The 72,089-nt window shown below is 29.8% G+C and overlaps 1 protein-coding gene across 1 annotated transcript; it reads right to left on the reverse strand.

Moving 5' to 3' along the window:
- Positions 1–27,335: 27,335 nt before the first annotated feature.
- On the reverse strand, positions 27,336–47,868 carry LOC129963772 (uncharacterized transmembrane protein DDB_G0289901-like). Its single transcript, XM_056078320.1, has 4 exons — positions 47,723–47,868; positions 36,831–37,205; positions 34,802–35,069; positions 27,336–30,452 (listed from the first exon to the last, which is right to left on the reverse strand). Exons 1-4 carry the CDS (start codon positions 47,753–47,755, stop codon positions 27,763–27,765), a joined length of 3,366 nt encoding a protein of 1,121 aa, XP_055934295.1. The 5' UTR covers positions 47,756–47,868; the 3' UTR covers positions 27,336–27,762.
- Positions 47,869–72,089: the final 24,221 nt, after the last annotated feature.

Raw genomic sequence — 72,089 nt, forward strand, 5'->3', positions numbered from 1 at the left:
CGGTTCAAAATGTAATGTTTCCAGCATGGAGAAAACATTACAATGAAAGAATTTTTCTAAAGAATATTCTAATTTTGGATCAATTATACTAATTTCAAGTGAAACAAAATTCCGTGACATTGCATTTTGAACCGACAGAATTCAGAAGTTGTCCACTAAATATTTAAGCCTAAGATCATTTGCATATTTATTGTTTATTATATATACAATTGTACATTTATATAGGAAATATAAAAAATGAATTCTTTTTAGAATTTACTTGGAAGAATCAAGAAAAAAACTGATTGTTCAAGACAATCATTGCTCCGAAAGGGAAAAAAAATAGCAATAAAAAAAAAAATAAACTTTTAGGAGAATTCATTTGTAGTAATTTGAAAATTCAGAAACTTTTGTCCTGTTAAAATATTTCCAAAATATTAAATCAACTACGCTTAAAATATTTCAAGTTTAAAAGTAACATGTTCTGAAATTTCTCTTGCTTCCATTATGCATGAGGCAATACATTTCGTATTCAAAAGTGCCTATTCAATATTTGCAACCTCGTTCCCTTAGATTTCAGTATTTCAACAATCTTCTTAAAATATTTCCAAAATCATTAAAGTGCTTTTCCATTATTTACGTGATTTATTTGTTAAAAATATTTCTAATTTCATTCCGTTTGATTTCTACATTTCTATTATTATTTTGCAATAACAACCAAATACACAACAACAAAGAAAAAACATGTTTCCTTAATAACCGAACCAAAGCTATAAATTCGATCTTACCACTTCAATTGGTAGAATGAATTTTTTCTAATTGCATTTCGTGAGAACACAAACTTTTAATAATATCAGTATCATCTGTTATTTGAGTTATTCGAGATGAGAACTCCCTAATTTCAGTTTACAGCATGGAGAAAACAATTTTTAAATTACAATAAAAGAATTTTTCTGAAGAATATTTTAATTTTGGATCATTCTGAATTTTAAAAATCCATTTCTCCTTTTTCATGTATGAAGAAAGGAGAAATGGATTTTTCATGTATCATGTCAAAGAGAAAGTATTGAAATCATAAAAAAATAATGAATAAATAAGCAGAACTCTATATTTTCACGAATCGCCACATTCCAGACCTTCCTATATCCTACAAATCCGTTTTTGGAATTATGTCTGTACGTTTATCTGTGATAAAGATAACTGAAAAACGTTTTAGATAAACGAAGCACGTTGTCATTACTTCAAAGTTGTTTATATAAATTTTTGAATGAAATCAATATCTGTTGGGATGAAGCGAGCGGACTATTTTTCTCGCGTAGGAATATCTGTGTGATTACGCTTCTGCTTCGTTCCGGCGCCATTTCCTCCCGCGAACTGCCTGACATAATGCTGTGTGCGTAATCGTCAATACCTGTGTTCTTTCCTTTTCGCTTTCTATGTCTAATAAATGTGCTGTCTTCAAGAACCACGCTGAGATTTATTGAAAAGTAAAAACAGTATCAATGGAAGCATGTCTGCTCAGTAGTCGGAATGTAAGTTAACACGATACAAAACAAAGAGAGCTAGAAGTAGAATATTTGAAACACAGATTTAATTCTGAAGTCTAAATTTATGTTAAATTTGAAACTAAATCCGTAAAGGGGTTGACTATAGGTTTTTTGCTTTTACAAACACGCAAACGCGATAACTCAAACACTCAAAGACTTAAATAAAGGAAATTATGTATGTGATTTTGCGACTACAATTTTAGTTTTATGTTAAATTTTGGTTTTCATAGATCGAAAAAAAAAAAAGTTCAAAATACAGATTCGGTTTCCCAGCATTTTTATATTAGCCACATTCCAGTGATTAATCACCAAAAAATCGCCTAAGAATACATGCTAATAGGCTGTTTTGTTAATTATTGTTCACCAGTGTCATACCGTTAATAATACACAAATGCATCTAAGAGCCGGCATCCTGGCATATGGGTAGCGCGTCTTCCCCGTGATCTGGGCGGCCTGGATTCGAGTCCCGATTTGAGCATGGTTGTTCTTCCGTTGTTCTATGTGAGATGTGTGAATGTGCCCTCCTGCAAGCGAATGAGTCATGCGTGAGTAGCAAAGTCGTACTCTTGGCCCTAGTTGGCACTACTAAAAAAAAAAATAAGAGACGCCCCCACCCCACACCGGCTTAATTCGCTGTCTTCGTAAGAGCGGGCTTGTCCATGGCAAGTGTCATAAGAAACAACAACAACATCAATTAGAGAGTGTGAGAGAAAATTTCGGGGGGACCATTGCCACTGATTTGAAACTATGCTTGTATGTGAATGTGATTATTTGAACATTGACTCGTTAGATGAAAGAAATTTTCATGTATGGTCATTTCAGAAAAATTCTAGACTTTGTGGTGAAAGCTTATAAGCCAGCTAACAGCTACGGTACACGAGCAATTGCTTTTGTATTGTGATCATGTTATTGGACTGCGAACCACAAGGTCCCAGTTCTATCCTCGCTCGCATCACAATGCGCAACCACTTATTTAATTTTAGAATTAACTCATCAACATGAAGCATATACTCGACTTCCCAAACATCTATCTGATTTTTTTTATTGTGCAAAGTAATATAGTATATTCAAGTAATGTGAAATTCATTGAACACACTCAGCTGTTGGATGTAGGGTAAATATTTATTTACATAAAATACAAGGATATTAGATATCGGATGATCGTGTTCAAAAATTTGAACATTTTGGAAGTTTCACTGCTGAGTTCCTGTTAGACGTAGGTAGGCCAATGTTACAGCCAGAATCAATCTGAAGTTTCGACATCCAGTCACAGTTGGTAAAGTCTGAAATCTTTCCAGGAATTCCGGTTATATTGAAACCGCGTCAACAACCACTTCTAATCATACAAATCGCCAGTGTTCAATTGAACATACCTAGATTTTAGTTGTAAAACATCTGCAAAGACAATTAACATAGTTTCCCCATCTACGGAAATCTAATGAACGACTGTGCTACATTGACTATAAAATGAAGTGAAGTGTTTGGAGATATAAAAAATCTGTACAGCGAAATGTAACTAAAATTTGATCTACATTCTATTAGACAGAACTTTTAAAAAACATTTTTGAAAATTTTTATGAAACATTTGAAATCTGTGGCTGAATTAGACATTTTTCAGTTCTAGAAAATGCATGATGAAATTTGTCTTCTAATAATTTCTAAAAAACATATAAAAATCTTCTAAAATGTATTCTAATAAATAAACTAGTTTGACAGCATGTTAATGATTTAACTAACTTCTTAATGATTAATTAGTAATTTGTTGAAGTTTGCTTATTATACATATAATAAACCAACAATATCGATATTTCTGTGATCATAATCTACACTTATAATAAAGATCAATGTGTGTGTGTGTGTGTGTTGGCGCTCTACAGGCCAGACCATTCAACCTACAGCTACCAAATTTGGCACGTGTATACCTTGGAGGCCGGGAATGTGCACCTCGGGTTATTTTTTCGAATTTTTAATTAGAATTTTATTTATTTAAAAATTGAGCGAAATTTTGGCGTGTTTCTGCTATAACTTCCGAAAATATTACCGCATAAAAAAGATTTTTACATGAAGTTAAAGATGAAAAATTTATCTTTTAAATGATACCAATGTTTTAACCTTAAAATTAAATTTCTATTTTTAAATAAATATTTTAACTATATTTTTCAACAATTTTTTTCGTACAAAATAAAATTAAAATTTAAGCAGCTTGAGCACGTTTCGCATTCATGGGAAAAAATTAGCTTTTTTCAAAGTGTTGCCATCACATTGATTAAAGCTCCAATTAAAAATAAATTAAATCTTTTTGGAAATGAAATCTGCAAAAATATAATTTTCGGCACGTGTCTGTAGGAAATGAAACAAATATGAAATATTATTTTTTCTAAAAAATAAATTCAAGAAAAATTATTTTATGATCTTTTACACTCTCTATATTATTAACCCAATAAATCAGTTTTATTTTAAGGCAGGTTTTGTTTAATATGAACAGGATATCTATTCAAATCAGGGTTATACAGCTAATTTGTAAACCTTTAGTAAGACACAGATCCGCTAAAATGGTCTAAATGGAAAATTATTATATTTTATGTAACTTGATTCAATAAATGCTCTAATAAATAACGAATTTTTGATTTTACATAAAGCTTCTGCTGTGGAAATCACGATTAACAAAATGTTCTTGAAACACTAATATTTTAAATAAAAAGAGTTAATTTCCAATCAACTAAATCAATCACTTAAACTGACTGATTTATGAAAATTTGAACATCACTATTCAATAAAAAAAGGATAATTTTAGATTTTCCATCGATCGTTTCAAAGAAAATATGTCAATCAGCGCGCAGGTTTCTCAAGATTAATTGGCCTAAGATTATGAAAATGTTGAGTTTTTCTAAATTTTTAACATTCAAAACTTCATTAATCAGTCTTAGTTGATCGTGGTAAATAGAAACTTTCATTCATTTATTTAAAATTTGGTGTGTCCAAAATATTTCTCAGAATCTGATACCTTACTGCATTAAATTTAGACTTCATAATTTTCGAAATATATTTATAGGCTGGAACAAAATATTATTATTAATTTCATCTCAATCATTTTAAAAGCAAAACTAAAAACTGAATTTTATGCTGAATCTGAGAAATTTTTGTTGAATTATTCTTTGAGATATATTAAGTAAATTATGAAAAATATTTTGTACTTCACATAAGACTTAAATACCGAGCGATTTTGTTTGCAATACTCATATTCAATAATAATAATAATAAATAAATAGCAATAAAGATGATAAATAAAATAAAACGCTTGGTTTTTATTAAAAAATATCTTTATATTAATTGCAATTTCATCATTTCCACTTTAAATTAAAGTTGAAGTTTTACCGGAAATGACAACACATTAGGAAAATATATATGGTAAATTGAATGAAACGATCTAAACAACAGTATAAGTTTGATATGACTATCAAAATTTGAAGATTAAAAGTGTTTTGTTTGAGAATCTATCAAGAGACCAGTTACTTAAAATATTTAATTGAAAACTGTAGCGAGCGGTAATACTGCCGAACCGGCTGGTCGCCAAAGGCGGCTAGTAAATAAATAAACCAACAATATCGATGTGACATCGATATTTTGGACATTAGACTTTTTGTGCTCATAAATATACTAATAAATAAGTGAATGTAATGAAGTAGATAATAACCTGAACAATTATTCGTGGCAAAATGTTAATGTTGTCCTAATGTTTTATAATTCATAGAATTTCATGCAAACGTATATGGCAATTAGGCTAATAACATCTTATGAATTGATCCATCTTTCATACCCTTTAATACAGCGGATATACGCAAGTGCCTATTGTATCTAGTCAGAAATTCGCCAATGTTATAGTATTACGCATTTCCTAGGAAATCATAGAATCGAGTTGAAAACAGGAAATATTTTGTGTAATGAATTTAATTAATATGACTTTGTAGTCAATTGGAAATCATAATTTGAATGCCATTTATTGCATTATCTTATACTGAGTGTAACTTCAGATTATTTTTCCTTCTATAAATGTGTAATGGACACTGAAATTAAATTTATAAGGTTGTATCGCCTTTAATTAATAAAATATATCGATATAGTTGTGAAAATATTTTTATAAAGAAATATAAATATATTGGCATTTATAAAAGGCGAACTGCATTAATATTTTTTGTATCTTTTGCAAATTTATAATAGGATTAAAAAGATGTTATTTTGATTAGTTATGATTAATTTATATAAATCCTGCTTATAAAAAGGCATAGTTCAGCTATCATTTTTCCAGGATACGATATCCAAGTTGCGTAAAATGTTTGTCAATAACGAATATCCTAAATCCTTTTTTTAAAGAAGATTGATTCCGAAAGAATATTTCTTATAGCTATATAAATAAGCTGAAATCGTAATTGTTCTTATTCACACCGCAAGGAATCAATTTCATAATTACGATTTGAGATATAGTTGTTTTCCAAAGCAATATAGAAAAGAAAATGTTTATGTTAATTCTAATGTTCATACTCATAAATAATAATTACTTTATAAGTAGCCATTTGAATAATAGAATGTGAGTCTATTTTGGGTAACAAATTGGCCATACTCAGGAGCAGTTTTTCCGTTTAAGAGTTTAAAATTTTTTAAATGGCCTATGCATAACTATTTTAGCCGGCGTCCTGGCATAGGGGTACCTCGTCTTCCCTGTAATCTGGGTGTCCTAGGTTCGAGTCCCGGTTTGAGCATGGTTGTTCTTCCGTTATACTATCCGTGAGATGTGTGAATGTGCCCTCCTGTAAAAAGGGGTTGAGCAAGCGAATGAGTGATGCGTGAGTAGCAAAGTTGTACTCTTGGCCCTAGTTGGCGCTACTATAAAAACAAGAGACGCTCCCCCACCGGCTTAAAATCGCTGTCTTCGTAACCGCGGACTTGTCCATGGCAAGTGCCATAAGAAACAACAACAACAACATAACTATTTTATTATGAAAGGCCCAAATTAGAGCAACCAATAATAGATGTTTAGTATCTTATGATGAATATCATCACATATCAAATAGGTGAAAAACCAAATAATTAGTTATATTCTTATGCATTCAAATTCTTGCCTGTGTATATCGAAAAGCACCGATAAGGACTAGTGAGATTTGAAACGAGAAACCAAAAAGACACACTCAGAGAAGTGAACATAACAGGTTTTGTTATTATAAATTATATTATGTAACATTAATCGCATAATTTTTGTATAGCTTTATTATTTTATTACTTTCTTTTCTCATTTCTAATGTATTACTCATTTTGGTTCATCAGTTTATTTATATGAAATTTTCTACTATTTTGATTAATATTATAATTATTTATTAACAAAATATGATTTAAAACTTCGTAATTTTGTCTTAATATAGAAAAAACTATTTTATTCAACATTAATCATTTGTGTATGTTAAAAGATGACCAGTGTAAGAGAGAAATAATGATATTTTTCAAATATACTGGGCATACACAGGCCAAGTGGTCATGGGTATGCTGGCATTCATCTTAAAATATCCTAATATTCATCCTAAATATCCTTTCAACCTAAAATTGCCGTTCTTTCACAATACTGCATTCAATTCTGTGGTATAATTTAAGGTGGATTAAAATAATTTTTTTTTTTTGTCATTGAGTAGCTAGCAAAACAAAATTGCCTTTTCTACTTTTTGCAGAGGGGTTTTTGATCTTATCATAAAATGAGCCAGCGTAACTATATATATATACGACAAGCTTAGTTGGTAATGGTCGCGTTTTATCAAAGATTATGAAATAAAGCGAAATTTAATTTATAAAATGAATTGGATGTATTAAATTATTCGATACAAGAATATGAGAATGTAAGCCTATTTTGATTATTAGCGTTTAAAAGTAGAAATAATATGAAAATAGTAGTTTATTTTAAAGAATTTATTTAATTATATTTCTTCAAAAATTTCATTTCAATAATTATCTTATCAATATAAGTAAATAAAAAGTTTTATCATTAAAATTAAGAAATGCAGAGATGAATAAAGAATAAAATTATACAGGTTGAAAAATGACATTTTGGTAAAACAAAATTTCTGAATAATGTTAGTTCAGTAAAATATAATTTTACCGATTTAGTAAGTCAAAATTGCAATGTTTAATTTCAAAATGCATTTAAAGATCTTCTCTATGCCATGAAAATTAATATAATTTTAATATCTGAATAAATGATGACAAGTAAAAACATTTACTTTTTTATTTTAAAAATATAATACAATGGCATTCAAAAATACACACAAACACACACATACGTATATAGAGCTAGTAATTATCACTCATTTTTTTATGTTTCTTTGTCATTGCGTATCATAAGAAAGAGCGCACTTGTTTCAAGTTACATTATACAAAAGAGAAATTATTCACAAATTACAAGCTTTTATGATTTGATGTAACAAAAACTATTTTGGATAAAAATATTAAAATGCTTCAAATAAAATAATTTGAAGCCATTTAAAATCAAATAAATTAAATTTAGTGTGGATTTGTTACGATGAATGCAATTTTGATGAAAGTAGTTAAAAATTTCATACAATTTTAAAATGTTTATTTTAGATATTAAATATGTATTGTAATAATAGCGTTGCTTCAAAGAATATATATTTGAATTCAATTTAACTAACTTTCAAGCAAAAAGCTAAGCTAAATTGATCTTGATGGACTTATATGCATGCAGAGTTTTGTATTTTCGTTGTAGTAGATACAAGAACTCTCATTCACAACATCAGGATGTTGTGATTTGAATCGATGATAAGTTCTTAATCAATCTATCAGGATATGTCATGGATCTTGAACGAGTTCTTTATGCATTCTTTCACTTGATGATTCTTCCATCAATTCAGATCTTCTATTCTTGACATTTCTGATAATGAGTTCAAGATCTTTTCTATCGATTGGGCTCTTTTTCTTATGTCTTCCAGCATAATCTATAACTATAATTTTCCTGCTCTTTTTGGACCCATCCTCTTCATCTTCTATTTCAGTTTCGCTACTCAAAACAACAGGTGGACTCCGATTGTGTTTGTGAGGCCTTTTCTTGCTCGGTCGTCTTTGCCTTCTTAAATGGGAATCTGGAGATGGCTCGTAGAAATGTTCTTCCAAATGTCGTTTTTCTTCGTAGCTGTCATATACCTGAGGGTGATCTCTGACATTAACAATGAGTTCTTCAGAAGAATCCAACTTTGAGTGAGGACGATTGCTATTTCTGAGCTTCTGCTGTGATTTTCTTCCTGGTCGAGATTTACGTCTTGTGGCTTGGTGCTTTCTCTTTAGTTCTGCAGATGAATATTTAGGTCTGGAATATCCTATTTCTTTACTATTTTGAACGTTAGTGTGAGCAAAAGCTAGGTGTTGTCCATTATTATGTTGAGAGAAAGCTTCTCCTGGTGTTCTTGGTGTTGTTCGAGGCCTGTTTTGCTTTCTTCTAAGTTTGGAGTTTGAATATCGTTGATTAAGACCATAAGGTATTCTATAGTCATCTTCGAATGTTATTTCACCATTAGGGCCTTTACCTGTTTCTACTTTTGCATCTAATTTCTTTTGGGAAGTTGCAGATTTATCTGAAAAAGGATAGTCTGACTGATCACGTATGTAGGATGGTACTTTGGATTTGTATCTCTCTTCTGGTTGCGATCTAACTCCAGCAGTTACCAAATCACTGTAATGTTTCTTCGAGCTGTAAACAGCAGGAGAATTCTTGCTTGTGCTTCTAAAATGTTTATCATATTCCCTTTTGTCCGAATAAACTATTTTTTCTTCATGCTTTAGATCAGATATTCTTTGACCTTTAATATATTCGATATTTTGATGTGACAGCTTATAGCGTGAATTAGCAGATAATCCATCAGATATTTCAGAATTTTTGTTGTATGGTAGGTTCTCATTAGGATTTTCATCAGCTCTTCTGTTGTTGTTATAAGAATATTTGTTATTTTCAGCAGGATATAATTCGGGCCCAGTTTCTGCATCTGGTCGTCTTAGGTTACTTGCTCTTTCAGGTTTTCCTTGATTTAGACTTTTATGAGAATATGATGGAAGACTGCTTAAAAATTTAGGATCTATTGCTTCAGGTGTTTTATCATAGACTTTATCTGCTAATTCTGTTTTGATTTGTCCATCATTTAAATCAGAGATGAACCTGTTCTTATTTCTGTTATTATTTTTACCACTGTTATCAAGATGTGATTCTTTCAAAGTTTCTATGTACCTCTGCAGTTCATCAAGAGAATGCTGTGAAATACTGGTTTGTTGTTGCAAGTTCTGAACCAGAGAATGCAATTTGTTGTTATCTGAATCTTTCTGTTGTTGTGTGGAATGTTTCTCCTGTTTAAAGTGTTCTGGTTGATTTTTAATTTCTATCTCAGAAATTTCTGAATTTGAAGTTTTGCTTCGAACATCTGGATTGGTTTTAATTTTTGATATGGTTGATGTTGAATTTTTATTAGCTTTAACCAGTTTCAGTAATTGAGATAAATCTATTACTGCCCTTCCTTTCGCATCTTTTTGGATATTTTCTAATTTCTTAATTAAAGCTTCGATTTTGGCGCGATCTTTCTCATGCAACGGTTTTGGATTACTTTTGTTTTCTTTATCACTTTTCTTATCCAATGGATTTCGATTATTTGGTGTATTTGCCTTTTGGTTCTGTTCAGTTGTTTCTCTTCCTTCAGTTCTTACATAATTACCTGGCACTGTTATTTGAGGCGAGGGAACATTTTCGTCACTTCTGTCAAGCTTACCAGAAAGCGGGGAAGAAACTTTCCAATCTGATTCTAGAAAAGATGGATTTGAATAATGATATTGGTGTGATACGGATGGTTTGGAACCTTGATCTAGCTTTTTCTCCTCTGCAGAAAGCTTCCACGTTCCTTGGTCAACAAGCAATGATTTCCATGCTGCTATTGCATCATCTTTAGTATTGGCTGCTTCTATTTCTCTTCCATAAGATGAATAAGGATTAGGCCTTTTGTCACGGTGATTAGGAATCATCTGATTTGTTCCCCATAGAGGTCGATCCTCAAAGTTTTCATTAAATTGATAAGGACTGTATGTGTTCGTTGTTTCATCATAGTCGTCCTCTTCTTCATCTTCATCATAATAGTCATCTTGATTTTCTTCAGTTCTATCATAATCATATTCTGCATTTGCTTTGTTACCTGGTAAGCCTACTTGAACTCCTGCTTCTGCAGACAATACTCGCCACTTTTCATAATCATCTTCGAAAGTCCATATTTTTGGACGAGTCTTTTGCACTTCCTGCTAAGAAAGAGAAAATAAAATTTACTTTATATTAAATAACTGAAGGAATATAAGTATATGATGTGGTTTAATGGTGCAAGAGCCAATCAGATAGTGCTGTTCAGCGACAAACATTTCATAGAGATTAAATAAAATATTGGAACAGACATTAAAACTGATATTACAATCAAATTATAATGTACGATAATATTAAAATGAATGTTATTTTTAAAAATTAATAAAAATCACTTTTGCCTTTTAACGAAAATCTTTTCAGCGTTCTCAATGTCAAAATTTAACTGAATACAAAGAAATTATTTGAAATTAGAAACATAATTAATGTCCAAATATTGAATTAAAAAATCTGCTGCTATATAGACATAACAAAATATGTAATTAGTTTTTATTTTATTCGAAATTTTGAAATATTTTGTTGAAAAATTTTATAATATTCAACCAAAAATTTGCCTATTATACTCATTGATGGAATTTAATACAATTTTTTGACAACGCTCGCGAAACTTGCCTTTTATATACTTCTGAAGTGATACTATACTCAGCTTGTTTTTCTTCATTTAAAGTATTTGCATTTCATAATATATCAATTCTTACTTTTAAGGTTATTTCACAAATTTATTGAACATTTTAAATGGATCATCTGAATAATTAACCTTATCCTATTCTTTTTAAGGTCCCAGGAATTTAATTTCTAGAAATTTAAATCTACATTAATTATTTCCCTAAATACTACCATTTAAATTTTTTTTAGAATCTATAAATTTTCTAAAGAGATTTGGTCTTATTTAAGATTTATTGCAAATGTTCGAACTTTAAACATTTCCTTTGCAATGGATCAAATCTTCATTTTAGTTTTTCAAAATAAACACCACAATTCAATAAAATTTTATAAAATATTTTAGTTAATTTTTGATTACTTTCCTTTTTATTTTGGGCTATGATCAGTTTTAAAAGAACTGTTTAAATCCCAGAACTAATAAAAAATAAATACCTCAGTAGTCTGGCTTTCTGTTTTGTCTTGCTCAGAGTCTTCAACTGCTGCTGAAGAGGCCGGTATCTGAAGAGGCATTTTGACTAGTTCATCAGCACTTGTTACTGTCCATTTTCCATCGATGTTATGTATTTTCCATTCTAATATTCCATCTTCTCCCAGCAGAGACCAGCCTTCGGATCCTCCATTGCCCACCACAGTCCATCGTTTAGCATCAACAACAGCTTTGGCTAGTTCTGGTGGTAACCCTGACAAGCTGCTACTACCATGAATACTTGTAGAGATAGTGTCCACTTGGCCATCATTTGGATTTCCAGATGATCCTACACTATAAGATGGAACATAACCCAATTGGTGTGGTGAGTAGGTTGTTTGGGGTAAATTGTACTCAAATCCTAATCCATAATTAATCTCAGGCAATTTATAGGGTGTAGGATGTACAGAATCTTCTGAAACATCTGATGTTTCTGTAAGCTGCCTTTGGGAATTAGAAGTATTTGCAAACTGAGTTGTTTCAAAATTTGGCACATCATTGAACGTTTCTCTGATCTCAGCTATGTAAGGAACGTTAAGTTTATTGGGATTAGCATACGTTTCTTTGCCATTTGATTGCGTATAAGGTGTTCCTGTATTGGAATAAAAGACAGATGTGCCATTAAGTAGAGATGCACCAAAATTTTGACCTACGTCTTCTGAACCTGGAAAGAAATTAATTCCTCTATCTTGATAGAAGGATGAACTGAAATTTGTCAAATCTGAAGAAATCTGTGAAAATTCGTTGTCGCTTAGAGGTGGGAAATTGTATGTTTCAGGCGTTGTCTGAATTTTCAGAGGAATTTGTTTCAGATAAGGAGCACTCGGAATATATGTGACTGGTTCTTCAGGCTTTTCTTTATTCAGTTTATCAGCATAAGACACCTAAAGAAAAAAGAAACAATATAAAAATACTAATTATTAAAGAATTTGATTTTGTAAATTTCATAGAAATAACTATTAAACAAACTAACTTGGGTGCTATCTATCCACCCCTTTCTCTTACATTCGGAAGCGACAGATAATTGCTGCACAAAGATATATTTCAAACAACAGATAAATAGTGATAAATTTTTCTTTCGTTCACTGATAATAGTTAATAAATTTTAATAAATTCTCCTATCTGTTTTTAAAAAATTTCTTTATAAATAATTATTAATAAAGTTAATATCATTATATTAAAATATTGTCTATATTACACAAATAATATTTATTTTCGAAATAACGACTGAATTCCTCAGATATTCTTAGCCTAACAGTAAGGATTTTGAAGAACAGGAAGATCATTTATTAATACTTTAATGATCTTAACAAATAATTTTCAATATTCCCTTTTCTGTTCAGAAATGAGTTTCGTTGAATTGTAAATGCTTAATATATACATTATATCTGATATACCACGTAAGATTCAGAGTTACAGAATTTAAAAACTATGCAATAAAAGTGAACAAGAAAAACATAGGTAGGATACTTGGAGAAAATGCAAGCTAATAGAAGTAGAAATATCCACACGATATTTGCTTTATTTTCAAGAACAGAATGTTTCATTGGAGCGATTTACTGACATACAATCGGAATTAGGGTCTGTAAACATGTAATAATAATAAAAAACATTTAAAATACGTAATATTTGGGTATGTTTAGCATTTATAATTTGTTAAATAGCTTTTAAACTCTTTAAAAATATATATGAAAGGAATAATGAGGAAAAATGAGAATACCTTGCTGTCGTTCTTTTTCGAGGTTATTCGTTCACTAAGGAATTTAGATGTGTTTCGTGTAGGCTTCCATGGCGTGTGATCAATTTTGATTTTTTCGTCTTCTCCCTGAACCGACCATCTGTCTCCTGCAGCTGCACTGTTTTGAGCAGACCATTTCACTTGTTCGCCTTGCTTCTCGTAGGACCAAGAGCTTCCACCTTGTCCCAAACTCCAGACGACGTAAGAGTTAGTTCCAGGGTTGATGGTGTGAGATATTGTTGGGAAAGTAATGGACGGCCTGGATGTAGTACTTTGGTAGATCTCAAGCGATGGAACTGTGATTGTTTCTAGAATATATATTCAATAATAATAAAAAAATTAGTTTAGGGAATAAGTTATTGCTTACCATTAGCTATTGTTGAAGTATAAGAATTAATAATTTTCTACAAATCTTTTGGTCACTAAATTAACATTTAAAATTCTTTTGATGAATCTATTTAAATCGCTGATAGTTATTCACTAACATATAAATGAATTAAATAAATGCTTCAGAACTGATAATTTTGTTATAAATAAAATCGAAATAAATTAGAATATTAAAATATTATCTAATAAGTAAGTTTATATTTAAACAAGTGGATAAATAATATAATATTAAATAATTATATTAAAAGTAAATAAAATTCCATAACTTAAAAAATCTGACTCGTTTAAACCATTAAGCATATTAGCATATTTTCAATTTAAAATTTTAGGGCCCAATTCCATGTTTTGAACTAGCGAAAAATGTAGAGTTTATAAATAATTTTTTCTTGGTCTCAACCAAACAAATATACTAATTTAAGCTCTTCGTTGGAATTAGATGTAAGGACAATAATTATCTATCAATTCTACCATTTTTTTTGTCTTCCTAAATTTCTGACAAATAAAATTTGTCGAAATAAGATGATTTTATTAATTCATAAACCATTAAAATTTATTTAGAATTAGTTCAAGTGTGCTGTGCATTTACCTCGTTTTTAAATATCATAAAATCATGAAAATGTGGAAATATAAATTACAATTTATTCCAAATTTTATAATTTTTGGAAGTTTGCATTACAAGAATATTAATATTTAAAAATCTGAAGTAATCAAAAGAATCTCTTTTATTGTTATTTATGTTTACTAATTGCTTCTTTTATGTATCAGAAATTAATATGAAAACCTTTTTTTAATTTTATCTGTCGTACAAGTGCAATAAATATAATTATTTTAAATTAATGACAAGAAAATAAAAAAAGACATTTGTTTTTACCTTGATTTTTAAGGTTTCCTCCAATCTCCAAAGGTTTAGATGTAACACTCACAAATGCTTCCTCCACAATGTTTTCTGAATCATCCTCATATGTTGTCTTATTTAGATCAGTATAGGGAATTGCTTCATTTTGATCTGTAACAGAATTCTGGGACTCTTCACTTTGAGTCGATACATCATATTGCTGTCCATCATTCAGATTTGATTGAGGATTCTGGGGATCTTCATTCTCATTCTGTACATCATACTGTAGTTCTTCATTCTGATTCGATACAACATATTGAGATAATTCACTCTGGTTTGATACGGAATATTGAGGCTCTTCTGTATATCTGAAAGTTTCTTCAGAATTTTCCGTTGTCCCCATTGTGTGGAGTTCTTCCAGAATAGTTGGGAAAGGTGCTTGTGTGGAAACCTCGGTAGATGTTGATTCTGGTACCGTTGTTCTTGCAAATGACTCAGTAGAAGTTTTTAAGGAGTTTGTGGTTCGAGTTGAAGAAAATCCTTTTGTCCAGTGTTCATCAGCAATAGCAGTAATAAGCTGACCATAATCTCTTGTTAAGTAATAAGGCTCTACTGTTGTTCGACTTGTACTTACCTCATGTATTGCAGTTGTGGGAGCAAGAGTAACCTCAGATTCTGTTGAAGATTGAGTTGTAGTAAAATCGTCACTTTGTTCTTCTGATTCTTCGGGAATTGGTTTGACTTTTATTCGGTTGAATTTGTGACTGTTCCTATTTCTCGAGTAATTTCTAATCTTTTCAAGGCGTTTTTTATCATGGCTTTTAAGAGTAGTTGGTGCATCTGGAGGAGTGAAACTCGGCTCTTCCCTTGTCCATATTTTAGGTGAAGATGTTGTTCTGTTTGCTCTTACTCTTGATCTTATTTTGGGAAAAGCAGAAGGTCTGCGAGATCTGCCATAAAGCTTTGTCGATGCAACATCTGGGCTTGAGGTAGTGCTTGCACTTGTTGATCTAGGGGCCGATGTTGTTCTTGGAGTAATGCGTAATCCTCCCTTTCTCCAGGAAAGGCGAGTTCCGTTCTTTGGTCTTCGTCTAATTCCTAAAGCAGGTGTTTTAATACCTTTAGTAGGCTTAATTTGAACATTTTCAGCAGAAGTCTCTTCTGTATTTTCAGAAGTGGATTTAAAATCGTCTTCAAGTTCTGGTTCGTAATTTTTTATTTTATTCTCTTCAGGTTCTTGAGACAACTCTTCAATTATGTCAGATTCTTCAGAAACAGGAGCAGGAGAGGTAGTTGAAGTCCTTGGAGACTTGGTTGTTTTTATTCGTCTTCTGAAGGCAATGGGAGATTTTGTTGATTGAGTTCTACCATACAACTTTAACTTGCTTGGCGATGAAGCTGGCTGAGCAGTGGTAACTGAAGTTTTTGAGGTAAAGGACACGATTGGAACTGGCGTCACTTTTTCAGTACTTGTGCTAATCGTTGTTCTACGAGATGGTTTTGTTGGGAAAAGGGAGTTTCTTCGGACACCTGGTCTTAAAAGAGTAGAAGGCTTCTTTCTTCTAGAAGAGTCCAACCAGAATCCAGGTCTCGAACCGGGTACAAGTGGTTTGATGGGCGACTCTTGATCTGAATCTGAAATAGAAGAAATGCCTAATCATTATGAAAACATATTTGATTCATTTTAAATTATATTGAAACATGGTCAACCAAAATACATATGAGACATATGTATATATGATAATAATGAACAAAGAAATAAAAGACGTAAAAGAAAAAGGCAGAAACTGAGAAGTATTTTACAATTGAAATAAAAATGAATTGAAATAAGTTTCCTTTAAAACAAAAATGAAATGTTGGCTTCAAAACTGTTCCACAAAAGCAAAAACTGTTCCACAAAAGCTTTTTGGCAATTAATGCCAAAAAGCTATTTTGGCATTAATTACACCAATTTCAGAAAAATAATGTAGCATATAGAATGATATCATGATGTATTTATAATATCTTATAACATTTTGGATTGTCTCATTATATTATATAATAATATTACATAATAATAAACCAGTTTTTATTATATTGTGCTGCATGTTGGACTACGCAGTTATTTAAAATTTCATAGTTTATTACAAAGAGGATAGTTTAGTATTTACAAATTCAACAAAAGACGTTCGAAAGGCACACGACGAAAGTTGGACACAAAGGCTAAAATTCAGATTTTTCTAGAAAAGAAATAGAATTATTCTGCTTATTCCAGTTTGTTCTAATCTAGTTCATAAACAATTGTTTTATGATTAAGAACACATTTTATTTACCATCTTCGAAAAGTGAAGCTTGTTCTCTGGAGTCTGCTGTGTCGATTTCATCTTCCTCGATCAAGGGTGGTGGCTCTTCTCTTCTGGTGGTTGATCTGCGTGACTTCGTGGATCTTCTCCAAGTAATCGTAGATTTTGTCGTCGATGGTGCAATTCCCGATGTCAGATCTTGTGTGCTCGAGCGTGCTGGTTTTGTAACGCGTCTCCAAGTAACGGAAGCATTGACCAATGCTACCAAAACCAGCAGCAGGCACAGCGAGTGTGGTATATTTAGGAGCTGCAAATGGAATTAATATATCTCAAGACAAGTATTGCCATTGCATATTTCTATTAATTTTATATGTAGAATATAAATTCTGAGATATCACTTTATGAAATAAAATGATGTTTGGACTATAGATATTGCTTCTGTTTGACTTATGTAATAACAAATTTGGGTAGCATGAAAAAATTAAACGACAGGAAAAAATCTTGCCATTGAATGCAATCATTAATTGAGATAAACTCTAAAATTGTGATCAAAATTGTTACAAAAATATAAGCTTTAAAAAAATTTCAGTGACCTTAATAGTTAACATTTTGTTTTCATTACGATTCAGATTCTTCATACATTAAATAAATGTATAAATGATTGCTAAAATTATACATACAAGTAATTTCTGCAAATATTTAAGCACTACGCTCTTAATAAAATAAATCTCAATTTTATTTTAAGAATTAATGTGACTTCATATTCATAATTAATGTGACTTCATATTCATAATTAATGTGACTGTGTATCATGATATAGAGAGCTAGACACAAATAATAAAATTTGAAGAAATTGCATTTCATGTCTAATGGATTAAAGATTTTTATAAACTCCTTCAAATTTTTTTAATTTTATTTTATCATGATATTTTATGTCAAAATTAAAATATTTCCACTAACTTTCTAAAATGAATTTAGAAATTTAAGCTGAATTTAATGAAAATAGATTTAGTAGAAGGTATTCTTAAATTAACATTGCAGTAACTCAAATACTGTAAATATTCATAATATTATATTTTAAATGATTCCGTGGAATTTGTGAAAATTATCATTTAAGTTTTACGTTTTTAAACTTTTAAGAAAATCGAATATTTTCTTCTTTGGATATTACTAAATTAATATGTTCCATTTTTGAAAACAAATATAGGATACAAATATTTTTCTTGCAATATTTATTAAGGTGTATGTACACACTTGAAATTTCGAAAATCGTTCAAAATATCGAATATTTTTTTTATTGCTTAATAATGTTCTTTGATCCTTTAGCTTTCAAACGATACCAAGATGTTGTCAATATTTGAAATATTTCTCGAGTTATAATTATTCTTCTTGAACTGATTTCATTAAAAACTAGTTACGGTGTTTTTAAAACTCATTTTATGAAGAATGATATTCTTCCACTATGTTGCTTCATTCAAATAATTATAACTCAATAAGAAAATAACCAAATGCAGTTATTTATACATCAAAATAGTCTGTATGAAATAGCGGATGTTTTGTGCCTCAATCAAAGTTATATTTATAGAAATAAATTTATAATAGCTATTTAAAAGTTAAAATGACAGAAAAAATCTCGCTTTTTCTATTCATCGTTGATGAAAAAATTGTTTAAAAAAATTATATATTTTTATAACTTGATTGAGGCAGACAACAAGAAGACTAATATTATGCATTAATCCAACTAGAATTTTGTGTCTGTACAAGTTAGAATTTAAGATATCATGTTTCAAAAAATAGGCTAATTAGCTCATTAAATATTATTAAATTAACTAATAATTAGTGCAGTATGGTTTTTTCTCACTGAAATGAGTTTAAACATATATTAATGAACGACTGTGAAAAAACTGGATTTTTAAAGTTAAAATTAAAAAAAATCTTCTAGTGTGTACGTACACCTTAATATTCTTCAAGTGAAAAAAGTAAATCTTACTTTTAAGAACTGCTTTTATCTGTGATTTTTAAAATTATATTCTATATTTGTAATTATAACTCAATTCTATTTTTTTGTATTATATAAAGATTTCAAAAAATTTTTATCCATTGAGGAATATTTTCTTTATATTTTTTTTATTATTATTGCCATTTCCTTTAGATTTTTCTCAAATCTGATTTCTAAGCAGACAAGAAGAAAAAAAAAGAGAACGAATGGAAATACTATGGCCCAGTCATTTTAACCAATTTTCAGGCATAAAAGGTTTAAAAGGAGGTAAGTTTTTCGATAACGTGACTAAAAAATCCTTTTGATTGTTATATATTAGACATGAAACTCGCCGTCCGGTTTCGTTTTCAACGCAACGGTGACTTTTCTGTATAGTTCTGCATCTCGAAAGACATCACAAACATGATCCTCGGTATTTCATCAGCTCGATCGCTTTCATATTCAAATGTGCTATCTTTGTAAGATTCCGATCCTGAAGTGATGTATGCATGGAAAAGAAATTCAGACTGAGGAAATAGGTCACCCTAAGATCGGTTATGTATTTCACCTGTTTGTTTTTATGTGGATAGTCAAACACAAAAGGCCTTTGGGATTTGAAAAGAATAAGAAGTGGTACCTTTCAGATGGTAATGTTATGCAGAAGCTTTCAAAATCGTTATGGATTGAATGGTAATCGTGATATTTTTCTCCTTCAAACGTACCCTATTACAGTAACTTACATATGCTATGCATTTACTTGTTTATAGAGAGAAAAGGACTAAATCTAACTTTCTTGATTCAATTTTTCGAAAATTCGAGCTTTTCTTTTTTCTATTCCCTTGATTTTCCTATTAACATAATTTTAAAATAACAGCTGTAATTCACTCAAAGTTATATTGGTTAATTCGAAGCCATAAATAAAAATTTCAATGACTGAATTGTGTTGGTTAATTAAATATATTTGTTCCTTTCGTCCTAAGAGATCGTAGAGAATAATCTTTTACTTGAGAATTCCGTCACTTAAAAAATTGTGAACATATTATATGTAAATTGTTCTTTTTGATTTGAAGTTCTGTTGCCTAAATGTTGCATTCAGAAGGCTGTATGAGTTTGATTTTTAAAATTATTTACTTATTCATTGAATTACTATTTTGAAAATATTAAATTTTTAATAATATTTACAATTACTTCAATTACAAAATTGGTAACTATTTTTTTAATTATGCATTATTTATAAAAACTTATATATGTTAAAGATGTTTATTGGTATTTAAACTTTAAAAGCTGCCATTTCCTCTTGTTGTACCTAGTTATACTTAATTTGAATTTTTGAATAAAAAGCATTTTTATTGTGGCTACATTTAAACCATGTTTTACTATATAATTTTTTTTTCATTTTCAAGTTTCAGAATTAATTTACGGATTCTTGTACATTTTGTGCGAATATCATTCAGTAAAGTCATAAATAATGATTTTCAATTCGTTAAGGGCGAAAATAACACTTAACTTAATAAAAAAATAATCTATAATTAATAACATAACTTAACATGAGTTAAATATGATAGTTATATGAGTTAAATATGATAGTTTCACAGCAAAAGGAACATAATTGAAATTAAAATTTTAACTTTTAATTTCTTGGTGTAAAAAGTAGGTTTACACTCAATTACAACTTCATTCAGCAATTTGAACTATTTTTCTTATGTAATCCACGAGAAACTATACAAATAACAGCACATGGGTACTTCAATTTTTTAAGATTATATTCAAATATAACAATCTCTATCAGTTTTGAATTTTTATGGCAGTAAAATATAAGCAAAAGTAACAAACTATGCCTTCAGTGTATGTTGTAACTTTATAAACAAACTTGAAAACTTTATAAATAAATATAACTATCTTTATAAGAAAAATCTTACAGAAAATTCTTATTGAATAAAATTAAAAACAGCAAACAGAGTTAAAATTCATTTTTGTTTGAAGAGAAAACTGTTTACATATAGTTGTTTCTATCAGCTTTGGACAGAGTGCTTTATCTTGTAGAATGAAAATAATGAAAGCAAGCTAAGTCTTCAGGTTTGCTGGTTAAAAGAGAAAGTTTATATTCAAATATAGATATTTCTATAAATTTTGGACTATTTGCTTAATTTATCTGCCACTCCAGAGATTAAAAGCAATAACAACAAACTAAGTCTTCAATATCTGATGACCAAAAGAATAGCATATATCCATGTATAGTTGCTTCCATTATCTTAGACCATATCTGCTGTGTAATCCATGGAAAGTAAAAGTTTCTATAGGCCTGAAGATAGGGCAATTCAAATTCAGCTAACTATCTCTATTAACTTGGGCAATCGCTCTTATGTAATTCACCAGAAGTAAAAGTAATCCACATGGTAAAGAACACATTTGAATCCACTTAGATGCTAGTTAGAATACTTACCCTTGCCATTATCCACACTCAAGGCACAACTGTTGGAGACACCATGAATCTGATCCAGCAGGTGGTTATATTCACTTTTATGCCACCATTTGTGGAATCCTGGCTAAGCTGCAGCGACTCAAACCTTGCCCACGCCCCGTCACGCCTAGCTCAGAATGCGGAGTGACTCGCGGGGAATCTGGAAGAGGCACTTTCAGCCACAAAGGAAGATTCCGACACGCTGCTCTGGTATCGGGATCAACAGGTCCTCGGTGCTACAAAGGATTCTTTCGTGGAATTTGTATTCATCATGAACTCGGAAAACGTCCTGTAAGAAAAGATAGGCGCGATTTTGTTGCTATTACCTCGAATAGCTGTGGGTTTTTATTACCCCCTTTTTTCCCTTTTACTTTGCCTCAAACAGATAATTTATGTCTTTTCCGTGAAAATGCCTAGGAAGTAATAGATACTTTTTAGGAAAAGAGCTTAAACTTATTTTCTTTTTCAATCAGCTCTCAATCAATCTTCTACAATACAGTTTTTATCACAGTGAATTACGGTATTTTGCGGGTCTTGGCAGTATGCATGATGTGATTGATCCTCTTTGTAATAAACCGTCTCAATTTAGCTTTACATTTCAATGCATTTTTAGCAAGTTAATGATTCATTTTAGCTTTAGATTAGGCTTTATTTACCTGCCCAGAATACATGAATGTATACAATATTATAGAAACAGAGATTCGAGGTTTATAATTATTTATGTAATGAAACATATAAGAATTTGAGTAATTTTACTTCATAAAGAATTGATATTACCCTAATATTTTATAATGCATAAAATTTATATTTTTTTAAAAACCTGCTTATTTGGCAACTAAGAAAATAAAGTTTTTAATCGCAGTGCCTCCCCCCCCCCCCAGCGTATTGGTAGCGTAGGTTAATTGGCAGCCTAGTTGGAAATTCGTCGCTGGTTTTCATTTAACTCGGTGAAAGGATTGTGATTCCCTTTCCAAAATGCCTAAATATGACATTATAATTCCCTCATAGTCCAAGGAAATTTAGACATTTAGAATACATATTTTTTCAATTACTTGTTAATTTTCTCATTTAACGATATTTATTTTTCAGTTTGCTACTGTATTATTTTACATAATTGTTCATACGTATAAAGATGAAATTTTGTAATCGAATTTTGCTTCCTGATGTGCTGGAGCTCTGAAATTATTTTAAACAGTTGTGATTTCTGATGATAAGATTATATGTGCACATATCTTAAATCAACATAAAAATGTGGAAATAAAGGATCTCATTTCACTTAATTGGTCAACAATGTATGCAGAAAATGTTATAATTCCTTTTGCAGTTCACTTTAATTTCATTCCCTGATGACCAATTAATGCGTCGATCGTCCGTTTCACATTCTATTTTGCATTTTATTTCCAATTTTATTATTAATTTACGATTTATTTCCACATCTTTCCTTGCATTGAAGCTTTTTCCGCATGTTTTTTTAATTTATTTATTATTATTTTTTTAATGTTTAGTCACTTTGATGTAATTTCGCCTTTTACTTTTTTATTTGTTATACTCACATTTTCTCGTTTGTTTATATAACACTTTCTATATGTATATATATATTCCATGCTTGATGATCATTTAATTGTTTAGTGATATTCAGTTCCGATTCAAGACAGGAAGCGCCATCTAGGAATGAAAAATTTTATAGAAATATTTATTAGGAGAATTTAGAAATATTCTTCTAATAAATATTTTTATATATGTACATTAGAATATAAAATCATTATAATAATGAATTAAATATTCCATTAAAAAAAGAAAAATTAGAAAAAAAATGAGTCTTTAGTATCATGAAATACAGAAAATGATTTTTTCCTTCAAAATTTCTAAAAGGTGACGGATAATGATGAGATGGAAGTCGAATTGAATATTAAAACAAGAAATCAAAATATTCCGTAACAATTAAAACTCATTATAAAGTGATTAATTTTTCATTCTATGGATATAAATTGAATTTCATTGTGATTTCAACAATTAAAATCTAAAAAAAAAAGTTGAAAAAAATTGAAGTTTGATCTGTTTTATACAAATCTCCTTGTCAACGAAAGAAAAACATTAAAAAAAACCGCGATAATTATTGCTAATTAATAATTATTTATTGCATAAAATAATATAAATATCATAATATATCCAATTGTTAAATTTTGGAATCTATTCTGTCATAAAAATTCAAGGAAAAAGGATTTCTGAAATAAGAGTGTTAAAATTATTATTTGTTCTTCAGTTATTTTTAAAAAGTCTAAAATATTTTAAATTTTATTAATATTTTGTGACATCATGACATGATAATATACTGAAACGATCCTGCGACTAATAAAAGTAGTTCGTTAAATTGCTTTTTTTTAAAAAAAAATTCTTTACAGTTTTGAAATTAAGGAAATACTTTTCTACAAAGATGCTGTATTAACGAGGTAATCTGCATTTGCCAATTTGTCAAACAGGTTTGGGGAAATTCAAAAAATTAGATTCGCAATTTTCCTTTGTTTCTGAACATTATCAGTACCAGCATATTGCCTAGGTAGCAACATTTTATGACTTTGTACACTATTTCTCAATATAATAATGAGTAATATTGTATGATGCTTTGCAATATAATATTGTGCGATACTTTACAATACCATTTAATGCAATACTGCACATATACAAAAGTGTAAAATATTATGCGTTATTATACAATATCACATAATCTCGTTAAGTCACAACGATTACGATGAAATGTTAGTCCTAATTATCCTAATTTTCCCCATTAGTGGAAATTATTAGGATAGTCTTACCTACGAATGCTTACATAGATTTGAGAGGTTTTGTTTATGAGTTTATATTTTATAAGACAAGGAACAAATATGATTGTTATTTGCGAAATACTTCATTGTGTGACAGATGTTTTTAAAAAAAGCGCCAATTTTTTATTAATATGACTGATATCGTGAATTCAGTAGAATTTCATCATATTTACAAAATCATTGTCTTTCTTAGAGATTAGAGAAATTATGCTAACAGAATCAAAGAACTTCAGATTGTATTGTCTCTTTGTATGCTAGGCAAAATAAACATTTAAATAGTAGGATAGTGGAATTTCTGTGCTCCAAAAAGTAATGCGGAAATCTTTATTATCATGAATGGGGATATCACAAATAGAAACCATTCATGCTTATAGGATTTATTCTAACAAATAAGCAATGTGAATTATATTTTAGAATAGGTTAAGTATTTTTCGGGAGGGATAAAGGACATTATTTCCCAGCACATTGTAAGATAACAAGCTGTTAGATAGAATGCTTAGTTGCTTTCGCCATATGACAGTGCAGCATCGTGACGTGATTCCATTTATATTCAACGATCTCAACTATTTAGTATGCCTTATGAAATTTTTTTTTTTTTTTTTTTTTAAATTTTAGTTAGTTTTTTTTGGGGGGGGATAGGTTAATATTTGTATTAAATAATGTATATTTTTGTTCCATTTTTTTGTTGTGATTTATTTATTCTGATAAACATGGTTCATTATTTATTTAGAGCAATAACTATATCTGAAATTTTTGACCTTCATAAAAGGGTGAGATAAGAAAGGAAAGTAACAATTAATCACCTGCAAAAATTAATGGGCCTGACTCTATTTTCTATGGGTAATTATAGGTTCTGACTGTCTTTTCTGTGTTTAGCTTCGTAGTTTAATGAAAAGAATCAAGTTTGATAATTTTCTTTTGACTGATTAGGTTTAAAATTTAAAACTACGTTTTAAATGTCAAAACTATAAATTGAATTCCATTTTTAAAAAAATTGTTATGTTTTTAGTTATACCATTCACAACGCATAAACAGACAGACCGACAGATTGAAGGTGAATTAATAGATCTGGTGCAAATTTTGATATGAGTGAACAATTCTTGAGATAAAACCGTAAGCAAATTTTATCTGTCCACTAATTCAGCTTTTTAAATTATCTTTCACAAGAATGCAAATACACAAACATGAGTGCAGATATTCACACGATCATAGATAGATTTCCTATAGACAAATTTTATCCAAAATTGGCCGAAGATATAAAATTTTGGAAAAAACTTCACAGCAAATTTTATTATTTCTTTTAGCTGGATGGATTTTAAGGTATTGCACTCACAAACCAGAAGATATAATTCTTAATATTCATAGATTAAATATTTAAAATATAACCTTAAATCACTTCAGTTTATAAGCAAAATATTTACATACTTATCATTTAAAATTCATTTCATAAGTGTGTGTGACAAAAATTCAGAAAATTTTCGTATCCAAGTTGAAAATCAAGAAGTTTTTTTAATTGAAAATTAAATTTTTTCAGCATTTATTGATCAACTTTTTATTATATGCACAGTTATTCTTATTATAAAATGAGATTTCCCATTGGGTTATTTCCTTAAATATTTATGTATTTGAAACTTCCATACATTTGAGAAAATTAAGTGGTAGATTATACTCAGGAAAGATAAAACCTAATTTGTATGTTCAGTAAAATTTGTTAAATTCATAAACTCAGTTGTTGAATATGTTAATCTCATACACTTAAGAGTTGCTGACGATAAAGTTACTTTTAGTCTGTGATGTTTAACATGTTGACATGTTCCACGCTTATATAAATGGAAATAATGGATTTTAAACATGCTTTTTAATGCATGAGTTCTATAATTCTTTTCAGTTGTTAAAGATGCAATATTCTTATATTTTAATAACTTAGTTATAATTGATCTTTTACTTTTAATTCGTTAAGAAAAATGTTATTTGCAGTTAATTAAATTATGCAACAGTTACATTGAAGACTGAAAAGAAGAAAATAATCAAGATGTTTTTTTCTTCTAAATAACACACTTTTATAATTGAACTCAATCACAGGAAATAATTTTTTTTATTAATAATTTGGAGAAGAAATCTAAAATTATGAAAACTGAGGAGAAGAGAATAACTCTATAAGGAAATTTAGCTGCAACAAATACCAAAAGAAGGGATATTCTTGAGTATTCGTCCAGAACTAAATACGAATGGGATTGAAATTCTAATTTTCTTGAGATATCCCAAATATCCCAAAAGAAGGGATATTCTTGAGTATTCATCCAGAATTAAATACGAATGGGATTGAAATTCTAATTTTCTTGAGATATCCCAAATATCCCAAAAGAAGGGATATTCTTGAGTATTCGTCCAGAATTAAATATGAACGGGATTGAAATTCTAATTTTCTTGAGATATTTATAAACATTCTTCATGATTTTATGAGAAATTTTTATATGGTTTTAGATATGATTATATGAGAGATTTTTTTAGATATGACTTCAAAATCTGTGATAAAAATACCATTTTTTAAAAATTTTCATTCTCTAACAAAAAATCCACTTTTCAAAACATTTCTTTTATTTTTAGAAATTATTCTCCAATGTAATAAAATCATTAAATTTTTTTTAATGTATCCTTGAAAGAAATTTCTTTAGAATGTTTTTTATTTTCCCTTTACATATTGTTGTTCTTAGCTTATTGGATAAAAAGCATACAAATAGCTGCTTTGATGATTTGTTTCTGTGATATCATTTTAATTCATTACTTTTTAAATTTTGTAAAGCTTGAGCGTTATAAAAATTATGAAATTGGATGAGTTCACTCAGTAAGTAACATTAAAAAATATACTTGATTGCAAAATAAAAACCAATTTATTTACACATATTACAATTCACAGTATTAATAAAATACAATAGCCCAAAGAAGTATACATCCTTATACTTCTATAGAAAGACACTAAACAAAAAAACATATCACAATTGTTAATGCATTTCATCAATGGAAATGAACAATTTCTGTAACAGCTGACAATTTTAGTGTTTCTACTTAATTGTGGAAACACTAAACATTTAGGAACACTTGTCGTCGTTCGCAATTACTGCTAAAAGCATTAAGCAAGGCCCTAACAAAAATAAGCAGAACGAAGACCCATTGGTTGAAACTATTCGCAACTTTGCACTAAACCTCGCTGCTTTACAAAATTTTTATGATGAAAAAAGTTCAAATAATGGAAAAATGCTATATGAGGAACTAATATAATATTTATAGTTAACATCAACTCCTTATCAGAAGTTGAGATTAAGATTTGTTTACAAGCGCATGTAATTACACATTTTTGAAAAACAGTCTCAAAACACTCATTTTGATTTATCCACCCCATTGTTGTTGATTCGTCACTTGCGGCGCTGGTTTCCATACTGTTCTTCCCGGAGCGTTTGCTGGTTTTCCTGATTTAAGAGCTTGAATCACTGATTCAATGTCTTTTTTCATTCCATCTTCTCCTTTAGGAGCTTTCTTTCCAGCTGTTGTGTAGTCTAAGATGATTACTTGCTTATTCTTCTTTTTACCATTTGGTTTTGCCCATCCTCCGGAAGAATTTCTTTTTGTGCCAAAAACAAAAACCATTTTGCTGCCGGCTTTCTTATTGTTCTTAGCAGCGCCTCCTACTCTTTGGTCTGGAGATTTCGCTTCAGCTGGAGATTGACCATTCGTCTTTGTTGGCCGCCAGCCACTGTACATTGTGTCCTTATCACTCATCCATCCCCCAAATCCACCTCCAGAACCCATCCATCCGTCCATCCACTTCCATCCTTCACGGCCTCCTTGTGGATTCCATTGCCATCCACTACTACCAGCTCTGTTCATTTTCCATCCACTACTTCTGCGGTTATTTCTAGGTTTATTGCGATTTTTTACCCTTTTAGCATTTGCTGGAGGACCTTGACCTCCGTTTTGCCAAGAGGTGGGAGCTCCTTGTCCAGCTGCTGCTGCTGCTTCTTCTGGAGTTTTAATTACAATTATGTATGGTACAGTTTGACCATTCTTCCCATTTGCAGACCAACCAGCTGGTAATCCTGCTTGATTTCCTCCATTCTGCCAAACTGCTGTATTTTGTGAATTACCATTCACCGTAGGAGCAGAAGTTGGTGATGGAGCATTATTCCAACTTGATGGTGCTGATCCTGCATTTCTTTGAGCCCAACCAGCATTATTATTTCCGTTATTCCAAGATCCCCTTGCTCCATTTTTGTTTGCATTTGCAAGCTTATTTTGTTGCCATCCGTTTGGATTTCTATTTCCATTTGCCGAATTTCTCCAGCGACCCTTTGCCCTTCCCTTTTTACCATTTGTTCCTGGTGCTGTCCATCCTCCACTTGATTGAGAAGATGTCACGCCATTTTGCCAAGCACCTTGAGGACCCACATTTGCTGGCGTATTACTAGCTCCAGCATTTTGCCACCCTCCTTGTATTTGTGGCGAAGTATTTCCTCCATTCCAAGCTCCATTCGTCTGAGGCTGCTGATTTTGCCATCCTCCTGCTTGTTGAGGAGCTGAACCACTGTTAGACCAAGTTGTTGTCTGTGGTCCAGTGGGTCTTACTACCTTTTGTTTCCATCCATTTCCTCCACCTTGTTGTCCTGAAGTTCCTGCTTTCCATCCTCGACCACCGTTAGATTTTGGTGCAGCATTCGCTCCTGCTTGCCAGCTAACTGCTGCAGGCGCAACTGATCCTCCATTCTGCCATACTGATCCTGTTACTTGAGGTGATGCTCCACCATTTTGCCAACCATTATTTTGTTGAGGTGCTGCCTTTTGCCATGAATTTGATCCTTGGTTGTATGCATTTTGCCAGACTCCATCATTCTGCCAGACAGTCCCATCTGGAGTCCAACCTCCATTTGCTACTTGTCCACTGTTATCATTCGATTTTATACCCATTGTTTCCTTCCAATATTGATTATTGTCTCCCACTCTCCATACTTCAGGTTCCCCTCCTCCTCCTCCATATACTCGAGCTTCTCCTTTTCCATCTTCAGAAAATTTCCATACAATATATCTACCTTGTTTATCATCATCCCAACCACCACCAGGTGCAGGTGTCGTAGCTGTCACTTCTTCTGAAGTAGAATTAGTCGACTCTGTTGTAGCGTTTGTTGCGTCTACTGCAGTAGCTGTAGAATTATCAACTGTAGGCAATTCATCAGCACTTGTTACTTTCCATTCACCGTTGATATTTTCAATCTTCCACTCCACATTACCATTTTCATCCACCAGTTTCCAACCATCAGCCCCGCCATCACCGATTACTTTCCAACCTGAATTATCATCTAAATTTTCCATTGTATGTGTGTCTTCATTATAAACTTTCCATGATAATCCTGCATCTTGCAGTCCACCATTCCATCCACCATTTTGTTGACCGTTATTCCATCCGCCACCTTCAGCGACTTGAGCACCATTGTTCCATCCTCCATTTGCAGCTGGATTTGCCCATCCTCCAGCATTTTGGTCCCATCCAGCATTTTCTATTTGACCGGAGGCAGTGTTCCATCCGTTTGCAGCTGCAGGTGCTTGCACACCTGGTTGCACCTGTCCCGTTGCTACTGGAGGAGCCCATCCATTTCCTCCTTGTTGAGGAGCTGCCCATCCACCCCCATTATTGCCCGCTTGCGGTGGGCCAGCACTCCATCCATTTGTTTGTGGTGCATTAGGTTGAGCAGCCCACCCATTTTGAGGGGGAGCATTTACCACAGGAGTTTGAGGTGCACCATTATCCCATCCATTTGCGACATTTCCATTTGGTTCAACCCATCCTGCTTGTTGAGGTGCAACTCCTTGTTCCACCCAACCACCATTAGCATTGACAGGCTGTGGTCCTTCATCATCCACCCATCCTCCTTCTTGATTATCTTCTTCGCTCGGTGGTTGTTCCTCCACCCAACCATCTGCATTCCATCCGCCATTTCCTCCATTTGCAACAACAGTAGCATCTCCTGGATTCCATCCTCCATTGACCTGAGCTGCTCCTTCAGGAGCCCAGCCATCTTGAGCTCCACCTGAAAACCATATCAAATTTTTGAAAATGTAGTAATAATATATAATATTATCTTTCTTGTAGTTCATAAAAGATACAGCTCTGGTTTCCCATGAAATAAATTGAGATAAATTCTGTACAGTAATAGGAACATCTTCGAATGCAATATTAAACTTATTTGAGGGTATTAAATGAAGAGTTCAGCATAATAGTTTGGATTTTTTTATTCATTTAATCTGATTGGCATATAACAATTATAACTGTTCTAGGGATGTTCTGATAATTACAATCATAACTTTTCTAGGGAAATGTTATGATTGTAACGCCATAAACATTATGATTATTTGGCCATATTTTTTTGGATTTCTATCGATTGATTTTCTAAAGAAAATTCTTTATATTTAATTATGAATGAAAGAATTTATAAGTAAATAATTTATAATTTCTCTGGACTTTTTAACTTTTCAAAAAGTTAACAACATATAATCTGAGGAAACTTAATGACGATGAAAAATTATTTCATCAGGAAATCCTGGGACTTCGAAATTTTAAAAAATGATAATTTGAGTTTTTTTCGTTTTCAAATTTTTTACATTTTTATTTGTCTAAAATTTTATGTTTTAGATTCTAAAATAATTAGAAGAGTCAAAAATTTAATGTTAAAATACTGTCGAAAGGAGACCAAAAATATGAGGGTTATCAAATACAGAACACATTTTTCGTTTTTGAAAAGGCAGATTTGTTTGAGCAAACTTGTTTTATAAAATTAGTGTATTGATTTCTGTTTTGGTTTATAGAGGGACAACATTTTAGGAGTTTAAACAATTCAGAATTATTATAAAACTGTCTGCATTAATAATACTCATAAATTTAATTAAAAGCATAAATTATAGGATTAGATATTCTGTTCTGAAGATCACATTTGTTTAAATAGAACTTTCTTCATGCGCATAAGATGTTGTAATGCCATTTAACAAAGAGCACTATCGAATTGGTAATTTTACGAAAAACTAATGCAAAAACCTGGAAATTATAAAAGAAAAATGCAATGAATTGAATGATAAGCAGGCACTATTAAAATAAATAACTATTCTAATTAAATAACAACAAAGGAGGCAAGGGAAAGAAGATCACACCAGATAATGACATTAAAAGAAAAATAATGCCTAAAAGCATTTTAATGTAGAATATTTACTTATAGATTTATAATATAGATTTTTCGGAAACAATTTCTCATAAAGTACAGCTCAAATATACATAAATGATTTGTGATATGATTATTATATTTGTTACTACACATTGAAAAGGGCTTTTCCCCAAACTGAAATATAAAGGTTTTATAATCTTTTTTTTTAGTGAAGAAAGGATCAAACTCAGAATGGCTAGTATAATATTTTACAAACAAATTTAAAATTTTCAATTTATATGAAACTCATTTCAATATGTTGAGAAATATATATTTTAACCCATTAAAGGGCCATTTTTTTTCTAGTCATATTATGTTAAAATACTTTTAGACTTGAAATTAGAATAAGAAAAGGGATTCATTTAACTTATTAGATAAATTGAATTTGATTAATTAATTAATTTGGTTAATTAATAATTAAGTAACAAATCAAGACATATCATTTTGTGTAAGATAAAGAACTGAAGCATCTATGGCTTTCTAAAAAAATTTGTCAGAACTTATGCCAACCTACATAATTTCATACAAAGATTGATAAATTTGGTGGGAAGCATACTTCCCACGGCTCTAAAAAGGGTTAACGTGCATAAAAAATCTGAACCGCTTGTCTCTAAAGATTTTAACAAAAAGTGCATCACAAATTACCAATATAAACATCGTCGATATAAGAAGTTCCAAATGTCTTGAAAAGCAGAATGTTAGTAAAGAAAGTTCCTTTTAAAATTTAAATACAGATTAATTTAATAGTAAAAATAAATAAAAAAAGGGGAAAAATGTTTTTAAGAAGTTTCAGTGTATTAATAGCTAGATTTAAAATTCATAATGTTTTATTTTGTCACATTTTACATTTTAAAATTTGAATAGTAAACAAATAATTAAATAAAGAAGTCGAAATTTATGATTTTTTTTTGTCACTGACTTAAATGAACTCACTTTCTTTAAGTGTAAAGGAATGTTGAGAGCTTTTTAATAAGAATTTTGCCGAATAAAGTTTTGAAACTCTGTTAAGACACTAAACCAGAAAATTATGCAATTTTTGAAAATATAAATGAATAAAAACGACTCTACTTATCTAATTTTTGTATCGAAGTATTTGCAATAAAAAAAACCCTAATTAAAATCATTTCATTGCAATCTTAAGCAGAAATACTATTGATTCATCAGGAATTCATACAATATTTTTGATTTAAAGTGAAGGAAAGGGCAAAATAAATCATAAGTGCTCTAATTCTGTAGTGATATTTTTTATTTCATTAGAAGAAAGGGAACAATGTTTATTTTTCGTCATCATGAAATTGAATTGATAGCTTACGAGAGTCAAATCAGCTATTAAATAGATGTATACCAGAGAAAAATAAGCTAATAATTATGAATTAAGAATAATTTTTCAAAATACATGTATTCGAAATAAATTCTTTTTATGCGATGATAGTTTTGGCATTTTTTTTTAACATTCAATTTTATTTACACAAGAAGAATACGACTTAACTCAATGTAACTTTATTTATCAAGCATAAAGAAAGGAAACCTATTTAATCATTAAGTCCAGTGCTGTTTTGTGTATAAAATATTAACAGCAGTCTAAATGTTTGCAAAAATATGTTTGTAGCAAAAATGAATTAAACTGGAAAATTAACTTGGACTTTCCTAGCATGTTTAAAAACTGTTGGTTTATGTTAAAAAGCATGTTTTTTAAAAATGGAAGCTGGATTTATACTGACAAATATACTTTAGTATTTATATTAAATTGCTTAAATAGTGATGTCAGATATTATAAAATCTCAATAAAATTCTTTTATAAAATCAGTTTTGATTTAATACATTTTAAATCACTTATTTCATTAATAATATTTAGAATTGAAGGCGAAGATAAATTAATTTTTTCTCTACCTGCAAACTCTATATCTTAAGACTGTCATCAACCATAAGCCATCAACGTATAATTTAATAAGTTTTGATTCTTAATATGGAGTTCAAGACGAAAAAGTCAGGCAAGTAATCTGAGTAAATTTCTTGCATTCTTCATTGCAAATTTATTGCGCAACAAGAACAGAAATTTGATTTTTCAAGATAATTAAAGCTACGAGTACATTAATAAACTTCTGAGGCTAACGCCATTTATTTAACATGTAGATTGTCAACTAATATGATAAGAGAGTTTTAATAAGATAATAAATGTAATTAAGATAATAAATAATAAATAAGGTAAATTAAATAATAGAAAATAGAACATAATAAATATAAGTTCCTTTTTTCCCTTTTCAGGGATGCATGAGATATTTATATTTGTTACCTACAAATCTATCATACATGCTGTGATGCTTTAGAATATAAGAGGTAAACTATAAAAAGGGAAATTAGGGATTCGTATAAGTTTGAATTAGTAAGGAAAATCACAGTACATTAACTTTGTGAACTCTATAGGATGCTTTAAAATTCTTTACCTGATTTTTATCTATAAAATATATTTGGACGAGAAAAAAAATCAAAAAAATCCCCATAAAGTATAGTTGTAATTCAAACAATAAAGTTGCACAATTTTGTATTCTAAAATGATGATAAAACAAATTGAGAAGGGAGGAATGAAGGGAAATCAATTAATTTAAAGAGTATTTTAAAAGAACAAATTACAAAAAATACCAATTAGTACGACTTTTAGCTCTGACGAAAACTTTACATTGTAAACATAATGATAGGCGTACCTTGGCAATATTTTCAGGACTTCATTATGGCAGGAATAATTACGACAGGAATTAATAATTAATCATTATGGCAGGAATTAATAATTAGTATCAGTAACAAAATTCTTATCAGATTCGAAATAGTGGTTATTATGTATGAAATTCTTCATATGACCCTTCTGGCAAGAAGCCAAATATGACAGACTAATCATTGTACCAGTCATTCAATGGGACCACCTCGTACGGAATTGCCTACTCGAGCTTCAACTACTGAATGACAATCATGCATTGTTTACGTGTATTTCTGTATTTGTATGGTCTATTTGTATTTGTTCTATGTGTATTTATGACATTTTAAAGTCTGTAATAAGAATTTTCAATTTCCAGTATAACATCGCTTATACATGTTGAAAAATAATCTAGCACAACATATTAATTATGTACTGTCTGTAATGAAAAGACAAATCGTGCAATTGCAATAATTATCAAGTGTTTTGAACTCACTTAATGTCCATCCATTAGGAGCATTGCCTTGTCCAACACTCCATACTATATAAGCTTGCTGATCGCCAGGTTTTTTACCGGCCGCATCTACTCCTTCATCTGCCTGAGGTTGCCCTCCGTTAGAGGAGGCAACTTGCTTCTTCCAGAGTGGATAACCACTATTAGGGGTGGGCCGAACGGACCATCCTTCTTGGTTGTTGCCTCCGCGTCCGAATTTCCAAGCGATCTTCTTTTCTTCGGGTTTTTCTTTAGCAGCGGCTCCAGATTCCTAGTATAACAAAATAATATTTTATGAATAGAAAATAGAGCTATAAAAAAATTAGAGTTCAGAACATCGTTGAAATAAGTAGGTAAGTGGTGATAAATATGTAGATATTTAGAAAAGTGTCTAAATTTAGACAGTTGCAAAATAAATTGCGCTCAAGATGCCATAAAAATCAGTTACTAACATTCTGTGTGTATTAAATAATTTAACCTCATGAAAATTATATAACTGATTCTAACTAAAATGAATGAAATATGAAAGGAACAAAATCATTTTGATAATTTTTCACTCAAAATTAAAGTATTGAGCTATTGAAGAAATGGAAATTTATGCAATATGGGCTCTTACTAAAAGATTAATATTTTCAAAATGTTTATTATTTAAGACGGTTTTAAAGTGGAACAGTCATAGAATTTATTAAAGAAGATTGGCTTTGACCTCACAATATTTAAGACCATTAGTCTTTACCGACCAGTTGGTTCTCAGGGGTATATTACTTACATAAAATTTTAATTAAATCATTTAGATGTAACTTCATGTTCAAATTATTACCTTTAGCCAATTATCAGAAATTTAAACAATATTATTTTAATTACCTTACGTATATTTTGTTAATTGGGTACATGTTTTGTAATGGAGACTAGCATCAGGACGTCATAGCGCATTTAAAAACGTATATGTTCGGTTAATCTAACTATTCTAATATCCGTGATGCTATAATTTTACTTTTTTATTTGTTTTGTGAACTATACAGATGTTGAACATAATCCTTCTTCATTGACTTTCAACAGTAGTAGAAAATCAAACGATGGAATATTTGATGAAATCAGAAATAAGAATTGAATCTTATGGCAACAATGTAATTTATTATTGTAATTTAGGCAATATATATATATAAGAAATTTCCAAAACTCAGAAAAAAATTGCTTACTTGAATATTAAATTAATATTATTAAAAAGATGATTTTTGAACTTCAAGATAATGTAAAAATCTTTTTTGAGCTTTAATATTTTCGGAAGTTATGTTTATGAAGTAAAAAATTTGTTAATTTTTAATTAATTAAAATTTTAGAGAAATCGATTCTAAGCGCACAAACCAACCTTAATATCTAAAATGTGGGATATTTTAAAATTTAAAGATGTATACATGCAAAAACCAAATATTCTGCTCATGAAATATTCATGATTTTATTTTGTGGGTAAAACTGTGTCATAAAGAACAAGTAATTAAATTAATTTTTAATGCATCGTTAATTTAGCTATTTAGTAGTATATGTGTGTGTGAGTGAGAGAAATTTGAATGGAAATTCTGCTGTTGAATGTTGCTTGTAGCATTTCCTTTTTTTTTTCTATGCAGGAAATGAATATTTTTTTTTCTAAACTTTCTTTTCGAAACAATCACAGACTCAAATATTTTTAATGTATCTTTGTAGCCTTTTAGACAGAAGTTTTCTAATTTTTTCATTGTTATACTTATAGATTAAGTTTCACGAGTTCTAAATTTTCGTTAAAATTGGGGACTCTCCAATTCTTCTCTAAAAAAATTCTTTTAAATCTCTTAAGTTTTTACTTTTTTCGTTTTACCAGAAATGGAAACAAATAAAAAGGAAGAAATGCAGAAAAGGGTGAATTTTATATCGCTGACAGCATAATTTGTATTTCTCATGATATATATAGCGACCTTTGGATTGTTTGTCTATTATTATTTCTGCAGTTACCCAAGTACAGAATTAAAACCTCATCTGACTTTAAGTAATAGCTTACCGGTTTTGGCGTGGCTTCTTGATTAGCAAGTGGTTTATTTCGCGTAGACTCAAATCGGTAGCCTCGACGCAACCCACTTGTTCTAAGAGCTTCATTGCTAGCCTGGCCTTCTGTCGTTGCCTCCAAATTTGAACTTTCGGTAGCTACGGTGGTCGTGGGAGCTGCAGAGTCTGCTGCAGTAAGGGTCGTGCCACTCGCTTCGGTGGTCAGGAGAGGCAGAGGTGTTGTAGTCGCAGCTGTGGTCGTTTCGGAGGTTGTGGTCTGCGAATTGGTGGTGCTTGCAGCTGTGATGGTAGTGGGAGCTGTGGTTGTGGTCGTCTGCGCAAACGCTTGGCTGAAGGCAGCCGTAACCAGCAGCAGCGGCAGATAGTGCCACTATAAAATCAAAGTTAATGTTATGCAGCAAAGGATTATAAAGCTTTTTCAAAAGTTATTATTAATTATAAGTATGTCAACTTTTATATAAAAAAGTGGCAAAGTGCAATTGATTATCATTTCTGTAAAATTTGTACGACATAGTTAAATGTACTCTTTAAATCTGAATTAAGGGAATTTGAATTTTATTTATACTGAAGGAGTTTTTCTCCATCTATGGGACATTTGCTTTTAGCTATAAAAGATGCTGAAAAAAATGAATATTAAAACAGAATTTTAAAAAAGTCAATTCTATCATAATATAAATAAAATGCCACTATAAAAAATAAGCACTTTAATTTGATACTTATTTCAAAATTATTCAAAAAATGCCTATACACAAAATTAATTTAATTAAAGAATTCAATATAATAAGGAAAATATACAGAAAAGAAAGAATGGTTCGCTTTAGAAGTTAAATTTCAAAAGATAAAATTTAAGCATTTCAACACATGTATTTCCAATTGGCACATGTATTTAATTGTCTTCACCCTTAGTGGGGTAGTGGCCTGGTGGTAAAGTCAAGGCTTATCAAGGGAAGACTAAAGAACTTCAGGATTTCAACCAAATATCTGCCATGCAAGCATCTCTGATGCGTGTTAAATGCGTCTGGGCTGATTTCTCCCCTTTGGTGAGGAGAGGAAATTTGGAGAAGGGGTGCGGTGCCAGCTCAAATGGAGTCCTCTTCATCTGGTGGCAGCTCAGAATTATGAGGTCAGTCTCACAATAGCCATAATATTACTTTAAAAGGGGACGTAAAATAAACTTTAAAATAAGATGTCATAGTAAAAAAAAAATATTTTTTTTTAAATGAAGCATGCATAAAAAAGTATTTACATTGAAATGTATATAATATTAAGTAACAATATGCGGCTATATTTGAAATTACTACATTTAAAAGAATATAGCAACTACAAAGATAAACAATACCCCATAAAATACGAAAACGTTTCAATTTTATCGAATAAATTATGAAGTTTAATACATCATGATATTGTTATGCAATAGAAATCTCTATGGTCGCTCGATTTAATAACTACTAAAGCTCTTTCTATATTTATTCATTTCGATATGCAATATTGATCTTAATGGTAAGAATAAAGAAAGAATAATAGAATAATTGTTGAATTATATATATTTATTTCATTACACAACCCATATCGCAGAGATGAAAGTTTTTAATTTTTCGAGATATTCAGATGTCCATTGATTCTTTTCATAAAATTTTAGTAAAGCGGTTATAAAATGGATTTAACATTGCTGGCAGGTACACAATGTATTTAATGTTATTTAAAAAAATAAATCTAAACAAAATGTCAGGAAACTTGCGGAATCATTTTAAAAGGATTAAATCTTCTTCAACACATCGGCTAGTCCAGAAAGGAAAGATTTTCTCAAAAATGAAAGGGCTTCCACCTGTTAGCGTAGTCAGGAAAAATAAAAGAATAAGTATAAAAATTAAACTCTTCTTTTTGATCCCTTTATTAGCACTGAAGAATGTAATTAATAATTTAAAAAGTATATTATTTTAAATTCTGATTATTACTCTGTAATTGCTCTTATCTAACATTATTATTTGATAAAATAGTAGACTCCTTCAAAAGCAGTTGATTGAATATTCAGATTGCATTCTTGGTATCGTGAACCTTTTCTTCTGCAACTAATCAAATTCTATCGAGAGAGACGGTCACAACAATGATGCACTAAACCTCTGATCCACGTTCATAATCTATATAAGAAATCATTACAACTGTATAAAAACTGGTTTATTATAAAAATATCAGCACATAATGATCACGTATTTTTAAAAACATCGTAAATAATATTAGGGCTCATTTAAAAATGTCAAAATGTAGCACCTCTTTTCTCCCTTGAGCATAGAGCGCCCCCTTGCAGCGTTTTACAGAAGACAAGCAGTTGAACGGCAGACCTGCATCCTGAGGTCGACTTTTTTTCCCTATGCGCAATTCTTGCGCTAACGCCGAATGCTGCCGGCTGGAAACGGTGGAATCCCTCCACCATACTATTTTCTTTAAACTAATTTTCTATGTGTTTGTAGTAGATGAGTGCTTGTAAATTTTATAGTGTAGCTGTGTTTGTGAAGATTAAAAATATTGTATTTAAAACCGGGCAGTTCTTTAGAAAACCACAACACATCACTATAAAAATAGTTTTTTATCCGAAGAAAATTTGATTTGTAAATGCACAATTTAAAATATCAAAAGTTATTTTATATAATCAGACATTTTATGTGATTTAAATATGAAAATGTAAATTACATCATAACAGTGAGATCTATTAAGAGAATGATGTATTTGTTAACTGCCTAACTGTTATTAGCCTAACTGTTTGATAATATATGACGTTTACAAATAAAAATGGGAAAAAAAGATGAACAATAATTAATATTCAGATTGTAGTAGGCTACGAATATTTAAGTGGGCATTAAAGCTGCCCATCAGGGATTTAGAACTATCTTTACTAAGCAGAAATGTGACAATCAATATAGTGAAAGATAATTTCATTTCCAATAGAAAGACTTTTTTCAATTATGTGAATAATATTTTTTTATTTTAAATTATTATTCTAAATTAGAAGGAACAAGATTACTGTAATAGCACGTAAGGAGGTTACCAGTCAAACACACCTTGAGATACTTATATTTCGATAAGAATGTTAAATAATATTTTGTTAGTAATACAAAGCTCCTTTTTATCGGTAAAGAACATCAAATTTAATATGGAGAGTGTCCATTCAAGTTCATAATAACTGCCAGTAAGAAATGGCCAAAAATATGGAGGGCAGAACAAATTATCAAAAACCTTATGTACTAAAAGAAGTATTCTATGTAAACGAATTTTTTATTCGTATTTATAATATATTTTAATCTTTAATGAGTATTTGAAGTTTTAGTTTTCTTTCTTTTAGTGATTATTGTAACTTAATTAGTTTATATTATCGTTTTAATTTTCTCACGTTATTGTGATTTTACTTTGGCATCCAAGTTTTGATGAATAAATGTTTATTTAATTATTTTATTTTTACTGCACTAGCAAAATTGTTTTATTTTTTACATTTTTGTATCTATTTTTTTATTTATTTTTACAAATATTATAGAATTTTAATAATCAATTTTTTGCATATTCATTGATAGATGGCGCTAATCATATGACATTTAAATTAAATTAAAAATCTAGTGATAAATTTTTAATTAAGTTATAATATCAAGATATTGTATTATTATAGGTAGCACAAAACAATATAAAATTTTTCTAGTTCATTGAGTGAATGAAAATCGATTACAATCGTCCTGTCTTTAAGAATCAATTGTCTTCAATCGTCAAAGCAAATAATGCTAAAAATATACTAGAAAATGTAGGGCAAAAAATTTGGGCAAAAGCAGGCCAAAAATCACCGATATAATATTTTGTACACAGGAAAAATCAGCACATTGAAAATATTTCACGTGACCTATGAAACTCAAATGTTGATTATTAAAGGATTATTTTCTATGCATTTTATAATTTATGGTATTTGTTTCTGTATTCCATTTTTTTTTTCATCACTCGAACATTAATTAATCCATTTGCAGTCCCGAAAGCACCAAACCCTCTCCTATTGACTATTTTTTCACTAATTTCTATGAAATTAATATACTTATGTCTTCCATTGCGCGTAAATGAAATTTAGTTTTATATCTTTTGTCAATTAGTGTTAAAAGGGGCACCTCCAAAAAAAATGGAGGTTAATTCATGATTATCCTGAATAAGTGGAACGAACTGGAAAGTTACGAAACTAAAAAAATTATGGAAGTTATACAGTTATCGTCTTTTTATTTTTGAAATAAAGTATTAACGATAAATGGTTTGAAATTTAAAAACTTATGAAATTTCACTAAATACTGCTCTTCAAAAAATAAAAAAAATGCGTATATTAACTTTATAAATTAAAAAAAAGCTAGAAAAAAATAGTCTTATATTGTTATTTTTACAATAAATAAATGATGAGTTCGAATGATTTAATTATACAATGAAATTGGACCGAATTTCATAACAACACTGAAAAAGATTAAAACAGAAAAATCCTTCAACTTAATTTTTAAAAATAAAGAAAAATTGAATTCAGATTAAACTGTTATTAATGGAATGCTAATTTTCTGAAGTTTAAGAAAGTATAAAGATAATTTTCAAACTATAATGAATTCCTACATTATTGTCAAAAACCACCAAAATTTAAGTTAATATTTCGTTAATAAAAATTCTACCAATTTTAGTTCAACGGTCTGTCCTGTAGAGGGCCACATACACTCTTCTTTATTATTAGTAAGAATTTAGATCAATAAAAACATAACTCTGTCGAATTAAGAGCAATGTAAATAGGAAAAAACGTGATGGAAATTTTACAATTCTTATGCCATTCACTGCATTTACTTATGCTGGACATCTCTTTTACTTCTATCGTCATTGTTTAAACTGCATTTACTTTTCTCCGATTTGAAGGGAGTCATGAAAGCTATTGTTTCGGATGCTTTATGGGGACGACGCAGTGTTTCTGTTCTTTCGGTTATTCAACCTTTGTAATAAAAGCGAACTTTTGAAATTAGATCAATAAATGCGCGTCTTTTTACTTTCTTGGTTATTTATATAAGTTCGTATGAATAATGCATTGAAAAGATAATATTTTCGTGAAAATCCAGAAATTCATGGTAATTTTAAGGACAGATTGCAATAACATTAATTCATCTTCTATGGTGAAATCCCAAATGCTATATAACATCTAGTTACATGTTTTTTTTTTGTATGTGTATGTGCATGTGTTGTGACGTCTGGTATGCTTTTATTTTGTTAGATGTTCAGTGGAATACAAAATTAAATCAGCATGGAAATTTTAAATATAAAATAACAATATGAAATGATATCATCTTTAAATGATGCCAGAGCATTAGTAATTATAATTATTTATTAAAAATAATTTTAAATTTCGTTTTTAGTTATTACCCATTCCATTTTTACAAACTATATCAATCTAGTGAAAAAAAATATGGCCTTATGTATATATTGGAAATATAATTTTTTTTTCTTACTGGTTTAGAAAGAAACTGATTTCTTAAAGACTGGTTTTTTTTTATTATCAAAGAAGAAACAATTCATTGGCTTAAATGATCAAGTCACCATCATTGATGTTAATATTAATTTCTTTTATAAAAAAAACTCCTATTTTTTTAATATAACAAAAGCTTAAGTAAAATATAATAAGTTAGACTCTTAGGGTGGAATTATATTATTTAAAGAATGTTAACGATTTGTTTGAAGGGAAAGGTTCTAATTTTTCGAGCTGCACCACAAAAATAGTCATTACGAAGAAAATTTAAATTTAATACATTCATTTAGCAATGAAGCCGAGTAAAAACATTTTCTTCTTATATTCATTTCATCAAGTTTAATGTTATTGAATGTAATAACTATTTAACACCATATTATGTGCTCAAAGATCTGTGCTCAGTTAGATCTTTTTAACATGAATAATTTTGTGCTTGAGGTATATATACTCTCAACGAAAAAAAAAAAAAACCTTTGCTAAAGAACGTTTTTGAGTGACATTTTTCTTGAATGTGAGTGATATCTAATTTCGTAAATTCTTACCAAATTTTGAATTTCTAAAATTTTCTTTAGAATTATTTAGTTGAAACTAATAACTTATTTTAATTCATTTATCGATGGCATTTTTAAAAAGCTCATCAACATAAATTATTAAATCTAAAGAATTAAGATTGCTATTTGAAATGAAATTTAATATTATTGTTACGCAATATCTCAATAAATGATAATGTCATTCAAGATAAAAAAAAATTAAAGGAAGAAAAATTTGTTAGCAACCTTACAAGAAAATAACAGCATTTCTCTTGTTATGTTAAAATTTTGTTATGTGTTCTGAACAATAATAATTTAATGTATTGACTAGCTGAACGAAAGTGATTAAATATATTCGTTGACTAAATGATCCCACGACGATCATTGTTTATTACACGAAGGGAAATTAAATCTTAATATTTGTGATTTATAAACGAAATGAAGAATTAAATTACATAAATTAAATAATTTTATTCAAGACATATTTTTTAAGATAAAAAAAATCACACAAGTTAATCGTCTGAATTTTCGTATTATGGTAGACAATTATTCTTAATCTTAAATTACTGACTTCCTGGTTTAAGTTTTAGGGTTTTATAGGTCATTTATTCTTAAAATATTCTTTAATTTTTTTAAAGCAGAAAAATTCCGATGAAAAATAAGTATTTTAAACTTTAGGAATGAGTCATATCCCAAAGAGAACAGTAAAAAAACAAAAATAAGTGCAATTATGCTTAAAAAAACTACTTGTTTTAGCTTAAATTGAAAACAATAGATTCGGTTAATATAAGTCTCAGTTATTACAGCAAAAAGTTAAATAAATATGTTAATTAAGTACAAAAATTATTCTGGTAAAATCCAAATTTCATTTAAAAAAATAGGCAGAAAGCAACAGAAATCATTGCCACAATCACAGCTGATTATATCAATTTGAGTTCTAAACATATAAAAGCAGAGAAATACTGTTAAAATTGATTTTAATCATAGAATTCATGGTAATAAAAATTGTTGCAAAACACACATTGCACTGAAGAGAGCAAAATCAACGAAAGACATCAGTGAAAGTCCCACGTGCCGGTTTTATTAACTTTCACTCAAAGAAAAAATAGACCTAATAAAAGGAAAACACTAGAAAATGTCGTAAATCTGATCTGAAATCAGTAGAGCGAGATGAGTTATGAGGGAACTTGGAAATTAACTTTGAGCGGGATTTTTAAAAGAAGTTCCCTTTAAAACTCTCTAGCTTCTTTTAAATATACATTATCAGGCTTTTGTTTTATGAATGAAATCAAGGGGAATATTATGATGGTTAAATAATTTGTGCTAAAAATATGGTGCTTCAAAACGGAGATGCATGAATGACAAATATCTCTTCCTGTTTTATTAGATGATTCTTTTAATAAATGATTAATTGATATAATGAATCATCAGGTTACATATATGGAAGGTGTGTAAGATATTTAACTGAAATATGTAAACTGATATTACAATTATTCTGAATATGAATCTTTGTTTTTTGATTGCTTTATATCTATGTTTTTGATATATTCTTTTGTTATATATATAAATGATATTTTAATTCTAATTTCAATTTAATTAATTTCCAAGATTTTATCTTAATTTAGCCCATAGTAACTTCATTCTAAAATATTCTCTTATTTCGTGATCCAATTCCACTTTCGGTTTAATTAATTCCTCTGTAAAAATAATGCGCCATCAGTACTACGTATCAAATGAGAGTGATACTTTCGTTGCCCTTGTCAGAGGTCAAAACATGTATTCCATCTGCGCGTGGCCGGAAGTCCTATGTTATATAAAACTAGTGATCATTTGTTTCACCCCTTTTTGCTCTTCTTACTTCTGCTTTTGTGCCGCACTGCGTCTGCTTGTAAATAAATTGTTTTCCCGAGATGGCTATTAAAGAGAGAATAAAATGAAATTAAAAATACAACGTCTCGTCTATGTATTCAACCTGCAATCAACCGAAAAATGTTACACACACACACACACACACACACACACACATATATATATATATATATATGTTTTGATATGATGATATATGTTTTGATCCATGCTTTTATTCTTGTACATAATTTACTTTAAAATATATATTTTTTCGTGACGAAGAAGAAACATTTAAGTAGGTGATTAATAAATAAATTATAACTTAAAACATTAATAAAGAATTAAATCAAAGCTTCTAATTTCAAATAATTTCCTTCGAAATTTTAAATAATAAATATTAATAAATCTGCAAAAAAGAAGAAAAAATCGGTACTTAAATATTTTTCCCGAGTTGGAATCGCGAGTAGCAATGTGAAAACTTTACGTTTGCAGAATATTTCAAACATGATAACATAAAAAAAATATCGAAGTTTTTTTAGTAAACTTTAAATTATCAATAAATGAATTTCTAAAGAATATTTCTGAAACAACAATTAGTTTTCCTAGCCAGGACATTGAGATTTGATATATGCGATCGCTTTCGACAGTTCGAAAAGTTACGTATGCTTTTGTTTTTTCTAAAGAAGTTATTTCATTTACCATACAAAATATATGTGATGCCAAAGGACTTTTGAGATTTATTCTCACTATAGTAGTATTAAAAGACATTTTTAGTTCGTGCAGGTCCGGCAAAAATGCTTAAAGATTAAGCCAGATGCCACGTCTCATTTGTTTCTAATAAGATATTAGAGTCAAAACAATTCTGAAGCGAATGTCGTATGAGACACACTGACAGCGCAATTCTTACGTACTTCCCCCCCTGCTGAGGTGTGGGATAGGTAATTAGTGTCCGTTTACTCAACATTCTTTACAGAGATCGGCGGGGAATTAAGAGTGCAACAATCAACTGTCATAAATATACTTCAAGCTCCTAATTGCTTCTGTGAACTTGTAAATTTCTAATTATTTGTCCAATACAAAACGCATGTGTATACAGATTCTTAATAATACAATCTGTGGACTAGTCACCAAGTAGAAGAAAGAACATTATTGATATGGCAGCATCTATATCACCTTTAATTCAAAGGCTGTCCGTGGTGGAAAAGTTACTCTTTTTTTAATTACATTATTATATACAGGCATTTATTATAAACTAAAGATTGGATTTTTCAGTAATCTTGATCATATTTATTTATCTCGTTCTTGATCATATCTATTAAAAGTATTTGAAATTTAAATTGTTACTTTATTTCATATATACACAATAGGATCGAACACTAAGGATCGATTTCGATTTCTGCTGAAAATCTCTTTAAAAAATATAAAGACATGAAGTTAAAAAGCACAAAAAATATAATTAATGAAAATGGTATTTCAAAATCATTGCAGCATTTAAAGCTGACCATTTTTATTTTTTCAGAACTAGAATGTCAGTATTTCAAGATAATTAAAATAACTAAACGAAGTGTTAGACAGTTTTTCCATTTATTGTTAAAATTGTTCAAATGATTAATACTTAGATTAATTAATTATTACTTAAAAAAGATTTTCGGCAATTTTTTCTCATAGAAACAATTTTTTTAAAAGTGCAACGATTGCATATTTAAAATTGTTCAAAAAATATAAATAAACATATAAATATAAACCCTCTAATACCTTGTATTACTTACATTGCTTAAACGTGATTTCAAATTTAAACCTGAAATTTTACAGCTAAGACTTTTAAATGTAATCATTATAAATGTATAAATCACTCAAAATCTTATAATAGTATTCAAATTTAAATTTGTAATTGCCAAGATTAATTGAATTTCCTATTAAGGAACAAACAAAATCCTCCTAAAATTATAGACTTTGAGAATTCCAGGAAAAATTAAATGTCCTAACACTCTTCCATTTTTTATGGATAAATTATTTTTTAAATGTCTAGTCTCTCAATAAAATTATTATTTTTTTAAATAGAAACTACTGCCTTAAAATTTGTTCATTCGAAGTTTCGCGACTAAACTTTAAATTGTAAATTGATATAAAAGTAATTTCTCCAGGTTCTCTAAGGTTAAATTATATCTTCGGAAGTTTTTAGAAAGCATTGCGTACTGCTGTATATATCTAAATTTAATCCATGAATTACGATATTTCGAGGAAAAACAATATTATATAGTAATTTATCTAAATATAATTTAGGACTTTAAGTATCAAGAAAATCTTGCACTCCATAAATGTTTATCTAAGTATAATTTATAAATTCTGAGGTTTCAAAGAGAGACTACGTTATAGCAGTTTATCTATATATAGTTTATGAATTTTTAGATTTCAAAGGAATATGTTATATCAACTTATTTAAGAATGCCAGAAAAAAAATGAATTCTATAGGAATTTATCTATAATCTATAATTCTGAGGTTTCAAGGAAAAATTAATTTTATATCTAATATACAAATTCTTGAGATTTGAAGGAAAATTGAATTCTATAGGAGTTTATATAAGTATAAACTATAAATTCTGAGTTTCAAGGAAAAATGGCATACTATAGTAGTCTATCGAAATCTGATTCATAAATTCTAAGATTTAGTGCATAATATGTAAATTATAAGATTTTACGAAAAAATTATCTATTAAAACAATTTAAATAAGGTTTTTTCTGAGGTCTCAAGGAAAAATAACATAATACAGCAGTCTTTTGAACTATAGTCTATAAGTTCTGGGCTTTTAAGAAGAAATTGTACGTTATATAGAAATTTAATTTTTGTGCAAACTAAGAACTCCGAAGCTTCAAAGGAAATCAAGATATTAATTGAAATATAACCTATGAGTTCTAAAGAGCAACTGTATATTGTAGTAATTAATCCACATTTGACGAATCATGCAGACATTGTAAAGTGCTATCCATATAGCAACTCACCCGCACATTTGCAGACGAAGATCCCCGTCTCATATTGCACACAAGAAACGAAGTAAACTTAGTAGCAAGTAGTAAAGTAAAAACCACTATAAGTCCATTCCAAGGAATATCTTCCTAGTAAGACGAATGAAGTTGGCAGGTAAGAATCGACAGACGATTGTTCTTAGAGAAAGTTCTTATTCGAACGATAAAAAGATCCTAAGGAGGGTTGTCTTTACGTACCAAGCATATTCACTTCCTCAAAAGCTAAGAGTGTTCTGATCTGTCCTCCGATTCGATCGACGATTTTTGTACCAGGTAAATGAGAGCAGGGATTGTCAGGCGAAAGTAAATTTATGACAGATGGTTGCGCGACAATTTTAATGATTTTCCGCCACGTCTCTCCCCCCTTGTTCGCTGGGACATATCAGGCTCCATTGTGAACAGAATCGTGACTGAACCGTAATCATGTGAACTGTGCGAATCGGTTCTCTCCTGGTTGATACCTGCCTTCTTTTTTTCATGGCTAAGGTTCCTGTGGTGGATGGACCCTTTTTTTAGAGCTACTGGTTACACTGCTCTTTGAGGTCGATCGTGGAAGGTCAGCATTTTGTAATGAAAATTGGATATTTTACTGCAGTTCTCACGATTCGAATTTTTATCGCATCATTGTTTCTTTCTTTTTTTGGTGTATCAGCATTTAAATACTTGTTTCTCACACTTAGCCAGACCATATTCAGTGCAGATAGGTCAGTGTCACTTTGGGATCTAAAGACTTGTTCGTGTATGTTGGAGTCCATTCGTAGCATATAAAAGTTCCATGTAGTGTTATGAATCTGTTTTCGAAACTTTGTGTATTAAGCACGCATAGGGCCGATAAAAATACGAATAATTTTCTTGTTTGTGAGCCGTAAACAAAGAAAAAAACAATCAAAAGCTTCTTCCTTTTGATTTGTCTATTTACTACCACTCCTTCTGCTTCAAAGAGTGCGATATTCAAGGTCCAATGCAAATTTCTTTTCTAGAAGTTTCTAAATTTATTCCAAAGTAAAACGAGTCCTTTGAAATGAGCGAGGAGGATAGTCACATCTGTTCTGACTCATTCACTGATTTGTTTGCAAATACCATCATGATGATTTGCCTTTAGATATTACTTTTGTACTTTTTTGTATTTTTTTAAGGCGCATCTCAAATATAGAGATAAAATGGAACAATATAAGCAAACGGATTCTCGCTTCTTTGGAAAGATGGTGATGTAATTCTGTTCACGGAAATTCTAATGAAAGGACATGCCTCTGAAGGGAAGGCCTGGTGCATGGTCAATTATGACTGTTTTATGACCGACTACAGCACTCTGAATATTATTGAACCATCATTCATTCAAATATCCAATGCTTAAAAGGGGTGTGCTCTGTTTTTTTTAGCTTAAAGTTACATAATTTTGCATTATTATTTAGTTAATTTTACTTTGTAAATAATTGCTAATAGTCTATACAGTCAATGTTGAATGGAAAGGGGAATATCGACAAATGGGGTTTCTCAAAGTGAATTACCTCTTTGCCAAATTTTAGAAAAAAGCGATTTTTTAAAGTAATTAAATTAAAAAGTTTTAAAAATTACTTCATTGTCTGCAGTGATATTTAGTATTTTAATTATGACTTTTCTTCATCCATTTCCTCTCATATTCTATTTGAGTTATTTTAGTTCTTTGTGATAATGTTTTGAAATATGAATTAAATATAGTATACATTTAATGAGTTTCAATTGAAATATTTATAGAGCTATAACAAGCATCCGAGTTTGAGGAAGAAAATCATTTCAGCATGAAGAAAATATTGATTTTCAGTGATTCTTAAATGCTTCATTAATCGATAGAATTAATGAATCAGTACAGCAGATAATCTTACCTTCTTTCCAGAGAACGCTTGCTTTCAATTAATTATTCAGAACAACCGCCATGTCGAGAATGTTAATTCAAATTCATCCGATTTCTATTTGTTCTTCCCACAGTCGTTGAAAACCTATTATCATTTTCAAAACATTAATTATCGTATTTCTCCACAATTTTTTTTAAAAATTTGGCCATCAAAATGCAACTCATTTTTTAGTAATTGCTACTACGTGATAGAAATAGTTTATAGTGAGTTGAAATCAAAGGTTCTTAACCTCCGGATATTGCTATTGTTGAAGAAATAGTGACATTACAAATACAGTTACTTAAAAAATCTGAAAATGGCATATTTATAATAACCCAGTATTATGATTTACTGGATTAAAAAAAATAAAAAAATATTTAATGCTTTCGGATTATGTTACTGCAATAATTTTAATGCTTACACAAAGTTTAAATTCATTTAAGGAACGAAGCTATTCGAAATTTGAAACGCATCTTAAGATGAAATAAGTCTTGTCAGACCACTGATTAAATTTCATAAAATTATTTGCTCGAAATCGTATAAAATGAAATTTTCCTTTGGGGATACTATGTCTAACTGAATCTTTGTCTAACATATTAAGTGATTTTGGAAAGCATTTTTTTTAAATTTTTCATCATTGGCGGTAAATATTTCTGTAAACAATTTCTATCTGCAACTTTACAATTTTTCCCATTTTATTCAAAAATATGGAGCTTCCGAAAAATTTTAACGAATTGTCAACTGCTCGCAGAATTCATACATCTTTTTTATTACATAACATAATTTAAGCATCGTTAGAATTATAAATAAAAATATTCAAAGTTGGAATTTAGTGCTTATATTTCAAAAATAACTTCTAAGCATATTGTTTTACAAAAAAAAAAAAAAAAAAAATAACATTACTATTTTAAAATTTAAAAAATTAGCTTTTCACTGGGAAAAATCCTATTTCTGTGCAATTTTTTTTGCTTGATTTTATAAGATTTTAATTAAAATTAGTTTCAAATAATATGTTCAACAAAATAGCCAGATGTTGAATAATCAGTTGAAACGTTTTAATAATTATCGTGCGATAAAGTTAAAATATACATTATGAATTTCGATTTATAAATAAAACTTTAATGTATTTGAAAGCGTTTTTTCTAGTATGACAATATACTGATACGCTTTAGAATTTAGAAATGTGCACATCAATGTAATTCGTTGTTTAAAATTCAATTGGAATTTTGATTAAGTAAAAGTTAAGCGAAATTTTGATATTAAACTAAAATCGATATATTTAGGAAATATTTTCACACAAAATATATTTTATACCATATTTAAACTGAATATATATATATATATATTTTCAATAATACCAATTTAGACGTAATGTAAATTTTTCACTGAATTTTCTGTTTTTTGAAAACTTTTTTTATGCAGTATTTGTAAATTATACAATTCTTGCAATGAAAATATATTTATAGATTCCACAAGTATTTAATTGTGGTTTTTTTTCTGTTTAAAAGCTACGAATTCACTTATTTTTACTTCCTCGTATACGAAATGTACGAAAATATAGCAATCGTCGAAAAAAAAAAAAAAATTGCATGCGCGATTTTGATGAATTTCCACATTTTAAATCTTTCTAAGTCCAAAAAATTAATTTTGGGGATTGTGTCCATCTGTTTGCCTGTAAATAAGATTACTTAAAAATATTTTGAACTAAATGGATGAAATTTGGTGTAAGTCATACATCCGACCTCCTACCCTTCACAAAGCACACGGAAAAATTACTGGATGACCAGACCGCCGCAGCCTCAATACTGGCGGGAACCGTGGTTGAGTCCTAAGGGCCATCACCGGCCACGGTACAACCCTCCCCGAAGGAAGTACGTCCCGTTATCAGTGGAAGGAGTCATATCCCCCACCTATTTGTGTATCCTCCAGGGTGGAGAGTTCCAACCACCATGCCGGATGCTTTTCATCCTCATTTCGAGCCCCCCCCCCCATAGGGGGTTTGAAATTTGGTGTATGGACTTTCCACCACATTTGTTGATGTCAGTCAAATTTTGAGCGAAATTCATTCAGAGACAATCTGTCTGTTTTGCTGTTCAAATATAAGTGAATACGATGATTACAAAACGTAAAGATAGATCAAACTTGGTACATCGGTTTATCACTTAAATTTTGATCCCTATCAAATTTTGAGCAAAATTGATTTATCAATATGTCACCGTTTGTCGGTCTGTACTTTCGTATACATCCAAATAGAAAACTCAAAATCGTAATGTCTCAAATAAATGAAATTTAGAATCTACAATTGTAGTTCTATATCAAATTCAGATGCAGTGTGTCGGAAAAAAGAGATTCAAAATACAAATTTGGTTTTCTGGTATTTGTGTATTAATCACTTGCCAGCGATTAATCGTGAAAGATCGCACGCTATATTCATGTCAGTGATCTCTATTTTTAACTAATGTTCACAAAATCCTTTCAGATATTCAGTGCCTCACTGAAGGTTTAAAATTTTATGTAGATAGAGGCATAACAACTTTTTTAGAGAATATTTGTTCAAGTTTGGGAAAATCTTTTTTGAAAGTTTACATATTTGGCAATGAAATGTGTATGTTCACACAAATTTTTAATTATTTATTTTATTCCATCAAATTTTTGGAGAAAATTAACAAGTGCTTTAAAATATTCTTTAACTTTACTGCGAATATTTTCCAATTTACAACTTTACAGGATGTATTCAACAGTTAGACATATTCATATTATAAAAGTAAATAGAACGTTCTCATTTTTATATTGAAAACGTGTGTACATTTTTTATGAGAAATATGAAAGTGAAATAGACAAAGGGCAATAGGATATGCATGCATATGTGTGTCTTGTGACTGAAAAAATCCATTGAGGAAGATTATCCTTCATAATAAACAATAAGGGAGGAAAGCTACTTAAATTATACGGTTTAATACCTATGACGATGTAACGTTTAAAAAGTGCTTTGTACAAAGATTATGCATATAAGATTCAGCTGAAATTGAACGCATTCAATATCCCAAGCGATCCAAAAAGTTGCTAGATCGACAAGTATCTAATATTTAGAAATTATTAGATGTGATGCTGATTTCGCATGTTTTGCATATAGTCATAAGGGATAATTTAATCCTTAATAGATGACAAACTAATTGCCGTGTTTTTAGGATAAAATATGATTATGTCGTAATTGAAAAAGTCGAACTATTGTTAAACTCGTAGAGGAAAAGCAAAAAAAAAAAAAAAAAATCTACCAGTATTTCTCAAACATACTTTAGTCAAATAAAAAAAACACCTACCAATTTGTTTGAGAACGCATAAATTTTGAGTTATTTTGCTGTAGTTCCTTTCATGTCGTATAACAATGAGAAATAATAGTTTATTGGCAATTTTTGTTTCCGATTATACCTCGAAAACAAGTATATCAGCTTCAAAAAAATTATTCTCATTTGTAATGTTTAGACAATTAGGTTGTAAAACATTTTTTGAGAGCAGGGCAATTGTATATTCTCGAACAGACAAAAAGAAACAAATTTTTTTTAACTGATTTTCTTTCAAAACAGAGCTGTTTTTTTTCAGTCTTTTTATTTTTATTTTCTCGTATGCGAAATATATAAAGAGAAATTATTGCAACCGTCAAACAACTCGAATTCAAAATTTTCACGAATATCTTCATTTCAGATCTCTATAGACCCTAAAGAGAGATTTTGGGAATTATGTCTGTCTGTGAACACTATAATTCAAAAGTACTTTGATCTAGACGGATGAAATTCAGTATGATTCAAGATGTGGTCTTTATTTGTATATTTCTATCAAAATTTAAACGAAAATCATTCAGAGGAAGTCAGTGTGTCCGGCTGTCCGAGTACATGTGAACACAATTCAAAAAGTAAAGAGCAAGATAAATACAATTTTAGTAGATAAAGAACTAGATCTGCTAGAGGAGTTGCCTGTGGTAAGGTCTCGGCTTCAGAACCGAATAGTTTCAGGTTCGTGTCCCGATTCCACCGAAGAACCGTCGTGTAAAGGGTCTGTTGCATGTTTAATTTGTCGTGACCAAACGTCCTCCCGCTGGTGTGGCGTGGTGGGGAGAGGGGGGTGCCAGCTCAGGTGTGGTCCTCGTCATCTGACCGAGGTTCAAAATTACGAGGCCAGTCCCAAAATAGCCCTAGTGTTGCTTTAAACGGAACGTTAATATAACTAAACTAACTAACTAACTGCTAGAGGAGTTTTTAAAGAGTTAGATATGAATCTACATTTTAGATGCTAAATCATAGGTTTCGAATCTAAAATGCAGAATCTTATTCAATTTTGAATCAAATTCTGTCAAAAGCTTAATTGCTTGTCGGTCTGTATTTTCTCATGCACATAATTACTACAAATCGTATCCCTAAAATTTGACAACACTTGTAGTTCTATATCAGTTTTTGATTTCAATAAGTCGGGGAAAAGGCGTCCAAAATACATATTTGATTTTTGTGTTCTTGCATTTTAACCACATGACAGGGAATTATCGCCAAAGATCGCATGATAAATTCAGTAAAAATATTCAATTCATGCAATCTATATTTAGTAACTATTGTTTGTTAATGCCCTGCAAGACATTCGCTGCCTTATTTAAGATCGCCACTTTTGTATAACATCTTTATCATCAAGCATGAAAGAAAGATTTGGTAACATAGTTGTTAAAGAACAGCATAATACTTTTCCAATATTCAGAATACTTTTCCAAATTTTCTTATGCGTTATATTAATAAGATTAAGAATAGTTTTCATAAGTTTTGAAGTGTCTGGAGAATTTTGTGGGCAAAGGATTTTAACAAAAGAAGTGAAATCTCTGCATGATATTTTATATTTTAATTAGATAAGTGATTCTAGTTCTTTATCTCGCTATTTTTAAAAATTTTTTTAACTTTTTCTTTTTTTTAGTTTTCACATAAAACTGCTATTTTTGAATTAAATTTTTAAGCAAAAATCCATAATTACAAATACATTTTTATAAATAAGACAAATATTGATTGCCTTATTTTATAAATAAGGCAAATATTGATGAATTAAAATATTGACTTACGATAAAGACAATACTTTAATTCATCAATATATCCTGCTATAGCATTAGAAACTATTTGATATTCTGTTGTTAATAGCTTCATTTGTAAACTTTTCTTCCAAGTTATCTGAATCTGAAATATATGCCTTCCAATTTTATATTTAAACTTTGAAAGTGTTCAATTTTTTTCTTTGTTTTTCTAAATCATGTAAAGTAGAGAATCTCAGATTTGAAAATCATAGCGTGATACTGTTTAGACTTGATTCGTCTGTCTTGTCTTCTTGATAGCATTTTGTGCGCAACGACTTTTACTTTTTAGTACACGTAGTATAGTGAAAGTATAGTAATCGTCAAAAATTCTAACTGGGGATTTTGACGAATCTCCACGCTTCAGACCTCCCTGTGTCCGAAGATCACATTTTTGAAAAATGTCCGTCTGTCTGTCTTTGACAAAGATTACTAAAAAACGCTTTGATCTAGACGGTTGAAATTTGGTATACGCTCTTTATACTGTGGCGGATTGAATTGAGCGAGAATAGAACCTGGGACCTTGCGGTTTGCAGCCGAGTAACATGACCACAATACAAAAGCAATTGCTCGTGTAGCGTAGCTGTTAACTGGCTTATAAGCTTTCACCACAATACCAAATTTTTAGATTTCTATCAAATTTTGTGCAAAATCTGCTCAGAGGATGCCTATCTGTCCGACTGTTAGAATATAGTTTAACACGATAATTATAAAACGAAGAGAGCCAGATTGATAAAATTCGATGCACAGAATTAACATCTATAGTCTAGATACCTTTCAAATTTTGAGCCAAATACAACAAGGGGTTGGCTGTCTATTGGTCGGTACTTTTAGAAATATGTAAAAGCGATAACTAAAAAATGCAATGATTTAAATATATCAAATTTAATATGTGATTTTGTGACTACAAGTGTAGTTTTGTGTCGAATTTCTGTTTCAGTCCGTTCGGAAAAACGCGACTAAAACAAAAATTTAATTTTCATATATTATTAGCTACATGTCAAAGATTAATCTCCAAAATGACTCGTCAAGTATAATACAAGGGATTCATTAAAAATGCTAAATGCGTGCTAAAGGTTAACATTTCGTATTATTATACTCCAATTTTATGCAAAGTGTTTTCTGGGATAACACCTTTATTAGAGTATATGCGAGAAAGTTTTGGGGAGACCATAAATGCAATTCATAGAAAAAATGCCAGTCTCAAAGTATTATAAACTTTCTTCTCTGGGATGTTATCACGTTAAAAACACATTTGATGTTTTGAAAAATACTATTAGTTAGCGACAAATTAAAATAAAGAAATATTTATTATTGCTCAATCGCAGGAGGGATAAAAAAAACTCGTATTGCTTTATCACAATCTTGATTTGTTGTTGGTCGCAATTATATGAAAAAACAGCACTACTACAAAAATGTGTAAAAAATTGGTATTGGAAGTTTATTAAAAATAAAGATTACATTGCAACGAATTATAATTAGAAACTCTAAAATGCTCCTTTTAAATTTTTTTTAAAAGGTGCAAAAGATGTTTTGTGCGATAATGAACATCGAAATTATTGCGCACAATCCTTAACATTTTGATTAACCTTTAATTCAAAATCCAAATCAAATTTTCAAAATTTATTTCGTAGGATTCACTTATTATTAGGAAGTAGCTACATCAAATTTTGTACTCTTAAGTCCAACAAGACGTTTTGAACAATTTCTGTATGAGGTATGTCAAAAGTTATAGCTAAGGTCCAGCCTATAAATATAGTCAAATTAAAATCGAGGAATTTGATGCGTTTATTTCCAAACCTAGTTTTGTTTTTATATCTTTGTATGCAAATAATATTGTAGAATTAATATTTCTACAAAGAGTATCATCTGCAATGATATTCTTTGGTTTGTGAAATAGTAGGGATGAAACAAAGTCATTCCAATCGACTTTCCTTCATATTTTCATAAGCTCCGGCACCATTAAATCTCACAATTCTATTCAAATCCCCCCCCCCGAAGTACCAATACATTATAAATAATGGAAAATCTTCAGAAAGATAAACCTCAGACAGATAAAAAGAAGTAAATTTATAAGAGTAATGCACAGAGTATTTCTCATTATTAATTTGTATCTCTAAAATTCTGTTGGCATTAGATCACAAGTCAGGTTTTATATGATGAAAACTTTAGAACTACTGTATTAAAATTTATTTATTTGAAAGAATAGTTATACTTAAGCGTACTTAATGCCCCATTTAAAATCAAGTTTAACCCTTATCGTGGCAAGATTGCTTTTTTGAAGAAAAGAAAAAAAATGTATATAGGTAGCTTATTTTATATTATATATATATTTTTTTATATTTTTTATATTTTATATATCTTTTTATTTTATAGTGGTAGTATATTTTTATAAAGTTGTATGCATGGTATACTATACAAAACATTTAATTTCAAAGCATTTAATTTAATAAACAGCATTTAATTTCAAAGTTTTACAAACTTTTAAAAACTACAAAAGATAAATTAAAAAATACCAATTATCTGTAAGTGATTAACACCATGAATCTATTATTATTATTTTCAGAAAATAAACCTTTCACTTTTTAAAATTTTTTAAAATTTTCAATTTTTAGAATTTATTAAAATTTATATAATTTTTTTGCACATAATATATCCGCATGTTTTTAATTAGATATCTCTTCCTCCATTCAAATAATAATTGAAATTTTAAATTTGGAGTTTAAATTCACAAGTAGTTACAATCAGAAATGAAATACCCTTATCTTAATCAATTAATCTCAGTGCCTTTACATTATAGGACTTCTAATTATAGATTTCAAATTTATGAACTGAAATTAAGACAAAGACACTAAAATTCGGCATAAAAATTATACATAATTTAGAAACATTTCAAGTTTCTGTGAATTTTTATCAATAAGATTGTACATAATATTTTATACAAATGATTCATAAGTCAATAGTCCTGTTTGAAAATTATTCATTATTTATTTTATATTCTATTTCACACACCTTTCCTAAGATAGTTAAAATGATTTTATAATGCTGTTTTCAAAAAGAGTCATAGAATTTATTTAGAATACCCATTTGTCCCAGAAGCATCAGAACTCTCTTCCTGTTAGGGTGAAATATGCAAAGGAAATGTGTTTTTTCCTCGCCATTTACGCCTCCAACAGCCTTTTTATGTGGTTTCTTATTTTACTATTAACTTCCGAAAAGCTGTTCTGTTAGCTTTTCCTCTAGTTATTTTTTATAAAGTAGATAATAATAACTTGATTTGATTTATTTTAAATGCTAGAAGAGGAAGCTATTGTAACGGTTTCTATTCTTGTATTGGCTGACTATATAACATTATCTTCATCTTTTGATAGACTCCTTTCAGGAAATCTTCCTACTAAATGGTTCTCACGACAAGAATATTTCTGCAAAGAGAATTTTTCAAAGAAAATTTCAGCATGAAATGGTTATTATTTCTTGCCTGTTATAACAAAACATTTAATGAAGTGACAATGATCTAAAAAGTCGTGTGGATATTAGTGAAAAATGACCTGAAAGCTATGAAGGAAACAGAAGCGAAATAATTGGCAATTGAGTGAATTTGAAGTAGGCAGATTTATAAGACTGCGATATGGAGGATTTTCCTTTAAACAAATCGAAATATCAGTACCGTATTTCTAATTAGACAGCTGCCTAGTGTATTTAAGTTAAGAAGAGACTGCAACAAATTAATTTTAGAACGTTATTTTACTGGTCACCAAATAAATAAATTTGTAAAAGAAAATGCAAATCCTATGAATCATAAAATGATAAAATAATAATCAATATCTAATTCATTTATTAAACTGCTCAGGTTCTTATATGTTTCATTAAGTAACTTTGTAAAAAATGCAAATTCTATAAATTGTAAAATGCTAAAATAATAATCAATATCTTACTTATTAATTAAACTGCTCAGGTTCTTAGATGTTTCATTAAGTAAATTGTAAAAAATGCAAATCTATAAATTTTAAAATGTTAAATAACAATCAGTATTTTACTTATTAATAAAAGTGCTAAATTTCATATATGTTTCATTACATTTCTTTGTTATTAGAATATTTATAAGTACTAAAAATCTTGTGCATAAATGTATATATCCAGCAATCTAGGATTATAATAAATAAATAATAAATAAAATTTTCACAAAGTTAATAAAATAAAAAATGAACCTAAAATAAAATGTTAAAAATAGGTTGAAATATAAAACTAAAATAACCAGTTTCTTTAAATAAGGCTCTGAAAATGTGCATTGCCTAGGCCCTCAAAGTACCTAAATCCATCTCTAGAAGGATTGGAGAGTTTGAAAATGTCTGAATTCATTGATAACTATGGTTTTAGGAGAAACAATTACAGATAAATTAGGGGAAATTGGTGAATTTATAGAATGACCGTAATTGATAGAAATGCGTCGAAGGAACCATTTCGAGCAGTGACGAAATGTGGAGTCATAATGAACAGTTACGTGAAGCTCACAATAAACAATTTGGTACAGTATGGCTGCGCAAAGCAGGTGGAAAATATAAAAGCGTAGCTCAATTGCAGAAATATTTTAAAGGGCAGTGTTGCGGAGCAGTTTGATGATGGTGTTTTTATAAGAGTACTGAAAATATGTTAATGTGCTGTTTTTAAACTAACAATGGAAGTAAAGATAGATTTATTTATATTTGTAAAATGAGATATTTATAAGTTTCTGTGATGTCTAGACAAATCTATTTCATTGATAGTCATAACATTTGGCACACAGATAGTCGTAACGGTGACTCAATGCATTTCGAAGTCCGAATTATAAAATCCCAAATATAAATTTTTTATTTAATGCTTTGCGTTATTTTGTATGTTTTTTCTGCGTATCTGTCCATGGTAACAACATTTCTGAATTCAGAGAAAATCTTCATGTTGTGGAAGAGAACAAATAATTGTAATTTTGTTTTGCTTCTTTGATATAATTCATAAAATTTCTCAAATAAAAAAAATTAAAATTCCTTTTTGTCACAATTTCTAGATGCGAAATTCTGATTCTATTAACTTTTTTAAATCCTTTTTGGTCAATATTCAAAGATTTCTTTATATTTTCTTAAAAAATAATTAAAACATTGATTGATTTTTAATAAAAAATTTTCTTTATCGATTTGTGGATTTATGTTCTGCTAGAGGAAATGTCACTTCTTAACTGATTTGAAAAGGAGTCGAGATTTTCTTAGCCAATCCGTCTGGAGAAGATTAATTTTTTTCTTTTTTTTTTTCATTTTTTAGTTTAGGAGCAAAATTGAAAAATAAAAATTCGCAAAAATTATTTAACTCCTAATTATTTTTTAATTAATTGTATTGTTAATTTAATTTATTTATTTCAGTTTTTATCTTTTGTAGTTTATTAGCCTAAAACAAAGAAAAATAATCACGCCAAATCAATACTATTTCCATACTTCATTTTCATAATTTAATTTTAGCTTATTGTGGACTCGAACTTGTTCGCATTCATCAACATCAAGATTGTTCTAAAGTTGTGAAGTTTTAATAAATAAGGCAAACTGAAAAATAACCATGCAAGTTATTTTTTAAAAAATAAGGAAATAACAGTGCAAAATGTGATAACTTAAAAATAATAATTTCAGTAAGTAGATAATATTAATAAGTGGTATCACAGTATTTAAAATGCAAAGTATTAAAAATGATTGCACTTATTGTCATGATAGAAGTTAAAAATAAACAATAAAAATCATATTTAGTAAGATTTTTTTTTTGAAAACGGATTTTTTTTCTTGTGTATGAAATATAGAGAAAGTATTTTAATTGTCAAAAAAAAAAAAAAAAGAATTTGACGATTTTGGATTTTCGGATCTTTCTTACTTAGAAAAACCAATTTTTTTGGCATTATGTCTTTCCGTCTGTCTGTAGGCCTATATATGAACATGATAATTTTAACTCGTTTTGAATTAGATGGATGAAACCTGATATATGGTCTTTATACTGAATTTATAGATTTTTGTGGTGGTAACTTCATAAGCCAGATAACAACCTCCGGAAAGGCGAGTACACTTTTGTCTAGTGGCTTTGTTACTCTGCTATGAGACCTAACGTTGTGAGTTCGAACCTCAAACATGCACATTGGTGACCCTGGTTCTGAACAACCGCATCCTTCGTTCAGCTGTCGGGGCTCCATCTACCGACAGCAATCACTCACACACGCTTACCTCAAAAGGTTCAATCTGTCTGAGAGTGACCAGTGCAGTTGTGGTGGGATAGGCACCGCATTCACTACGGAATGCATCCTTACAATCTCCCGGCATATGAAAAAACCATCACCAAGCCATGAACAGGAATGGCTTAAAAGAGTCGCCAACAACTTCCTTTCCAGGCAAAAAATCCACAGTATAATCAAATTTATAAGTGAAAATAGAGACCTATTCTTGCCTCCATAGCTCTCAACATCTAGTCTCCTGTAACAGATTTCAATCAAACAGAGATTGTCTTCATTTCCATTTCTCAAATTATTTTCCATCTGATTTTTTAACTGCATCCTGATCTACTATATCATAAAAAAATAAGTGAACACAGATTATATGTATATTTTTACATATTTTATCTCTCGGCATTATATTTCTAAGTTTATTACTACAAATTATATTTCTAAGTTGAAAAATTATGTAAACGGTCTCATCATAATATAATTTCTTATATAATTGTAAATTCTGTAAATAGTTATTTTTGTTTCGTTTTCCTACTGTAAATATTTTGTTAATTAAATAAAATTCCCGTAACATGCCCACCAAACCGTTCAGTGACCAGAATAGTCACGGATACGGGGGTATGAGACAGCGTTCTGTTCACCGTCGCCTGCCATAACGCTTGGCGCGATAATAATGTTCGTCGCTCGCCATAACTAGCGCGATAAACTCCAGCGACTCACTGATGGGGGAGTATTGTGGTGGTAACTTCATAAGCCAGATAACAATCTCCGGAAAGAAGTGTACACTTTTGTCTAGTAGCTTTTTTACTCGGCTATGAACCCTAACGTTGCGAGTTCGAACCTTTCGCTGTTCATAATTCCTTTGAAAATGTAAGTGGAATATAGTCAAAGAAAATCTGCCTGACTGGTGTCCGAATATAAATTAACACTATAAAAAAACCAAGAGAACTAGAATAGATAAAATTTGATACATATTTAACATTTTAAGTGTAGATACCTAACAAATTTGGAACCAAGTCCTTTAAGGAGTTAACAGTCTGTCATTTTGTTCTTTCAAAAGCATATTAACAGGGTAACTTAAAAGAACAATGACTTAAACATGTGAACATAGTCATGTAATTTTTTAATTACAGTTGTAGATTTGTGTTCAATTTAGATGTTTAGAACAGTTGGAAAAAAGGAGTTCAAAACCCAAAATTCGATTTTCGAATACTATTAACTGCCCGCCAGGGATTAATCAACAAAATATATCGTTAAGGATCACACGATACATTCCGTAAAATCGCTAAATTCACGCCATAGATCAATATTTCACGACTATTTGTTCTCCATTGTCTTGCAAAATATTTGTGACTTTACCCATGATTCACAGTTTTATGTGGAAGGAGGTGAGACCTTTATTGGAGAAGAAATACGCATGCGAGAAAGTTTTTGGGAAACCCCTTTCATTAGATTTCTTTTCTTGTATCATTGTATGTTTCTTTATGTTGAGTATAAATTTCAGTTTTATTAGTTTTAAAAAAATATCATCCTCTTATAAAGCAAAAGCAGGTTGAAAAGAATAAAATTTTTGAGCCATTTTGATATTAAATACTAAGAAAGAAAATAATTAGAATTGGCATGCTAAAAATTATTTGTTGTTTGATATTTTTTTAACCGTCGCGTTCGCAAATTAACATTGTAAGGTATGTATATCTTAATATAAAATCTTTGATCTGGTCTACTTTAAATATCTTTAAACACTTTTGAAAATCTTAAAATACTGAAAGAATAATTTGATTTTTCCATTACCAATGATTCATTTAGTTTAGTTTAGTTATATTAACGTCCCGTTTGAAGCAACACTAGTGCTATTTTGGGACGGACTTAGTAATTTTGAACCGCGGTCAGATGACGACCACTGATTTGTATCAATCAGAAGTCAGGCACACGGAGCATATCGGAAAGTTTTTAGAAGATATTTGTAAAGTTCAATTAAAAAAACTGATTATCCTGATTTGCTTGTTATATACTGCTAAATTACATTTTTAAAAATGAAATTAAAGATTCTTTAATATTATTTCGGCATGCTGAATCTTGTGCTATTTGTTTTTAATATAGTATAATCTAATCTTATTTATCTTGTTGTAAAATGATTTAATACTTATTTAACATCAAATTTCTTACATTATATTGCTAACCAGACGCCTTAGATAAAACAATTGATAAACAATAACAGAAATGGAATAATATGGGAACACATAATAGTAAAAGCAACGCATCTGTGAGATGGAGGTATTAGGCGACAGATTAACCCTTTAAAGGCCATTTTTTTCTAGTCATATTATGTTAAAATATTTTTAGGCTTGAAATTAGAATAAGAAAAGGGATTCATTTAACTTATTAGATACATTTAATTTGATTCATTAATTAATTTGGTTGATTAATAATTAAGTAACAAATCAAGACATATCATTTTGATTGAGATAAAGAACTGAAGCATCTAAGTTTCTGTCTTTCTAAAAAAATTTGTCAGAATTTATGCTAACCTACAAAATTTCATACAAAGATTGATAAATTTGGTGGGAAGCATACTTCCCATGGCCCTAGAAAGAGTTAAGCTAATTTAAAGATTTTGCTTTAAAATAGATGCTCCATTATTAAGCGTATATAAAGTTATCGCACATAACGCTACTACTGGCGTTTTAAAATCCACTTGTCAACTTGCAATAATAATTTAGCACCAATATTTGGACAGACATTATGAGCGAATCTTCATTTGAGCTTAATAACAACATAGCAAAATGCTGAATTCTTGGAGAAATAGATTCTCAATACTCTGTTCCTGGAGTTACTTGGACATGGTGTTCTTTTCTTTCCACCATAGATCGTTACAATAACCATTTTAGTGATCGTAATTTGCGCTTGTGCTAGGGGCCGAGTTAAGATCTGTAGGGGGTCATTAAGTACACATTTCGAGAGCTTTTCCTCAAACTATTATTTTGTATTGATAATATATATCTATAAAGCAGTTTACGACAAATTAACTATTAATTAATTATTACGTAATATTAATTTTACAATAAATTAAAATCGTAAAAAAAGTTTTGTAATTTTTCCATTTTGATTAAAAGTGTTATTAAATTCAAATTTTAATTTTTTTGTTCAATAGTTTTGAAACAAATTTTTTGCAGACAACTTTTATTTAGAAGTTTCTCAAATATAGAATTTCGCAGGCTAATTATTTCATGTGGTTCTGTCAGTTAATTAACACGAAAAGAATTAGAATATTCTCATATGGAAAACCATTTGAAAACATGAACTAAATAAAGTCAAGGACGAACATTCTGAAATTTATAAGATATTTAATTTTAATATGCTCAAGGACATAGTAGACAAAATGAAAATACAAAATTCAGTTATTTTGAGAAGGCCGCAAAGGAATCTAGAGGTCTTGCAAAGTTGCACGGCCTATTTTGTATATTTGATAACCTACCATATTTAAGACCATATATTTGAAAGTAAAAAAGCGAATTCATTCTTTAACCCTCTGGTTGCGTAATTCTTTAAAATCACTATTTAGATGCGATGTTTGCAAATAAGTTCAAATATTTTTCAAAGAAAGTAAATTGATATTATATGTTACATGGTAATAATATAATATAATAAAAATCTGTATTCGTAAAAATAAACACTCTAAACTGCGAAAAACGCGAGATGCAACAGAAAATGGACTGATTGCCAACCCGTGGAAATCTCAGGATACGCAGCTGGAGGGTTAAATCTGTCAAAAGAGTTTTGATTTAAGCTGTACCAGTAAGAGAGTCCCATGGAGGGCACCTTGTAATTGCGGATGAGAAGCTCCCAGTAAGGTGATTGGTTCTAGACACCCTTGCGGCTACACGAAAAGGTGGGGGTATGGCTTCTCCCATCGATGACTGAACGTACTTCCTTAGGGAAAGGTTGTATCGTGGCCGGTGATGGCCTATAAGACTCTACCACAGTAACAGCCAGCGTCGCTGTTGCGGTCAAGTTTTTGTGATGCCTAACGGAAGGACGGAGTAGTCAATTTGTGGTTGTGGTACTAATAAATGAACAGTAAGAAAAATATGTCAAAAAAGTATATACCACAAGAGTTGTTGCATCCATTATAAAAATTCCACTTCCACTACATGCATATATGGGTGAAGCTTTTAACTTTCGGTTTTCGATTTCAAAACATTACCATGCCATGAATAACATTATACTGCAGCATAAGAAGCAAGACCTAAAAAGCGAAAAACGACCATAAGTTTTGAGTGCAAAAGTTTACTAAGAACTAAATAAAAAGACGAAGCACCAAAACAAAACGCTATTCAATGCCATGGAATTTTTATTTCTCAAGAAAATTACTCCATCGTGTTTTTTTCTTCACATTACGATGCAAGAATTTCCCGAAATCGAGAATTTACCGTCATTTAAGGCATTCACACTTTCACTATAGCTCTGTTTATAAAATGAGGTTACGCTTAGCTTGGGAACATGCTTTTAGGGGTAAAGGAACAAGAAAAATTGTTCATTCAGTGTGAAAAGCATTTATACCTCCCATGTCGTGTTGAGAGAGAGTAAAGGATTACGCATTGTCCTTTCAGAATAAGAGGACACACGAATTTAGAGGGTGAAAAAATTTCAATTTCGGTTTTTAGTAAACTGCGAGACTTTTCGAGAAACTGAAATCAAATGTCTGCTTATTTAAATATAGGGCGATTCTACAGTTAGCTTACACCTATTTCATAGCACAAGAGCCATATAGTTGGCTTAGTATTGCTTCCTTTTTTATAATAATTCAATGAATCTCGTTATATATATATATATAATCTTTTAATATTGAAGATAGAAAAATATCTTAGAAACTAGGGACTGAGAGGGATTTTCAAGCTATAATTTTGACTGTATCTAACATGAACAGTTTACGTTGCCAGATAGTAGCTTTATTGTAAAGAAATCTACCTTTGCCTTCCATCTTGCCGAGAGGAATTTTTTTAGATTGAATTCTTTTTTTCAATTGATAAATTTGGACCAATGGCGAAAACGCTCCATTGTTTGATATGGCGAGGCCTTGGTTTGAGTTGGATACTGTAATTTAGGAATTAGGAATTATACAGGAACTTGACTAGTTCGAGCGGTTTTCATTCGTCGTAGCTGTAATTATTTCTCTATTCCCTTGAATTTCACATTAACTTAATTTTAAAATATATTCAATATAAATATTTTAATATATATAAATACATTCAATTTTAATATATTTTATTATTCAGATTTATTTTAATTCCAAATCAAAATCAAAATTTGGTTTCATTTTTAAATTATTTTTGTTAGTTGAATATTTACCTACTCTGCCCTCGCAGTGATTTTATGTCATAAATTATTTTTATTCCCCGCTTCAATTAAGAATTAGTTTAGTTAAGTTATATTAATGGCTCGTTAACTAAAGCAACACTAGGGATATTTTGAGACGGTCCTCGTAATTTTGAACCACTGTCAAATGACGAGGACGATACCTGATCTGGCACCTCCTCTCCAAACTTTCACATCAGCGGGAGGATGATTCAGTTAAGGAATTTGCTTTTATACAAATTAATCGAACAAGAAAGCAATCAAAAAATCACCATTTGTAAAAATTATTGAACCGTTAGGTGCGAATTATATTGTTTATTTAAAATTTTATTGTGTGATTGCGATATTCTAGATTTGTTTATTAAACTTACCAATTCATTAAAATTTTATTTTTGAAATATACTGTCTCCCGAAAGCGTTCGTACATTTTTAAAATGCGAAGAAAAAACATTGTATCTAAGATTTGAATTCGAATATGAAATCCAGTATTTTTCTCATATAATCACTATTTATTTTGAAAAAAAAATTATTTTTTATTGTGTTTATTTTGACAAAAATAAAGACACAAAAAGACATTTTTTTTTTTTTTTTTTTTTTTTGCATTTTGGTAGCATTTTTAAAATTCTATGGCTTTAAACTTTGTTTACTCCTTCTCTATGTTCTATTTAATATTTTAAAATGATATGTAGTCGACGGAAACCACAAACAGTATTCAAAGAGTGCTTATTTTTTCATCTTAGTAGTAGTAAATAAAATCGAAATACCGCTAAATTGGTAGATTTATCTCATTCTACACTAGGATATGTATAAAAGGCTTTAAAAATATTAAAGCGAAGACAAGATAAGAAGCCGTCCAGCGATATTAACTCAACGTAATAAAAATAATTTGTAGGTAAAACAGCTGTGAAAAATCTACGTTTGAGTGACGTGAAGATTGCATGACAGTTTCTAATACAAGTTTTCAGATCAGCTGGATTGCATAGGTGTTCAGAGGGGGGGGGGTCTTGTTTAGTGTTTGTTTTTTATTTGTTTGTTAGAATGGAGAAACATTGTTGCAGAAATAATAACAAAAAATCAAAACTGGTCCACTCTGTGCTCAGACATTCAAAAGTTACGATGAATGCTCCAGAATATCCGCAAGTGCTAATTGACCAAAATATCGCAGTATTTATTTTTTTAAATCACACAGTAACTTCTTTACAAAATGCGGAGACTTTTATCATAGAGCGTTTTTTTTTTAAATTATTGATTCTTTTTTGTTATTGATTTTTCAAAGGACAGTTTTTAAATATTCTTAAAATATTTAATTTTATTTCATTAAGAAGTAACTATAGATGTCATTATAAAATTCTTATTCTGAAATATTAGTGATTCGTAATGGATAGGACAGAATTTCATTAAAATTCGAAAGTTGTACAAACACTTTTGGAAGCCACTGAAAATCCATTTTTAATTATAAAAATGATTATTTGATTTATTAAAATTGCTTTCAAACTTTTTTATTAAAATGATTACACATTAAAAGTTATACGCAGTTTTTAATTTAGAAATTGGATTTTTTTTCTTGCTTTCTAATTTTGAATCTGTTTTCATAATCTGAATTTTCGAATAAATCAGATTTTTAGCATGATATCGGCAGTTTCGAATTACCCACTTCTCACTGTACATTTCAAATGCTGTTTTGAAGGTGAATAATCAAATAACAATCCTTTAAATCCTTTAAGATAATTTATATTATTAAAAGCTCACACCTGCGAAATATACACTGCGTGATGTTATTAAAACATCCAGTAATAAGAAAATGAACACAATTTCCATATCTTATCTTAGATTATGATTTTATTTTACTCGTCGTTTCATTCGGATAACTTAATGTGTTTTTCTATTCAGTTTTTGTAAATGATAGTTGCTTGTATAATTTGATGGAGCTTTTTAATTTAATTGTCTATATTTTTGTTGGTCTAAAAATCAATAAAATAAAATTGGTTCTCATGTAATGCCTGTTCTTATTGCTTGGATTCATATAACGTGACAAAAAAAATGGCAAAATAGATCTTAAAGTGCTAGTTCAACATTGCCATCTTATGTCTATTTTAAAATTAGCATTTTCACTTAGGGTTTTCTTTGTTTACAAAACCAAATAAATATACTTAGTTGTTGTTTATATATGAACGCATATATAAAAAACTAATTTCATATGTATATGTAAAATCAACGATAGTTTATAAAATAATATTCATAAAATTTAATATTTAAACACGTGTAAAAATATAGGAGGAAGATATTTAAACAATGCCTCCAAAAAGTGATTGGGAACTTCAGAAATTTATAGGGACAAAAAAAATCTATAACTTTTTATATCTACTCGATTAAATTCTAAATAAAACCTAACACAAGATTTTTTATAAAAATATAATTTTATTTTTAAAGATTTTTAAAAATGAAAATGTGAAAAACAAGTCAACATTTTCGAATAAATGTATTAAATTTATCATTAGTCACTTTTTATTATCTTTATATTATGATGAGTTTTTAAATGTCATTTGGCTTTCATCTTTGCTTATATATTTCACAGGAAATGTATAAGCTTATATATATATATATATATATATATATATATTCTATTTACTTAAAAATAAGTAGTAAGCATAAGAAAGTAAAGAATGATGTTCGAAATCTAAATATTATTTTGCAAAATGGCAAATCAGGTTCAAAAATTGTTAAATAGGTACATTTATCCTATTCGAATGCTTACTCTGTGATAAAACGCTTTGTAAGAGAAGACTGAACACAAGATAAGGAATGATCGGCCGGCAAAATTAATTCGATGTGAACAGAAATTTATTCTGAGAAAAGTTGCGAAGAATGCACGGTTGAAAGCAGTAAAAACATTTCCACAGAATATTGTTGCAAACCTATAATATTGCTACCCGGCACGAATAGAGTCATCGTAAGAAAGACCGTTGTACGATCGGTCCTGTACGCGCTGAGATCAATGAACTTAGAGCTTGGCGACAGACTTGGCGAGCATTTGGCGGCCTGGCGATAAATTTGGCAAGTTTGGCGACTAAATGGATAATACCAGAAAGTTCGAGAACTTTCACGATCCATCCACTAAGACACGAGGTACAGCCAGCTACACCCTGATTGGTCTGAAGATTCTAGCCCCGCCTCCCGGAACTATAAAGATAGGCAATCTGAATCTGCTGAAGAAGTCGTGTCGTGTGTATCGCAAGAAGTCGTGTGGATCGTAAAAAGAGGCGGTGTGTGGTGAGAGTCGGAGTCGCCGACACGGAGAGGTCTTGGAGGATTAGACAGCAAGAAAGCTGCTGAACTATTAGAGATTAAATGCATTACGATTGATCGACGGTATTTTGCTGTATAGAAAAATTTCGTAACAATATTATAACTTCAATTCTTAATAAAACTGACAATCGAATGCTGAAATTAGATTGTTTATAAACAAATTTTTACCTAAAAGGAAAAAAAATGTACGTGTACGAGAAGAAATCAATGATGAATAACCCCGCATCTTAATGGAATAATATCCTGTTTACAGATGAGTATATAAAAGTAATATTTTTTGGTTACAGTTGTTATTTAATAGCGTGAATAAGGAAAAAGAAACTTTATCATAAAAAAATTAGTTGAAACATTAAATATTATCAGTAGATATTTTTTGTATGTGGATGAGAAATAGCAGCAGAAGTAATTTTTTGCTTTTTGTGGAATAATTGATCTTGTTCTTATTTAAAAAATTTCGAAAAGAATTTAAAAATATTTTTCCCAATTTATAAGAAATAATTTTCATAATTGGATGACAATCAGGCACAAAACTCCCAATGTTCGCCGTTGGTGCCTCTTTCGTTGTCTCGCATTTTTCTTTCTTTCTTTCTTTCCTCGTTTAATCACAGGTCAAATTCTAACAAAATTATAATACTTGAAAGACGAGAAAGCTCTAAAGGAAAACAAAAATTTTCTCATTTTCTCCACAATGAGGAAGATATTATGATTGCTGAATATTAATTATAAAGAACATGGCAAATTGCAAAACCTTACAAAATGTAACGAAAACACAACAGTAAGCGCTGAAGATGACAACGAAAAGATTATTAAAACTGTCTTCTCAAAAAAAAAAAAAAAAAAGAAGGTACAAACAGCATTTGATGCGATGAAAAGAATTATATTAAAGTCTTTTCAATATGCTTCAACTATATTGCTTCAGTCCTTTCAAAAGTTTGGAAATGTTTTCTGAAAAATATGTTCCTTATAATAAACTTGTACAAAGCAGATTTCAAAGTTTAGGATTTGTTTTGAAGTTAAAAAAATTTCAACTTGTTTTTTTCTCATTTTTTATAATTTCATTTACAAATTGCTGTTTAAAGAATTTCCTTTATAGAAAAATTTTTAAGTTGAAGGATAAAACATTTTTTAATAGGAAAAAAAAAATTGAATGAAATTTTGATATAACTGTTGATATTTTTAATTTCATGTTTTTTTTTCTTTAAAAAATATTTGTCCAAAAATTTGTAAACCTGTAAAGCAAATTAATCCTCATTAGATGTCATTTCTATATAAGAAATAAGCAAACATTCATAATCGATTTCAGATTATAATCTTTTCTTTTAATTAAGAACCAAGTTAAAGCCATTTTAATCACTCTGTAAAACTTTCATAGTTATTTTGGTAGATCTTTTAGAAAAGTCTTGATCCAACTTTTTTATATACAGCATAATTACATTCATACATTCGTTTGTGCATTAATGTTAAAAAAAGATGTATATTAAATATATTTGTAGATTAATTCTTAAAACATTTGTTAATTAAATATTCTTTATACATTATATACATTAATACACTGTCTTATCTATTTATTCTTTGTATCTCACTTGAACACATATTTTTCCTTCAAATATTATTTTAAAGATTTGTATAACATGAAATGTAGATTATGCTTTCTTTATGTGTCTCTTATAGCAAATCATTAATGTCTATTTCCGACGCATAATAATTCAGATAACGTAAAATCAGATACTTAAGCTCACACAAATGGCCATAAAAGCGACACAAAAATTCTAGAGCAATTTAAATCTGCCATTTCAATGAATAGTCTTAAACACATATATAATAATATAAATTTATCTTCAAAGGTATTCATGCTTAAAATTTTATTTAACACGAATCTGCAGATGAAAAGAGAGTGGATTCCAGCTGCCTCTACTTTGCTGAAGCACATAAAACTTTCCAATTCTTCCACGAAATCCGCCAATAAAATGTACTAACAATATTACCTATTGGTGTGGCATTTTGAAAGCAATGCTTCATTGAAATCTCACACAATCTCCGGCCATAAACTTCAGGCTACAACAATTCAAAAGTTCAATTAGAATCAAATTCGATAAGAAAGAAAAAAGAACCCAGAACGGGGTTAAGCGATCGGTGAATTGATTTGCGACTCTTCATTCATGGTTCTTTTCAATGAGTGTTTCGAAAATGAAGAAAAAAGAAATCAATGGCCTGCCATCCATTCCGAAGTCGTAAAAACCGCACCAGAAGCGAATCGGAACTGAATTCTTACTTAAAAGAAGGCTGTTATGTAAATGCTCTCACTTTTCCACACGAACGACTGTAACGTGCCGTGCAAGTGGAAGAGCGTGAGCTGTCTTTACCGAATGGAGTTGGAGTAGCCGAAAGAAAGCAGCAATCAGGAAATAGGCAAGAGGCTTTCATATCAGGGCCTTTTATATACATAGAGAACACAAGCCGTACTCTATAAAGTTTTTCTACATCTGC

Source organism: Argiope bruennichi, chromosome 3 (genome assembly GCF_947563725.1).
Source record: "Argiope bruennichi chromosome 3, qqArgBrue1.1, whole genome shotgun sequence".
Classification (NCBI taxonomy): domain Eukaryota; kingdom Metazoa; phylum Arthropoda; class Arachnida; order Araneae; family Araneidae; genus Argiope; species Argiope bruennichi.

Excerpts from the sequence above, each read along its gene's own strand:
- LOC129963772 (XM_056078320.1), bottom strand. The coding sequence starts at position 47,755 with ATGAGACGGGGATCTTCGTCTGCAAATGTGCGG. Across the intron at positions 37,206-47,722 it reads CTTCGTCTGCAAATGTGCGG|TGGCACTATCTGCCGCTGCT; the intron begins GTGAGTTGCTAT and ends TTGATTTTATAG. Across the intron at positions 35,070-36,830 it reads AAGAAGCCACGCCAAAACCG|GAATCTGGAGCCGCTGCTAA; the intron begins GTAAGCTATTAC and ends TTGTTATACTAG.